Source organism: Oncorhynchus gorbuscha, linkage group LG02 (assembly GCF_021184085.1).
Source record: "Oncorhynchus gorbuscha isolate QuinsamMale2020 ecotype Even-year linkage group LG02, OgorEven_v1.0, whole genome shotgun sequence".
NCBI classification, from domain to species: domain Eukaryota; kingdom Metazoa; phylum Chordata; class Actinopteri; order Salmoniformes; family Salmonidae; genus Oncorhynchus; species Oncorhynchus gorbuscha.
The window spans coordinates 43,675,272-43,736,219 of NC_060174.1; the positions used below are offsets into that span (position 1 = coordinate 43,675,272).

Here is a 60,948-nt window from a genome sequence, read left to right on the forward strand (position 1 = left end):
GATTGCAGAGGTCTTGAAAAAGAAGGGTCAACACTGCAAACATTGACTCTTTGCATCAACTTCATTTAATTGTCAATAAAAGCCTTTGACACTTATGAAATGCTTGTAATTATAATTTTGTATTCCATAGTAACATCTGACAAAAATATCTAAAGACACTGAAGCAGCAAACTTTGTGGAAATTAATATTAGTGTCATTCTCAAAACTTTTTGGACACAACTGTACATTGGTGGTTAGTCTCTAAGTACTAACTTGTCAATAATCATAACCATTCATGCATAACAATGACTTCAACATTTAGAAAGTTTGCTGTAGTACGTCTCTTTTTGTTTGTCCATCTTGCTCCACTCCACTATTTGTCCAAATGTCACCACTTAACCTCTTATGCAATGGGGCAGTATTTTCACGTCCGGATGAAAAGCGTGCCTTAAGTAAACTGCCTGTTACTCAGGTCCAGAAGCTAGAATATGCATAGTAGATTTGGATAGAAAACACTCTAAAATTTCCAAAACAGTTAAAATAATGTCTGTCAGTATAACAGAACTCATATGGCAGGCAAAAACTTGAGAAAAATCCAACCAGGAAGGGGGAAATCTGAGGTTTGGAGTTTTTCAAGTGATTGCCTATTCAATATCCAGTGTAAATGGGGTCAGATTGCACTTCCTAGGGCTTCCACTAGATGTCAACAGACTTTAGAACGTTCTTTCAGGCTTCTATTGTGAAAGGGGAGTGATATAAGAGCTGTTTCAACCACTGGTCTGGCTGAAAGCCTTTAGTTTAGTCACGCGCGCGGCCGTGAGCACGAGCTCCAGTCCCTTTCCTTTCTTATGACAAAGGAATTGTCCGGTTGGAATATTATTGAAGATTTGTGATAAAAACATCCTAAAGATTGATTATATACATCGTTTGACATGTTTCTACGAACTGTAATGGAACTTTTTTGATCGCATTGTGTGCTTTTGACGTAAAGCTTTTTTGAAATCTGACACCGCGGTTGCATTAAGGAGAAGTGTATCTTTAATTCTATGTGAAACACTTGTATCTTTCATCAACGTTTATAATGAGTATTTCTGTAAATTGATGTGCCTCTCTGCAAAATCACTGGATGTTTTGGAGGCAAAACATTACTGAACATAACGCGCCAACTGAGATTTTAGGATATAAATATGAACTTTATCGAACAAAACATACATGTATTGTGTAACATGAAGTCCTATGAGTACCATCTGATGAAGATCATCAAAGGTTAGTGGTTCATTTTATATCTATTTCTGCTTTTTGTGACTCCTCTCCTCTGGAAAATTGATGTTTTTTTGTGACTAGGCGCTGACCTAACATAATCGCATGGTATGCTTTCGTTGTAAATCCTTTTTGAAATCGGACACTGTGGTTGGATTAACAACAAGTTTATATTTAAAATTGTGTATAATACTTGTATGTTTGAGGAATTTGAATTATGGGATTTCTGTTGTTGGCTGTTGTCAAATCGATCCCGTTAACGGGATTTGAGCCCTAGTTAACAGAGATGGGAAAAGGGGCGGTGCCCAGGTAAAGATAGAATGGACTGGACCAAAAGTAATTGGCACTGGAGAGAGAGGCTGACAGATGGGCCAGTCAGTCGCATGGGCCAGTCAGACACACAGCACTTGGTTATTTTAATTTAAGCAGGGGCTGGGGTAATTTATATTTTGTGTTGCATGGGCCCCAATTGTCAAGCGGCCCACTGGGAAAAGATGGCCAGTCCGTCATTGGCTGTCCCCATAGGAGAACCCTTTGAATAACCATTTTTGGTTGCAGGTAGAACCCTTTTGGATTCTTTGGGTACCAAAATGGGTTCTCTTATGGGGACAGCTGAAGAACCCTTTTGGAACCCTTTTAAATGTTTCTATCAACAATGATAAGCCACCAGGGTCTGACAACTTGAATGGAAAATTACTGCGAATAATAGCAGATGATATTGCCACTCCCGTTTGCCATATCTTCAATCTAAGCCTACTAGAAAGTGTGTGCCCTCAGACCTGTAGGGAAGCAAAAGCCATTCCGCTACCTAAGAATAGTAAAGCCCCATTTACTGGCTCAAATAGCCGACCAATCAACCTGTTACCAACCCCGAGTAAACTTTGGAAAAAATTGTGTTTGACCAGATACAATGCTATTTTACAGTAAACAAATTGCCAACAAACTTTTAGCACGCTTATAGGGAAGGACATTCAACAAGCACAGCACTTACTCAAATGACTGATTGAGAGAAATTGATGATGAAAAGATTGTGGGGGCTGTTTTGTTGGACTTCAGTGTGACTTTTGACATTATTGATCATAGTCTGCTGCTGGAAAAACATATGTGTTATGGCTTTACACCACCACCCCCTATATTGTGGATAACGAGTTACCTGTCTAACAGAACACAGAGGGTGTTCTTTAATGGAAGCATCTCCAACATAATCCAGGTAGAATCATGAATTCCCCAGGGCAGCTGTCTAGGCCACTTACAAATTTTTGCACTTTACTAATGACATGCCACTGGCTTTGAGTAAAGCCAATGTGTCTACATCTACTTAAATGACTGCAACACTTAATTTCTTGATGCTACCCATCCCTTAAGCGGGATAATTGTCATCAGCAACCACTGAATAGCATAGCGCCTCAGTCAAATAATATTACTAAAAATATTTATATTCTTGAAATCATAAATGCAATATTGCAAAACACAGCTTAGCCTTTTGTTAATCCACCTGTCGTCTCAGATTTTGAAATTATGCTTTACAGCGAAAGCAAATCAAGCGTTTGTGTAAGTTTATCGATCACATGACAAAACATTAAGTACACTTAGCATCAGGTAGCTTGGTCACGGAAATCAGAAAAGCAATCAAATTAATAATTTACCTTTGATGATCTTCGGATGTTTTCACTTACGAGACTCCCAGTTATACAACAAATTTTCCTTTTGTTCCATAAAGATGATTTTTATATTCAAAATACCTCCGTTTGTTTGACGCGTTATGTTCAGAAATCCACAGGAAAGAGCGGTCACGACAATGAGGCAAATTCCAAATAATATCCGTAATGTTCACAGAAACATGACAAACGTTTTTTATAATCAATTCTCAGGTTGTTTTTAAAATATATAATCGATAATATATTAACCGCAAATGTCTTTCACAGTTGGAGAGGGAAAAGCAATACCTATCCAAAGTCTGTTGCGCTAGCAAAACTCATATGTGACCACGACGTGACGTTATCGTTCTGGCTCATTTTTCAAAATAAAAGCCTGAAACTATGTCTGAAGACTGTTGACACCTTGAGGAAGCGATAGGAAAATGAATCTGGTTGATATCCCTTTAAATGGAGCAATGGGAGGCTATGGAACATGGAGTTTTCAAAATAGAAGCCACTTCCTGGTTTGATTTTTCTCAGGGTTTCGCCTGCAATATCAGTTCTGTTATATTCACAGACAATATTTTGACAGTTTTGGAAACTTGTGTTTTCTATCCTAATCTGTCAATTATATGCATATTCTAGCATCTTGTCCTGAGAAATAGGCTGTTTACTTTGGGAACGTTATTTTTCCAAACATAAAAATAGTGCCCCCTAGCTTCAAGAGGTTATTAAAAAAGAGCTGCAGTTAGTACCAGAATGGGTGGCAAGGAATAAGTTAGTCTTAAATATATATTTTTTAAACCTCAAGCATTGTATTTGGGACAAATCATTCACTCATCCCTAAACCTCAACTAAATATTGTAATGAATAACGTGGAAATTGAGTAAATTGAGATGACTAAACTGCTTGGAGTAACAATGGATTATAAACTGTCATGGTCAAAACATGTTGATACAACGGTAGCTAAGATGGGGAGAAGTCTGTCCATAATAAAGCTCTGCTCTGCCTTCTTATCAACACTATCAACAAGGCAGGTCCTACAGGCCCTAGTTTTGTCACACTTGGACTACTGTTCAGTCGTGTGGTCAGGTGCAAAGAGGGACTTAGAAATTACAATTGGCTCAGAACAGGGTAGCACGGCTGTCCCTTAAATGTACAGGAGTAGCTAACATTATTGATATGCATGTCAATCTCTCATGGCTCAAAGTGGAGGAGAGATAGACTTCATCATTACTTGTTTTTGTAAGAAGTGTTGACAAGCTGAATGTACCGAGCTGTCTGTTTAAACTACTAGCACACAGCTCAACACCCATGCATACCTCACAAGACATGCCAACAGAGGTCTTTTCACAATCCCCAAATCCAGAATAGACTATGGGAGGCGCACAGTACTACATAGAGACATGACTACATGGAACTCTATTCCTCATCGGGTAACTGATGCAAGCAGTAGAATCAGATTTAAAAAATAGATAAAAATACCCCTCATGGAACAGCGGGGACTGGGAAGAGACACATACACAGGTACAGCCACGTGCATATGCAGACAAACGCTAGTACTCTACACACACCTACATTGAAATAACGCTGTATGGTGGTATGTTGTATTGTAGATGTGTAGTGGTGTAATAATGTTATATGATGTATTGTTTTATCTTTTGTTTTATATGTAATGTAAGTGCCTTAATGTGTTTGGACCCCAGGAAGATTTAACCCACTGCAGTAACAGGTTCATGTCCGCTCTGCCAGACACACACAGGTTCCTCAGACCCAGTGTGACCGTCCCATTGGACTATCTGGGTGCGCTGTCACTCATCTCTCACTATGATGCAGCGGGACGATCTGTCTGCCATGGAGGAGTTCAGCTACACCCAGATGCCCACGCTGGAGAGGGGGGGTGGCGGGGGTACGGTGGGCCGGCGGGGTTGTGCGGAGAGGGAGCGGCCAGAGAGCTACACGGTGGACGTGAGGGCCAGTGACCTGCAGCTTGCCCACTCTGAGAAGCCCATGCACCCCTGCCTCAGCTACAGGACGTGGCTCTACAGCGTCCTCATTGGGGTGAGAGGTCGGGAGGTCAAGAGTTAAAGGGATGGACAAATGTGGTATTCCAAAAACCCTGTGCTGCTGTTATTGATTACTCAATGCCCTTGATTGGTTAGAGAGAGCACATACATCGGGTTATTCCATTCACATTCGGGTTTGAAGACAGAAAAACACGAGCATAAAATCATCCCTCAAAGGGGGAATGTACAACCTCCTCACAGGGGTGAGAAAAGAAAACAGGGGTGGGGGAGACAACTTTTTGGTAAGTGAACTCTCCTCTTGGCGGTTTACATGCTAACCATTGTGCGGTGTGTGTGTGTGTGTGTGTGCACGTGTGTGTGGTTCACAGAGCAGTCTGTTGGTCACAGCAGGCTTCTCTCTCTACCTGGGCAATGTGTTTCCTGCTGCTATGGACTATCTACGCTGTGCTGCAGGCTCGGTGAGTGGCTCTCAGCTGACCAGAGTCTGAAAACAGGCTGATCCTCATGATCGTTGTTATTATTATGATAATTATTGTTACTTGATAGTACAGTACCTTCAAAATAGAACCCTTACAAGAGCAGAGACACGTGCTTCTAATCATGTTCATTAAAATAAAGACAAATCTGCCCATTTACAAAAACGTTTAACACCTGGTGCCTATGAAACAGCATAGCACTGCAGGCAAGCAAATATTGGGAGTATGTACTATATTTGTGTAATCATGCGTGCCAGGCTTGAGAGCTACAGAGTGAGATTAGTATTTGTGTGTGTGTTTGTTTCAGAGTGTCCCGGCAGCAGTTGTCAGCTTTGCCATTGCCAAGAACCATCATGTTGCAGTGAGTACACAACAAATAGGTTTACACTACTCAATGAGCAAATGTGCGTTTGTTGCATGAATGTTGTCCAGGGGCCACTGAGCTAATGCTGTCAGAATGTCCTCTTAATACTGTAAACATGTCCCCGTAATAATTTCAATGTGTCCCCATAATAATGTCAACGTGTCCCCTTAACCTTAATACTGTAAACATGTTCCCATAATACTGTCAACGTGTCCCCGTAATACTGTAAACATGTCCCCGTAATAATATCAGAATGTCCCCTTAATACTGTCAGAATGTCCCCTTAATACTGTCAGAATGTCCCCTTAATACTGTCAGAATGTCCCCGTATTACTGCCAACATGTCCCCTTAATACTGTCAGAATGTCCCCTTAATACTGTCAGAATGTCCCCGTATTACTGCCAACATGTCCCCTTAATACTGTCAACATGTCCCCTTAATACTGTCAGAATGTCCCCTTAATACTGTTAACATGTCCCCTTAATACTGTCAGAATGTCCCCTTAATACTGTCAGAATGTCCCCTTAATACTGTGAACATGTCCCCTTAATACTGTCAACATGTCCCCGTAATACTGTCAACATGTCCCCTTAATACTGTCAACATGTCCCCGTAATACTGTCAACATGTCGCCTTAATACTGTCAGAATGTCTCCTTGATACTGTTAACATGTCCCCTTAATACTGGCAACATGTCCCATTAATACTGTCAGAATGTCCCCTTAATACTGCCAACATGTCCCATTAATACTGTAAACGTGTCCCCTTAATACTGTTAACATGTCCCCGTAATACTGTTAACATGTCCCCTTAATACTCTCAACATGTCCCCTTAATACGGTCAACATGTCCCCTTAATACAGTCAGAATGTCCCATTAATACTGTAAACGTGTCCCCTTAATACTGTTAACATGTCCCCGTAATACTGTTAACATGTCCCTGTAATACTGTCAACATGTCCCCTTAATACTGTTAACATGTCCCCGTAATACTGTTAACATGTCCCCTTAATACTGTCAACATGTCCCCGTAATACTGTCAACATGTCCCCTTAATACTGTTAACATGTCCCAGTAACACTGTTAACACCTCCCCATAATACTGTCAACATGTCTCCTTAATATTGTCAATATGTCCCCTTAATACTGTCAAAATGTCCTCATAATACTGTCAACATGTCCCCGTAATACTGTCAACATGTCCCCTTAATACTGTCAACATGTCCCTGAGGTAAGTGCTAATAATATATATTACATCTGTGATTGACAGGTGTCAGATTTCCAGGTGGTATTTGTGTCCACCTTCGCTGTGACGACCACTTGCCTGGTGTGGTTTGGCTGTAAGCTGGTGTTGAGTCCCTCTGCTGTCAATGTGAGTCTACAGCCGATCGGTTTTTCTCTTCTCTGTGCACCCTGGATGTAGTTGCCCTAAGGCAAAGCCTTGAGGGGCTTCAATTGTTTGTTTGCATGATACGCTAAAACCTGACTTGCATTACAATCACACACACATGCATGTTGTAGGATACAGATGTTGAATGAATCTCTTTACCTGTCTCTGACAATCTCTCTTCCCTCCTCTGTTTCTCTCCCATGGCCCGCCGCTGTTCAGATCAACTTTAACCTCATCCTGCTGATTCTGCTGGAGGTGCTGATGGCCAGTACAGTCATCCTGTCTGCACGCTCTGCAGAGGACTGCTGTAGCCACAGGAAGGTGTGTGTGTTATTGTTAAAGCTGGGAAACAGTATACAGTATGTGCATGTGTTGGCTGTACTCTTATTTCTCTTATACTGTGCTGTGTAGGATTGTTTGTCTGCATGTCATTATAACATGCCATCCCTCTCTCTCCCCCTCCCTCCGCACTGTATGTCCTCTCTCTCCCCCTCCACACTGTATGTCCTCTCTCTCCCCCTCCCTCCACACTGTATGTCCTCTCTCTCCCCCTCCACACTGTATGGCCTCTCTCTCCCCCTCCCTCCGCATTGTATGTCCTCTCTCTCTCCACACTGTATGGCCCTCCCCCCTCCCTCCGCACTGTATGTCCTCTCTCTCCCCCCGCACTCCCTCCACACTGTATGTCCTCTCTCTCCCCTCCCTCCAAACTGTATGGCCTCTCTCTCCCCCTCCCTCCACACTGTATGTCCTCTCTCTCCCCCTCCCTCCACACTGTATGTCCTCTCTCTCCTCCCGCACTGTATGTCCTCTCTCTCCCCCCCCGCACTGTATGTCCTCTCTCTCCCCCTCCGCACTGTATGTCCTCTCTCTCCCCCTCCCTCCGCACTGTATGTCCTCTCTCTCCCCCCCCCTCCACACTGTATGTCCTCTCTCTCCCCCCTCCACACTGTATGTCCTCTCTCTCCCCCCCCCCACACTGTATGTCCTCTCTCTCCCCCTCCGCACTGTATGTCCTCTCTCTCCCCTCTCCACATTGTATGTCCTCTCTCTCCCCTCCACACTGTATGTCCTCTCTCCCCCCCTCCCTCCACACTGTATGTCCTCTCTCTCCCCCTCCACACTGTATGTCCTCCTCTCCCCCTCCGCACTGTATGTCCTCTCTCTCCCCCTCCCTCCACACTGTATGTCCTCTCTCTCCCCCTCCCTCCGCACTGTATGTCCTCTCTCTCCCCCCCTCCCATCCGTCCTGTCTGTCCTGTATGTCCTCTCTCTCCCCTCCCTCCACACTGTATGTCCTCTCTCTCCCCTCCACACTGTATGGCCTCTCTCTCCCCCTCCCTCCGCACACTGTATGTCCTCTCTCTCCCCTCCCTCCGCACTGTATGTCCTCTCTCTCCCCCTCCACACTGTATGTCCTCTCTCTCCCCCCCTCCCTCCACACTGTATGTCCTCTCCCCCTCCCTCCCACTGTATGTCCTCCTCTCCACCGCACTGTATGTCCTCTCTCTCCCCCTCCCTCCACACTGTATGTCCTCTCTCTCCCCTCCACACTGTATGTCCTCTCTCTCCCCCTCCCTCCACACTGTATGTCCTCTCTCTCCCCTCCCTCCACACTGTATGTCCTCTCTCTCCCCCTCCACACTGTATGTCCTCTCTCTCCCCTCCCTCCGCACTGTATGTCCTCTCTCTCCCCCTCCCTCCACACTGTATGTCCTCTCTCTCCCCCTCCCTCCACACTGTATGTCCTCTCTCTCCCCCTCCCTCCACACTGTATGTCCTCTCTCTCCCCTCCCTCCACACTGTATGTCCTCTCTCTCCCCTCCGCACTGTATGTCCTCTCTCTCCCCCTCCGCACTGTATGTCCTCTCTCTCCCCCTCCGCACTGTATTTCCTCTCTCTCCCCTCCGCACTGTATGTCCTCTCTCTCCCCCTCCACACTGTATGTCCTCTCTCTCCCCCCCTCCACACTGTATGTCCTCTCTCTCCCCCTCCGCACTGTATGTCCTCTCTCTCCCCCTCCACATTGTATGTCCTCTCTCTCCCCCTCCACACTGTATGTCCTCTCTCTCCCCCTCCCTCCACACTGTATGTCCTCTCTCTCCCCCTCCACACTGTATGTCCTCCCCCTCCGCACTGTATGTCCTCTCTCTCCCCCTCCACATTGTATGTCCTCTCTCTCCCCCCTCCACACTGTATGTCCTCTCTCTCTCCCCCTCCACACTGTATGTCCTCTCTCTCCCCCTCCCTCCACACTGTATGTCCTCTCTCTCCCTCCCTCCGCACTGTATGTCCTCTCTCCCCCCCTCCACACTGTATGTCCTCTCTCTCTTCCCCTCCCTCCGCACTGTATGTCCTCTCTCTCCCCCTCCACACTGTATGTCCTCTCTCTCCCCCTCCCTCCGCACTCTATGTCCTCTCTCTCCCCCTCCACACTGTATGTCCTCTCTCCCCCCTCCACACTGTATGTCCTCTCTCTCCCCCTCCACACTGTATGTCCTCTCTCTCCCCCTCCCTCCGCACTGTATGTCCTCTCTCTCCCCATCCACACTGTATGTCCTCTCTCTCTCCCTCCACACTGTATGTCCTCTCTCTACCCCTCCACACTGTATGTCCTCTCTCTCCGCACTGTATGTCCTCTCTCTCCCCCTCCCTCCGCACTGTATGTCCTCCCTCTCCCCCTCCCTCCGCACTGTATGTCCTCTCTCTTCCCCTCCCTCCGCACTGTATGTCCTCTCTCTTCCCCTCCCTCCGCACTGTATGTCCTCTCTCTCCCCCTCCCTCCACACTGTATGTCCTTTCTCTTCCCCTCCCTCCGCACTGTATGTCCTCTCTCTTCCCCTCCACACTGTATGTCCTCTCTCTGCGCACTGTATGTCCTCTCTCTCCCCCTCCCTCCGCACTGTATGTCCTCTCTCTCCCCCTCCACACTGTATGTCCTCTCTCTCCCCTCCACACTGTATGTCCTCTCTCTTCCCCTCCCTCCACACTGTATGTCCTCTCTCTCCCCCTCCCTCCACACTGTATGTCCTCTCTCTTCCCCTCCCTCCGCACTGTATGTCCTCTCTCTTCCCCTCCCTCCGCACTGTATGTCCTCTCTCTCCCCCTCCACACTGTATGTCCTCTCTCTCCCCCTCCCTCCACACTGTATGTCCTCTCTCTTCCCCTCCCTCCACACTGTATGTCCTCTCTCTTCCCCTCCCTCCACACTGTATGTCCTCTCTCTCCCCCTCCCTCCACACTGTATGTCCTCTCTCTCCCCCTCCCTCCACACTGTATGTCCTCTCTCTCCCCCTCCCTCCACACTGTATGTCCTCTCTCTTCCCCTCCCTCCGCACTGTATGTCCTCTCTCTTCCCATTCTCTCTCTCTCTGATTCTCCCTCTCCCCCACTTTGTACCGCCTCCTTCTCCCTCCCTTTCTCTCCCTCAGCCCGTGACCTATGACGGTCCTGTGGTTCTGACACCGGCCGTCTTTCCCACCCGACTTCTAAAGGCCTACTCTGTGAGCACATAGACACTGAGTTTCTGTGTTCATGAATGAGATTATTACACATTCTACTATGTACTCTTAACAGTGGCTCTAATGTTTGTACATTGAAACACCACACGTACGCCGGCTACATTGTTGTTCAGCACAGTACACCAGCATTGATACAGCATCCCAATGGTCACTGCTATTTTCTGACAGGTGATTGAGGTGATAGTAGGAATCTCGGCTGTGTTTGGCGGTATCATCGCTCTCAACATGGACGTCTTGCTCCCTGGTCCATACCTGTCTGTCACCTTCTTCTGGATCTTAGTGGCTGTGAGTTAAGCTGCCTGTGTTACATTGGGCCTATATAACAGTGGTTCCAAAAAGTGTTGTACCCACCAAAGAGGCTAATTGTTTGCAGACACATCCCAGTCTTCATTCATGACCCAATAATCTGTCTGTGACTCAGCAATGGGTAAGAGACTGAATCACTTGTGCCTCTATTTTGGTCCCTGTCTCTGCAGTGTTTCCCCAGTGCCATTGCCAGCCATGTCGTGGCAGAATACCCCAACAAGTGTCTGGTGAGTTTTTAAAGGTTATGTATTCTGGACAGGTGTCACGCTCAACCACTACCTCACTGAAGACTATTTATCCCCCCGCCGCCTCTCAGGTGGAGATGCTGATTGCCATCAGCAGTGTGACGTCCCCACTGCTCTTCTCAGCCTCAGGCTTCCTCTCCTGCAGTGTGCTCAGTTTCATTGACATCTTCCTGCATGAGGTGCCTACAGCCAAGGTGAGCTGCCTAGTGCTCTGTGACACAGTAGGTAGAGTCTGTGTAAATAGGATGAGCTCAGAAGGATTGCCTCGGGGAAGCATCCAGCTCAAAGTCATTGTCCGTTTTTGACAAACATGCTCAAGATATAACTAATGACCATCGAGAAATTCAATGAAATATAAAATCATACAGAGCTTTTCATGTGGTGGTTATAACTCAGATAGTGAGTGAATCCCAAAGTTTTGACAAAGGGACATGTGACATGCTCAAGAATGATTCTGTGGTTGTAACTTAGATGATGTACCAACACAACATGTATGTGTGTGTCCCTAGCAATCGTATGAGATCCTGCTGCTGATTCTGATGGCGCTGCTGCTGGTGCAGGCAGTTCTGACTCTGGCCACCGTGGTGCACTGTGCCTCCTACAAGAGCCAGCTCCGCATGGGGGGTCCAGAGTGGGATGACAGCCTGCAGCTCCCAGCCTTCCACTCAGAGGTACACACACATACTGTTCACACAGTCATGCAGACTCCCATAGACATGAACTAGGACCAACACTCTCCTATCATACTGCATACAGTCTCTCTCTCTCTCTCTCTCTTTCTCCCTCTTGCTGTCTCTCTCTCAAACACGCACGCATGCACACAGACTCACACACACACATATCTTTAGCAGATGAGATGTTGTGCTCTATGACTCACTGATGAAGATTCACTGATGAAGAGTCACTGACGAAGAGTCACTGATACTTTGACATACTGAGGTGAGAGATGCACCAGCTCTCTGAAAATGTCAGTAATGTGTGAGGAGGAGTGATGCCTATGTCTAAGCTGGTCATTCATGGAAAAACAGTATGTTGTGCCTTGACGGTGTGCAGACCGCAGTGACAAAGTACTGTATAACTGTCTCTGCTCTGTCTCTCTATTTCCTTTTCTAAACGATCTCCTCTCCTTTCCTATCCATCCCCTCTTCCCTCTTCCCTCCCTCCATCTTGCTCACTCAGCAACAAGCATCCAATGGAACACTGCGGGAGTTTGACAAAGACAAGGCCTGGAAGGCGGTTGTGGTCCAAATGGCACAGTGAACAGAGGAGGAGGAGAAGGAGAACAAAACCGAAAAGACAGACAAGGGAGAGGAAGAAAAAATCAATAATGAATACCGTCAGTCAGTTTCCCTGTCAGAGAAAAGAAAACGAAAAGGAGCAAGGGGGAGGACAAAAGAGTGAGGGGATGGAGAGGAAGGATACAGTAGGAGGTGTGTGACGTCATAAGCATTCACATATCTCTGAAGTCTACATTTTAAAACATGCTATAACAATATCCTTACTGTGTACAATCTGTAGACAATTGAGTACTCTCATGCCTACTTGTACTGTATTTGTGGCACAGTATTCTTTCAGTCTTTGTCTGTATGTAGTTATCTTTATATATAGAGCTTTAGGTCTAATTGATATTTACATGGAGATTTACATATACAGCAGACCTTCAGTTTTTTACTATAAAACTATTGTGTCCTTTAGATACAGTTGGTGATTCCTGTCATGTCGACAAATAAAACAATTTATACACCATCATGTCACTTCACCATTTTATGAACGATCATATGTATCAATCCCCCTTTTCTGTCTGGCACGTGCTGAAGCACCAAGAAGACTATGCTATTGACTTGTCTTTCTAGTCACAATATACGAATAACAAATTTGGTTGTTGGTGGGGAATTGCTAAACACTTGAGTTCCTTCCTTCGATAATGTCTGGAAATGCTGTGAATTACTGTACCATTTGTTTTAATTTATAATGAGCAAAAATATAAACGCAACATGCAACATGCAACAATTTCAATTATTTTACTGAGTTACAGTTCATATAAGGAAATCAGTCAATTGAAATTAATTCATTATGCCCTAATCTATGGATTTCACATGACTGGGGCAGGGGCGCAGCCATGAGTGGGCCTGGGAGGACATAGGCCCACCCACTGGAGAGCAGGTCCAGCCAACCAGAATGGGTTTTCCCCCCTAAAAAGGGCTTTATTACAGACATAAACACTCCTCAGCTGTCCGGGTGGCTGGTCTTTGACGATCCCGCAGGTGAAGAAGCCGGACGTGTAGGTCCTAGGCTCACGTGGTTTCACATGGTCTGCGGTTGTGAAGCCGGTTGGACGGACTTCCAAATTCTCTAAAACGACGTTGTAGATAATTTAATGTTAATTTCTATTCCATAAGCTATCTGAAACCAGTTCTGGTGGACATTCAGCATGCCAATTGCATGCTCCCTCAAAACTTAAGACACCTGTGGCATTGTGTTGTGTGTCAAAACTGCACATTTTAGAGTGCCATTTTATTTGTCAAATCAAATTAAATGTTATTTGTCACATGCGGTGAATACAACAGGTGAAATGCTTACTTACAAGCCCTTAACCAACAATGCAGTTTTAAGAAAAATAAGAGCTAAGAAAAATATTTACTAAATTAACTAAAGTAAAAAAATTAAAGAGCAACAAAAAAATAACAATAACAAGGCTACATACAGGGGGTACGGGTTCCAAGTCAATGTGCGGGGGTACAAGTTAGTCAAGGTAATTGAGGTAATATGTACATGTAGGTAGGGGTAAAGTGACTATCCGGGTAGCCATTTGATAAATTGTTCAGCAGTCTAATAGCTGGGGTGTGGAAGCTGTTAAGAAGCCTTTTGGACCTAGACCTGGTGCTCCGGTACTGCTTGTTGTGTGATAGCAGAGCGAACAGTCTATGACTGGGGTGGCAGGAGTCTTTGGCCATTTTTAGGGCCTTCCTCTGACACCGCCTGGTATAGAGGTCCTGGATGGCAGGAAGCTTGGCCCCAAATATGTACTGGGCCGTACGCGCTACCCTCTGTTGTGCCTTGCGGTCGGAGGCAGAGAAGTTGCCATAACAGGCTTGATGCAACCATGGTGCAGCTGTAGAACTTTTTGAGGATCTGAGGACCCATGCCAAATATTTTCACCTGAGGGGGAATAGGCATTGTCATGCCCTGTTCACTACTGTCTTGGTGTGTTGGGCCATGATAGTTTGTTGGTGATGTGGACGCCAAGGAACATGAATCTCTCAACCTGCTCCACTACAGCCCAGTCGGATATGTGCGTGCTCTACCCACCTTTTCCTGACGTCCACAATGATCTCCTTTGTCTTGATCATGTTGAGGGAGAGGTTGTTGTCCTGGTACCACACGGCCAGGTCTCTGATTTCCTCCCTATAGGCTGTCTCATCATTGATCAGGCCTACCACCGTTGTATCGTCAGCAAACTTAATGATGGTGTTGGAGTCATGCTTGGCCACGCAGACATGAGTGAACAGCGATTGCAGGAGGGTACTAAAACACGCACCCCTGAGGGGCCCGCGTGTTGAGGATCAGCGTGGCAGATGTGTTGTTGCCCTAGGGTTTCTGGGATGATGGTATTGATGTGAGCCATGACCAGTCTTTCAAAGCACTTAATGGCTACAGACCATGAGTGCGTTGGGTTGGTGCTAAGGGTCGGGAGTCATTTAAGCAGGTTACCTTGGTGTTCTTGGTTACACGCCAGCACAAGGTTCACCTGTGTAATGATCATGCTGTTTAATCAGCTTCTTGATATGCCACACCTGTCAGGTGGATGTATTATCTTGGCAAATGAGAAATACTCACTAATGGGGATGTAAACAAATTTGTCACAAAATGTTAGAGAAATAAGCTTTTCGTGTGTATGGAACATTTCTGGGATTTTTTATTTCATCTCATGAAACATGGGACCAACACTTTAAATGTTGCATTTATATTTTTGTTCAGTATAAATCATAGCCTATTCCCACTTGATGTCCTCTTTGTTGTTTCAGCACCAAAGACAGGGTGCGGTTGCGTGAAAGATAGCCTAGCCTATTCATCAAAAGTGCATGCAGATCTCACCAGCAGATCGATCAAAACATAGATGAAACTTTTCTATGTAAAGCTAAACCTATAAAAAAAAAAGAACAGTGCCTCAAGCCACTGCCACTTGTGACAACACATTTGTTTCTTCGGTCACCATTGCGACGCTGCAGTGGCGGAGAGGAAACCCTATATTTGGAAGCAGTCGTGAGGAGCGCCACCTAACCGGCGAAAACCGGCTAGTAATCTAACATGTCGCTGAACGGAGTCTGGAGTGGCCCGCCTTGGCTTCGCTGCGCGTTTGCCGAGCCACTTGCTGGCTTGCTATTGATCTGACCTGTCTTGCCAGAAACTGCCTTCATTTAACATCCAGACGTAGTACACCCCCGAGCAAAAACACAGCTGCTGGTGGGGGGGGCATGATTGGGGTTGAGGCGAGTTATGGCAGAGTGTCCCCTGTCTAGCTGCTGGCTGTTCTCCCACCGGCGCGCTTATGCGATCTGTCCACACAGACCTGCTGAAATTATGAGTCTGGGGGGTTATAATGGCTACATAACAAGGAAAGATTGGTTGACTGACTGACCGATCTGCTCATCCTGAAACGCCAGACAGAGACTGCTCCATACAGTAGCGTAGCCTACCGGTGAATGAGGAAATCCTTAAGGTTGGTGCTATCCGGAATCCTTGGGACGTCCCTACCCTAAACCCTAACCCCCTACCATAACCTTGACCATAACCCTTATCTAACCTTAAACCCGATCTTAAACGTTTGGCTAAATTAAATAGCTAAACTAAATGGATAATAAGACGATAGTTGGAGCTGTATTAGATTTCAGACTCTAATCTTGTCCCATCTTGATACTGTGTCCAGCAATATGGTCAGGTACAGCAAAGAAAGACCGAGCAATGATGCAGCAGGCTCAAAACAGAGCATCACGCCTTGCCCTTAACACATACAGAACTAACATCAACAACATGCATGACAGTCTTTCATGGTTGGGGGTTGAGGAGAAATGGACTACTTATCTTCTATTATTTTAAAGAAAGATGTATGTGTTGAAAATTCCTAACCACTTGTATAATCTATTTGCATGCACTTCAAACAGACATACTGTACATACTCTACCACACATGCCACTATGGGGTTCTTCACTGTACCCAAAACAAAACAAAAAAAGATAATGCATCGCTAAATTCTGTATAGCGCCATGTTATCATGGAAAGTTCTGCCACCATGTTACTTGGGCAGAGAGCAAGTGTATCTTAAACATATTGTATCACAGCGCCTCTCCTCTTTCTAAATATCGAATTTAACTGTACTGTATAGAGGAATATAAATATAGGAATTGTGTGTAAATAGTATTTTTGTTGTTTCTTGGTGTCTTTCCAATATATAACTCTTTATTTGTTTTAAATATTTTGAATGTAATATCGTATGTTGTCGCGTCTATAATATACTTTGTCATATATTTATAGCCTACGTTTTATGTGGAACCCATGAAGAGTAGCTGCTGCATGTGCAGTAGCTAATGGGGACCCTAATAAGTGAGACTAAACTTAACTATTTTAAATTTAAACTTCACTGGGGTGACGTCAGAGTTTGGACGTCCCAAGGATCCCGTTTAGAAAACAAGGTTTCGCGCTTGTTTCCCTATCTGAAGATCACAACCCGTTGTCCGGGTTTTCACAACACAGTCAAATATACATCTAAATCAGTATTTTGTCGTTTCAATTTGGGCGAGGGACGTGGAAGCAATAATTAGTTGAATCCTAATGCATTATTGCGTCTTTGGTTCTGAAGAGAGGAGAGACAAAACCGGGAGGGGAGGGTGAGGAGGGGTAAAGGCGGAACAAACCGGTGTGCCCTGATAGACGCTGTAGCGGCTCGCCCGCACTGCAGATTAACTCTTAGCAGGCCGAGGATGCACAGGACCGGTGAGTACATTATTTCCTCTCTTTGTGTAAATGGGCGAATTTGAATCCACAGTAAATTCTCGGGCTGATATATTTTCCTTATAGATGGACGCTGAATTTCCTGTGCCTGTCACCAATATGGACAGGTGGATTGCAGCTAATACAGGTAGCCTATTGAATCTCACAGAGCTGAAAGTCTAGTACGAGTCCTTACTACACCCTTCTCAGACTCACACTCAGCTCTTCAGCATCCCATCTACATTTCAGGAGCTGTCCACCGCTCCACGCTGAAACGGCGTGATTTATAGCAAGCAGTGTTTCGTGTACTACTCCTTTGATGTAAAGTAGCCAATAGCCTGTGGAGGACTAGTCAAACCAACAGTGCGGCATGTTTGAGAATGACTCTTGGCAAATGTCACTAGACTAGTAGAGGAAACCCTGTAATACCATATTATAGCCAGTAAGTAGCATATAATTATAACCACAATGGCTTCATTGTTATGTTATTGGAGCCTTTCGTTTAGCAAGGGAGTTGCATTTGGTGTAGTAGGGGTAGCCTAATCGCTATTGTTTGCAGGGATAACTATCTTTTTAAGTTGGCTCAACCTGTTATTTGTGCACTTGAAGAATGCTAGCCTATAACATATTGAATTGGTGTTATACTGCCGACATTGTTGACCTAAGATTACACCATTCCCCATGCTCACTTTATGACAACTTTTTGTCAAGAGTAGCTTGTTCTTTTTGGAAGGAGGCCAATCTATAAATTGAGGATCACACTCGGAATGGATGTTCACTAATGCTCAAAATGAGAAGGACCGGTGAGAGTACTTGAAAGATCACACAGTTCCACTTTCCTTTAAAACATACAGTGAATTGTGTTAACTGCTTCAGCAAAAGTGAGTCTACACCAGCAGCGACTGTCTATAAAACAGGGACAGCCATAACCAAACATGTGGTTTACAGTAGCTAGTGAATGTTGGCATCCCTTTAAAAAATGTTCAACTGTGGGGCATAAACTGTTGTAGGACTTTTGCCAAGGGCTCACCACTGCCAGAAGCTGAGTGTTTGAAATGTGATATTGTCCCCGACAAGACTACATTGATTTACAATTGGCAACTGTTGGTTGTAAACCAGATATTTGTGGGACAAACATTTACAAGAATCATCAGGTCATAAATGTGGCCTACACCAGTAGCCTAAAGAAAATACTGTTTTATTTTTTTTGTGCCCAAGTTGAAGCAGCCCTTTCACCTCTGTCTCAGGGCTTTCTCTTCCGTGATCCAAGGGTCCCACACAGAGGGTCCCACTGCATCTTCGCTCCGGGGTGAAGTTTCCTCTAGTAGGTACAGGTCTAAGATCAACTTCCCGTCCCCCAATCCTAACCTATTTTTTTATTTTTTATTTTACCTTTATTTAACCAGGCAAGTCAGTTAAGAACACATTCTTATTGTCAATGATGGCCTGGGAATCGCAACCTAACTATTAGTTGGGAAAATGCTAAACTGACCCCAGATCCGCGTCGAGAGGCAACTTCACCTTACACCTGTATCTTCAAAATGAGTAAAAGCGTGTTATCTATTCATCCTTACAAGTCAGCACTGTCGCTACCCATGACTAATGTTTCATTACTGGCGGCTTGACAAGTTGACAGTTTATCTCACAGTGATTTATTTCAGATACTTTTACAGTAAATTAACTTCATTCTATTCTACATATTGCAGTATGTTACGCTCCGATACATTCCATTCGTCATCATAAATTGTATCATGCATACGCTGAAAAATGTAACGCTTCATAGCATTCAACAGTAAAAAAGTAGAAACGCTATTATTGGAGGGCATAATAGAGCAGAATTCTATGAAAACCAAATTGTTCTACTATTAATGATTGGTCTCAGCTAGGGGCAGGGAGGGGAGGGTCCGGGAAGCCATTTTATGGAGTAAGTCATGATTAACAACATGTCTACTAACAATCCAGTTAGTAGACATGTTTCCCGTCCCTCTGTCCTTGCACAATATAATCATTACAGTCTCTCTTCGCCTCTATCTGCAGAATGAATGGGCAAGCTTCTGTGTGAATGATGGAAAGAGAGGTAGAGAAAGTAAGATGGAGAGAAAGAGAGGGGAGGGTGAGCCGGGACAATGTGATCGCAATCCTCTCGAAGGACATTCACGTAACCTTCCTGTAGTGTGCATGCAGCAGCAGCAGCCCCCTCTTCACTTGCAGAGTGCAGCAGTGGCAATGGGGCGCACACAAACACATGCATGCACACCTGCACACACACACCTGCACACACACACCTGCACACACACACCTGCACACACACACACACACACACACACACACACACACACACACACACACACACACACACACACACACACACACACACACACACACACACACACACACACACACACACACACACACACACACACACACACACACACACACACACACACACACACACACACACACACACAGCATTAAGAGGCATCCCTGACAGGTGTCCTGGAGTCTGACATTTGACATCCACAGGTTGGACATAGTGTTCAATAAAGATAATGCCTCACAGCTCCAGGGGGAATAATTTCAAATCAAAGTTTATTCGTCACGTACACAGAATTGCAGATGTTATTGCAGGTGCAGCGAAATGCTTGTGTTTCTGGCTCCAACAGTGCAGTAATACCTAGCAATTAAAAAATATATACCAATAAATCATTAAATAACAAAACACACATAAAAATAAGTTATGTAGTATGAGCGACTAGAATATCACATATACATATAAAGTGGAAGAAAGTATGTAAACATTATTAAAGTGACCAGTGTTCTCTATGTACATAGGGCAGCAGTCTCTAAGGGGCAGGGTAGAATACCTGCTGGTAGCCAGCTAGAATAGTGACTAAGGTTCAGGGGGGGTACTGGATGTAGATAGAAGCTGTTTCTCAGTTGCTCTGTCCCAGCTTTGATGCACCTGCACTGTCTCCTCCTTCTGGGTGGCAGCAGGGTGTACAGGCCGTGGCTCGGATTGCTGATGTCCTTGATGACCGCCGTACCAGGCGGTGATCCAGCCCGACAAGATGTTCTCAGTGGTGCATCTGTAAAAGTTTGAGTGTCTAAGAGGCCAAGCCAAATTTTTTCAGCCTCCTGAGGTTGAAGAGGTGCTGTTGCACCTTCGTCACCACGCTGTCTGTGTGAAAAGGAACCATTTCAGGTTGTCATTGATGTGCACACCGAGGAGCTTGAAGCTTTTGACTCTATCCGCTGCGGCCCCCTCTATGTGCATGGGGGTTTGCTCTCTCTGAATGACCAGAACATGAGCATATGTCATATGACAAACACATCATTGAGAGCATCTTGACTGGGTTCATCACTGCACACACACACACATCACATGGGGCACAGAGGGTGGTACACACACAGCACACATCACACACACCTGCCATCAGGACCACACACAGGCGGTTTGAAAGGAAGGCACAGAATATTGTTAAAGACTCTAGCCACCCAAACCATAGACACTCACCACTGCACACACTGACACACAGGCTCCCAAGCCATAAGAGTGCTAACTAGCTAACAAAATGTCTTCTCGGACTATCTGAGTTGACCCTTGTACACACACACACACACACACACACTTAATTTGCTCACACACACATAACATGCACACACATTTATACTGAGTCTGCACACATTCACACACACACTCACATACAATCATCATATACGCTACTGCTACTCTGTTTATCACATATACCTGATGCCTATTCACCTTACCCCCTATACATACAGTATCTACCTATATCACTCCAGTATCCCTGCACATTGTAAATATGATCTTGGAACAGACCCTGTATATAGCTTACTTATTTCTTCAGTTTTTTTGTTCTACCTTATGTTATGTTTAGTACTACATTGATATTGATTACTGCATTGTTGGGTTTAGAGCTTGCTAGAAAGGCATTTCACTGTACTTGAGCCCCCACTACTACCGAGTGGGTATTTAAGGCACATAGCCACACAAGGTGACACATAGTAATACTAGTATTTATATCATATAGATAATATGGCTCCTAAGTGGCGCAGCAGGCTTAGGTACTACATTTCAGTACAAGAGGTGTCACTGTTTCACATCCGGCTGTGATTGGAAGTCCCATTGGGCGGAGCACAATTGGTCCAGGGTAGGCTGTTTTTGTCGATAAGAATTGTTCTTTAACTGACTTAGCTGGTTAAATTTAAAAAATATATATGGATGAACACTGGATGAGACAGCCTTTCAGTTAATAGCCAAATGGTGTACCTGTGTGCTTCTCTGATTATAGGGATTATCCTAACCAGATAACTTACTTCAACTCTTTTTAATGTTCACTAAGCTTGTGTTTTATCTTTTCAGTCTCTTTTTGGGAAAAAAAGGCCAACATTTTGTATGTTTAAATCAAACTAATTGCCAGTCTGTCTTTCACAGGAAGAAGGACAGGAGGTATCCCTGTTGCTCTGGGCACGGTACAAACTTACAAACTCATCTGCGAGGAACCACACTCTGAAAACCAAGAGAAAGATCATATGTCCTCTCTTCAACCTGACACACTGTGTGTGGACAAAAGTACAGAATGTACACAGCACAACTGGAACACACTGAAAACCACTGACTGAACCTAACGTCCTTCCTCAATGTTGGAAGAGACAGTCAGAGAGCGTTGTTTGTCCCACTCATTCTCAGTGAACATACCCCAGACTGTCCTGTGTGAGTAAAGGTAGCTAGGAGGACGGGGCAAAAGGTGGGAGGTCCCACTCACAGTCAGTGAAGATCCCAAGACACCCAAGAGACTATCCATCAAGACCCAGCCATTACTGACTTTACATAGCCTCATAACCAGGTCTGGCCCGGAGACAGCCAGTCCTGTGTGTGTGGAATTAGCCCAGTGTGTGTGGGTGGAGGTAGCTAGGAGGAGGGGGCGCCAGTTGTCTTCTCAGGCCGGATGCAGAACATCCTCGAGCAGAACTTAGACATGGCCACGGCTCTGCTGGCGGGGGAGAAGCTGAAGGAGCTGATTCTGCCTGGCTCTTCCCAGGATGAGAAGGGAGGCATGCTGGCCGGCCTCATGGTCCAGCTCAAACTAGAGCTACCATTTGACCGCGTCGTCACCATCGGCACCGTCATTATCCCCATCCTGCTTGTCACACTCGTCTTCACAAGGAATTTCGCAGGTCAGTGGGTCGGCCAGATGGCAGATCTGGGTTCAAATACTATTTGAAGTCATTTGAAATACTGTGCTTGATTGAGCTTGTCTGTGGTAATTGAACCAGTAGAATAGTTGCAACAGTACAAACCCCACCCATTTGGCACAGCAGGCAGACCAGAGCAAAAGCTAATAGCATTTAAGATTTAGAGTAGTATTTGAACCCAGGACTGGCAGAGTGCCCATAGAGGGGGCTGTGACAGTGCTGTGCTGAAAACCCCAAACACACACAGCAGGCTGGGAACGTTCTGTCCTAATGTGTTGTTGTTGACTCATCACATCAGCCTCTCACTTAACACTGAACAAGAGCACAGATACTGTAGTAGTCAGTTGTAGTAGCTTCATGTTATTCATGCTATGACATTGGTATATAGAAAAAACAACAACAAAGGTTGCTCTCACAGACAAAGCCCCAACAATATTGACATTCAGAATGTCTAACATGCAAGGGTGCTCTATGTTATTTTTATCAGAATTATTGAACACCATAGAGAGACCTGGGGAGTTGAGGGTTAGTATGCAATGTATTTGGTGTTTGATGTGAGAAAGATCAGTGCAGACATTAGGCTGAGCCACTCTGGTGAACAGAGAGGGAGAGGAGAGGAAGGTGGGGGCATAGCTTAATGCTGAGTCAGGCTGTCTGCATAGCAGCACCAACCAGCTGTGACTGAGCATTTCACATAGTGTTGGGCGGAGCCCATTTCTGCATTTTCTGCACTGCTCCTCCCCAAAACTCGAAAACATGGGTCACCCATAGGACTCATTCGATAGGCCGCACACATATCTGAAGTGCCATGGCAGCAACCGATGACAGCAGTGCAATGTGCACAATATTACATTTAAGTACAATGCAATACTTATTGTTTTGATGTCCTTGGTTAGTGCCCTCAAATTGTACACACTTATTTAATTGATGTACTTGGTTAGTGCCCTCAAATTGTGCACATTCTGGTGGATTTAACTCTCCTAATATAGATGGAAGAACAATAAAGAACAATAGAATAAAAGTTGTCAAGCCCGAAAAACAGCCTTTTCACAGACACAGTACTCGTCCCCCAGCCACCTGACTCAGCGCTCTGCACTCAGTGTGCAATGTTGTCATGCTCGGTCCAACACTCATTAAATGAAAGTCACAAGTGCGCCTCAGGGACAGATCTGCCCCTGAACCACCCAGACCTTGGCAGTCGGCAGCCAGCAGCCGAATGGCCTTGCTGCTACCGTGCTCAGCATAACAGGGAAAGAGTGGATGGAATACAAGTGTGGCTTGAAGTGATGCCTCCTCCCCAGTCTCCTCTGCATTCGGTTTAATACCATGAATCAGCACTATCAAATCAAATTGTATTGGTCACATACACATATTTAGCAGATGTTATTGTGGGTGTAGCTAAATGCTTGTGTTCCTTGCTCCAACAGTGCAGTAGTAGCTAACAATTGACAACATTACACACAAATCTAAAAGTAAAATCATGGAATTAACTTGTTGCGACGAGCAATCCCGTATCCGGGAGCGTAATTATAGCCTCAAGCTCATTACCATAACGCAACGTTAACTATTCATGAAAATCGCAAATGAAATGAAATAAATATATTGGCTCACAAGCTTAGCCTTTTGTTAACAACACTGTCATCTCAGATGTTCAAAAAATGATTTTCAACCATAGCTACACAAGTATTTGTGTAAGAGTATTGATAGCTAGCATAGCATTAAGACTAGCATTCAGCAGGCAACATTTTCACAAAAACAAGAAAAGCATTCAAATAAAATAATTTACCTTTGAAGAACTTCAGATGTTTTCAATGAGGAGACTCAGTTAGAGAGTGATTCTACACCTGCATTGCTTGCTGTTTGGGGTTTTAGGCTGGGTTTCTGTACAGCACTTTGAGATATCAGCTGATGTACGAAGGGCTATATAAATACATTTGATTTGAGATAGCAAATGTTCAGTTTTTCCAAAAAGATTATTTGTGTAGGAGAAATCGCTCCGTTTTGTTCATCACGTTTGGCTGAGAAAACCCACCGAAAAATCAGTCATTACAACGCAAACTTTTTTCCAAATTAACTCCATAATATCGACAGAAACATTACATTTACATTTAAGTCATTTAGCAGACGCTCTTATCCAGAGCGACTTACAAATTGGTGCATTCACCTTATGACATCCAGTGGAACAGTCACTTTACAATAGTGCATCTAAATCTTAAAGGGGGGGGGGTGAGAAGGATTACTTTATCCTATCCTAGGTATTCCTTAAAGAGGTGGGGTTTCAGGTGTCTCCGGAAGGTGGTGATTGACTCCGCTGTCCTGGCGTCGTGAGGGAGTTTGTTCCACCATTGGGGGGCCAGAGCATCGAACAGTTTTGACTGGGCTGAGCGGGAACTGTACTTCCTCAGTGGTAGGGAGGCGAGCAGGCCAGAGGTGGATGAACGCAGTGCCCTTGTTTGGGTGTAGGGCCTGATCAGAGCCTGGAGGTACTGAGGTGCCGTTCCCCTCACAGCTCCGTAGGCATGCACCATGGTCTTGTAGCGGATGCGAGCTTCAACTGGAAGCCAGTGGAGAGAGCGGAGGAGCGGGGTGACGTGAGAGAACTTGGGAAGGTTGAACACCAGACGGGCTGCGGCGTTCTGGATGAGTTGTAGGGGTTTAATGGCACAGGCAGGGAGCCCAGCCAACAGCGAGTTGCAGTAATCCAGACGGGAGATGACAAGTGCCTGGATTAGGACCTGCGCCGCTTCCTGTGTGAGGCAGGGTCGTACTCTGCGGATGTTGTAGAGCATGAACCTACAGGAACGGGCCACCGCCTTGATGTTAGTTGAGAACGACAGGGTGTTGTCCAGGATCACGCCATGGTTCTTAGCGCTCTGGGAGGAGGACACAATGGAGTTGTCAACCGTGATGGCGAGATCATGGAACGGGCAGTCCTTCCCCGGCAGGAAGAGCAGCTCCGTCTTGCCGAGGTTCAGCTTGAGGTGGTGATCCGTCATCCACACTGATATGTCTGCCAGACATGCAGAGATGCGATTCGCCACCTGGTCATCAGAAGGGGTAAGGAGAAGATTAATTGTGTGTCGTCTGCATAGCAATGATAGGAGAGACCATGTGAGGTTATGACAGAGCCAAGTGACTTGGTGTATAGCGAGAATAGGAGAGGGCCTAGAACAGAGCCCTGGGGGACACCAGTGGTGAGAGCGCGTGGTGAGGAGACAGATTCTCGCCACGCCACCTGGTAGGAGCGACCTGTCAGGTAGGACGCAATCCAAGCGTGGGCCGCGCCGGAGATGCCCAACTCGGAGAGGGTGGAGAGGAGGATCTGATGGTTCACAGTATCGAAGGCAGCCGATAGGTCTAGAAGGATGAGAGCAGAGGAGAGAGAGTTAGCTTTAGCGGTGCGGAGTGCCTCCGTGATACAGAGAAGAGCAGTCTCAGTTGAATGACTAGTCTTGAAACCTGACTGATTTGGATCAAGAAGGTCATTCTGAGAGAGATAGCGGGAGAGCTGGCCAAGGACGGCACGTTCAAGAGTTTTGGAGAGAAAAGAAAGAAGGGATACTGATCTGTAGTTGTTGACATCGGAGGGATCGAGTGTAGGTTTTTTCAGAAGGGGTGCAACTCTCGCTCTCTTGAAGACGGAAGGGACGTAGCCAGCGGTCAGGGATGAGTTGATGAGCGAGGTGAGGTAAGGGAGAAGGTCTCCGGAAATGGTCTGGAGAAGAGAGGAGGGGATAGGGTCAAGCGGGCAGGTTGTTGGGCGGCCGGCCGTCACAAGACGCGAGATTTCATCTGGAGAGAGAGGGGAGAAAGAGGTCAGAGCACAGGGTAGGGCAGTGTGAGCAGAACCAGCGGTGTCGTTTGACTTAGCAAACGAGGATCGGATGTCGTCGACCTTCTTTTCAAAATGGTTGACAAAGTCATCTGCAGAGGGGGGAGGGGGGGGGGAGGATTCAGGAGGGAGGAGAAGGTGGCAAAGAGCTTCCTAGGGTTAGAGGCAGAAGCTTGGAATTTAGAGTGGTAGAAAGTGGCTTTAGCAGCAGAGACAGAAGAGGAAAATGTAGAGAGGAGGGAGCGAAAGGATGCCAGGTCCGCAGGGAGGCGAGTTTTCCTCCATTTCCGCTCGGCTGCCCGGAGCCCTGTTCTGTGAGCTCGCAATGAGTCGTCGAGCCACGGAGCGGGAGGGAGGACCGAGCCGGCCTGGAGGATAGGGGGCATAGAGAGTCAAAGGATGCAGAAAGGGAGGAGAGGAGGGTTGAGGAGGCAGAATCAGGAGATAGGTTGGAGAAGGTTTGAGCAGAGGGAAGAGATGATAGGATGGAAGAGGAGAGAGTAGCGGGGGAGAGAGAGCGAAGGTTGGGACGGCGCGATACCATCCGAGTAGGGGCAGTGTGGGAAATGTTGGATGAGAGCGAGAGGGAAAAGGATACAAGGTAGTGGTCGGAGATTTGGAGGGGAGTTGCAATGAGGTTAGTGGAAGAACAGCATCTAGTAAAGATGAGGTCGAGCGTATTGCCTGCCTTGTGAGTAGGGGGGACGGTGAGAGGGAGAGGTCAAAAGAGGAGAGGAGTGGAAAGAAGGAGGCAGAGAGGAATGAGTCAAAGGTAGACGTGGGGAGGTTAAAGTCGCCCAGAACTGTGAGAGGTGAGCCGTCCTCAGGAAAGGAGCTTATCAAGGCATCAAGCTCATTGATGAACTCTCCGAGGGAACCTGGAGGGCGATAAATGATAAGGATGTTAAGCTTGAAAGGGCTGGTAACTGTGACAGCATGGAATTCAAAGGAGGCGATAGACAGATGGGTAAGGGTAGAAAGAGAGAATGACCACTTGGGAGAGATGAGGATCCCGGTGCCACCACCCCGCTGACCAGAAGCTCTCGGGGTGTGCGAGAACACGTGGGCGGACGAAGAGAGAGCAGTAGGAGTGGCAGTGTTATCTGTGGTGATCCATGTTTCCGTCAGTGCCAAGAAGTCGAGGGACTGGAGGGAAGCATAGGCTGAGATGAACTCTGCCTTGTTGGCCGCAGATCGGCAGTTCCAGAGGCTACCGGAGACCTGGAACTCCACGTGGGTCGTGCGCGCTGGGACCACCAGATTAGGGTGTCCGCGGCCACGCGGTGTGGAGCGTTTATATGGTCTGTGCAGAGAGGAGAGAACAGGGATAGACAGACACATAGTTGACAGGCTACAGAAGAGGCTACGCTAATGCAAAGGAGATTGGAATGACAAGTGGACTACACGTCTCGAATGTTCAGAAAGTTAAGCTTACGTAGCAAGAATCTTATTGACTAAAATGATTAAAATGATACAGTACTGCTGAAGTAGGCTAGCTGGCAGTGGCTGCGTTGTTGACTTTGTAGGCTAGCTGGCAGTGGCTGCGTTGTTGACACTACACTAATCAAGTCGTTCCGTTGAGTGTAATAGTTTCTACAGTGCTGCTATTCGGGGGCTAGCTGGCTAGCTAGCAGTGTTGATTACGTTACGTTGCGATAAAAGAACGACAATAGCTGGCTAGCTAACCTAGAAAATCGCTCTAGACTACACAATTATCTTTGATACAAAGACGGCTATGTAGCTAGCTATGTAGCTAGCTACGATCAAACAAATCAAACCGTTGTACTGTAATGAAATGAAATGAAAATGTGATACTACCTGTGGAGTGAAGCGGAATGCGACCGGGTTGTTGAGTTCTATTCGGAAGACGTTGGCTAGCTGTTGGCTAGCTAGCAGTGTCTCCTACGTTAAGGACGACAAATAGCTGGCTAGCTAACCTCGGTAAATTAAGATAATCACTCTAAGACTACACGCTCTAAACTACACAATTATCTTGAATACGAAGACAGCAAAGACAACTATGTAGCTAGCTAACACTACACTAATCAAGTCGTTCAGGTGAGTGTAATAGTTTCTACAGTGCTGCTATACGGTAGACGGTGGACGTTTGCTAGTTGGCTAGCTGCTTGGGCAGATAGCAGTGTAGCCTACGTTAGGACGACGAAATACGATAATTACGCAATTATCTTTGATACAAAGACGGCTATGTGGCTAGCTAAGAAGAAATTGCTAAGATTAGACAAATCAAACCGTTGTACTATAATGAAATGTAATGAAAAAAACATGGCAAACGTTGTTTAGAATTAATCCTCAAGGTGTTTTTCACATATCTATTTGATGATAAGTCACTCGTGGCAGTTTGGTTTCTCCTCTGTTCAAAATGGAAAAATGCCTGCACCTGGAGATTACGCAAATGTTTCGACGGAGGACACAGAGCAGACACCTGGTAAATGTAGTCTCTTATGGTCAATTTTCCAATGATATGCCTACAAATACGTCACAATGCTGCAAACACCTTGAGGAAACGACAGAAAGTGTAGGCTCATTCCTTGCTCATTCACAGCCATATAAGTAGACATTGGAACACAGCGCCTCAAAAATCTGGCTCACTTCCTGTATGAAATTTCATCTTGGTTTCGCCTGTAGCATTAGTTCTGTGGCACTCACAGACAACATCTTTGCAGTTTTGGAAACGTCAGAGTGTTTTCTTTCCAAAGCTTTCAATTATATGCATAGTCGAGCATCTTTTCGTGACAAAATATCTTGTTTAAAAGGGGAACGTTTTTCATCCAAAAATGAAATACTGCCCCCAGAGGTTCAAGAGGTTAAGAAATATATAAATATTAGGACGAGCAATGTCGGAGTGGCATTGACTAAAATACAGTAGAATACAGTATATACATATGAAATTAGTAAAGCTGTATGTGAAAATTATTTTAAGTGAGTAGTTTTATATTATTAAAGTGAACAGTTATTCCATGTCTATGTATATAGGGCAGCAGCCTCTATGGTGCAGGGTTGAGTAACCGGGTAGTAGCCGGCTAATGATGGCTATTTAACAGTCTGATGGCCTTGAGATACTAGCTGATTTTCAGTCTCTCGGTCCCAGCTTTGATGCACCTGTACTGACCTCTCCTTCTGGATGATAGCGGGGTGAACAGGCCGTGACTTGGGTGGTTGATGTCCTTGATGATCTTTTTGGCCTTCCTGTGACATCTGGAGAGCCCTGCTGTTGCAGACGGTGCAGTTGCCATGCCAGGTGGTGATACAGCCCAACAGGATGCTCTCAATTGTACATCAGTATAAGTTTGTGAGAGTCTTAGGGGCCAAGCCAAATTTATTCAGCCTCCTGAGGTTGAAGAGGCACTGTTGCATCTTCTTCACCACACTGTCTGTGTGGGTGGACCATTTCAGATCGTCAGTGATATGTATGGCGAGGAAATTGGAGCTTTCCACCTTCTCCACTGCAGTCCAGTCAATGTGGAAAAGGGTGTGATTCCTCTGCTTTTTCCTGAAGTACACGATTGTTGACATTGAGGGAGAGGTTATTTTCCTGGCACCACTCTGCCAGGTCCCTCACCACCTCTCTGTAGGCAGTCTCATCATTGTTGCTTATCAGGCCTACTATGGTTGAGTCGTCTGCAAACGTGATGATTGAGTTGGAGACGTGTGTGGCCACGCAGTCATGGGTGAACAGGGAGTACAGGAGGTGGCTGAGTACACACCCTTGTGGGGCCCCTGTGTTGAGGATCAGTGAAGTGGAGGTGTTGTTTCCTACCTTCACCACCTGGGGGCGGCCCTTCAGGAAGTTCAGGACCCAGTTAGACAGGACCGGATTCAGACCCAGGGCCCTGAGCTGAATGAGGAGCTTGGAGGGTACTGTGGTCTGTATCAGATGGACGAGGCAATCCTTGTCTTCCAGAGATGAATGAAACCCGAAACCTTCAGACATATAGTTCCAGTTTTCTCTATTTTTACTGTTTTCTCAATTGTACAATAATAGTTAAGAAATCAAAACTATGAAATAACACATATGGGATCATGTAGTAACCAAACAAGTGATAAACAAATCAAAATATATTTTATATTGGAGATTCTCCTTTGCCTTGATGACAGCTTTGCACACTCTTGGCATTCTCTCAACCAACTTCATGAGGTAGTCACCTGGAATGCATTTCAATTAACAGGTGTGCCTTGCTAAAAATACATTTGTGGAATTTCTTTCCTTAATGCATTTGAGCCAATCAGTTTTGTTGTGACAAGGTAGGGGTGATATATAGAAGATAGCCTTATTTGGTAAAAGACCAAGTCCATATTATTGCAAGAACAAGTCAAATAAGCAAAGAGAAATGACAGTCCAGTATTACTTTAAGACATGAAGGTCAGTCAATCCGGGAAAATGGCAAGAACTTTGAAAGGTTATTCAAGTGCAGTCACAAACACCAAGCACTATGATGAAACAGGCTGTCATGAGGACCGCCACTGGAAAGGAAGACCCAGAGTTACTTCTGCTGTAGAGGAGAAGGAGCAGAGTAGGTGAATGGAGGATCTCCGCATGTGTGGTTCCCACCGTAGAGAATGGAAGAGGAGGTGTGATGGTGTGGGGATGCTTTGCTGGTGACTCTGTCTGTGATTTATTTAGAATTCAAGGCACACTTAACCAGCATGGTCACCATAGCATTCTGCAGCGATACGTCATCCCATCTGGTATGCGCTTAGTGGGACTATTATTTGTTTTTCAACAGGAGAATGACTCAACACACCTCCACGCTGTGTGAGGGCTATTTGACCAAGAAGGAGATTGATGGAGTGCTGCATCAGATGACCTGGCCTCCACAATCACCTGAGCTCTACCCAATTGAGATGGTTTGGGATGAGTTGGAACGCAGATGAAAGGAAAAGCAGGCAACAAGTGCTCAGCATATGTGGGAACTCCTTCAAGACTGTTGGAAAAGCATTCCAGGTGAAGCTGGTTGAGAGAATGCCAAGATTGTGCAAATCTGTCATCAAGTCAAAGGGTGGCTACTTTGAAGAATCTGAAATATAACAAATATTTTGATTTGTTTAACAAGTTTTTGGTTAGTGCATGATTACATGTGTTATTTCATAATTTTCATGTCTTCTCTATTTTTCTACAATGTAGAAAATAGCAAAAATAAAGAAAACCCTTGAATGAGTAGGTGTGTCCAAACTTTTGACTGGTACTGTATGATGAAATGGATCAATGGTATTTCCCCCTACATAAGAAACATCAATTGAATGAACATTATTCTTATAAGGACTGACTGTAAAACGTTTGGCAATTCAATTGAACTAATTGTATATTCATTTCATTCACTTACTGTAGAGATGACAAACGTCCATAAACATCAGTCATGTTGTAATGTCTCATTATGACAACTAATTCTCTCCATCTATTCCCTCTCAGAGGAGTCAATCTACTGCTACACGCCTCACAACTTCACCCGTGACCAGGCCCTGTACGCGCGAGGCTACTGTTGGACAGAGCTGCATGACGCCGTGCCCGGGGTGGAGCCTGAACTTCGACCTTCGCTGTTCGAGCACAAGTTCCTGCCCTATGCTCTGCTGGCCTTTGCTGGCATCATGTACATCCCTGCTCTCGGCTGGGAGTTCATGGCCTCCACAAGACTTACCTCCGAGCTCAACTTTCTGCTTCACGAGATAGACAACTGCTACCACCGGGCGGCCGAGGGCCGGGCCCCTAAAATCGAGAAGCAGATCCAGTCTAAAGGACCGGGTATCACTGAGAAAGAGAGACGTGAGATCATTGAGAATGCGGAGAAGGAGAAGAGCCCCGAGCAGAACCTGTTTGAGAAGTACCTGGAGAGACGAGGTCAGAGCAACTTCCTGGCCAAGCTGTACCTGGGTCGCCACCTGGCCATCATCTGCCTCAGCTCCATCCCCATCTCCTACCTGAGCGCCTACTGGCACCGCCAGCGCCAGAACGAGTTCAGCTGTGCCCTGGGGGAGCCTCCAGACACCAGCAGCATCCCAGAGCTGAGGCTCAGCGTCAACTGCAAACTGCCGGCCGTGCAGCTGCAGAGGATCATGGCCGCCGTGGACATCGCCCTGCTGAGCACCATGAACCTCGTCATCCTGGTCAACCTGCTGCACCTGTTTGTGGTGCGCAAGTCCAACTTTGTGTTCGACAAACTGCACAAGGTGGGCATCAAGACGCGGAGGCGCTGGCAGAAGTCCCAGTTCTGCGACATAAACATTCTGGCCATGTTCTGTAACGAGAACCGTGACCACATTAAGTCACTCAACCGCCTGGACTTCATCACCAATGAGAGCGACCTCATGTATGACAACGTGGTGAGGCAGCTGCTGGCCGCGCTGGCCCAGTCTAACCAAGATGTCACGCCCACAGTGAGGGACTCAGGCATCCAGACCCTAGATCCCAATATGGACCCCTCTCTCCTGGGGGTAGGGGAGCTGGGAGGTGAGCCACTGGTCATCAAACGACCACGCAAGAAGATGAAGTGGATCCCCAGCTCCAACCCTCTCCCGCAGCCCTTTAAGGTAGGACCCCATACACTAGGCCTAAATGTTGCCTGTCAAAGGTCTGCATATTCTATCATATAATAGGCTGGAAACACTATATGTTTGTCTAAAGGTAAATTACACCTAGTAAGTGTATTTATGTTATGACTAATTACCACCACAAGAAAAGAGAGATTCCAGATTTTAGACCCAAATTAACTTGTTAATCTTGTAATTTGCCCGGCCTCAAGATACCTGTGGATTTCCTTCAGGTTAATACCTGAGGATAATAATGTAAATTAATATAAGCAGTAAAATAGTCTTCACCCACTGTGCTGAAAAACCAAAGTACCACTTACTGTACAGTGGGTTGTACTCAGTGGAGCAGAGCAAAATCAGCGATATTCTTATCAGCGTTTATTGTGAAGACTTGACATGGGCCTTTTCCGATTGAAAGGCTCATAGAGAAATTAGGCTCTCAGCAAGAGATGTGTACTCAATTAGAACTCTCTAAAGGCAGAGAACCTAATCGGTTTCAATCAGAACTAACAATGTTATATCTGTTAAAGGGATTGTTCACTTTTTAAGTTTGAGCATTTTTGCAAATTTATTAGGGTGATGTCATTTCATCCAAATGCTTTTTAAGTTTGTTAAAACCTGAGGTAACCCTTACTAAGTCGGGGAAAACCTTAGGTAAGGAAAACCTACAAAAAGTGAACTATCCCTTTAATAATCTATTCTTACTTGGGATAATTGTACTAATTGTCCATGTCCATTGTGAAGGAACCTCTGACAATGACGCGTTTGGAGAACAGCGTTAAGCCTGAGAAGCCCAAACTGGTGAGGAGGAAAACAGTGGCAGAGAGCTACGTCGCTCCTTTAAGCAAGAGCACACAGTACTCTGCTAAAGGTACTGTACTGATAGCAGTGACATTACTGTAAAAATTAGGGTAAATGAAGGTAACGTTTATGGTTACTCAGAATTTTGCCATAGGACTCTATTTTGTATATTTGACGAAAACATTTGTTTCTGGAATGTCACATGCTGTTCATAAAGTTGTGCAATCTGTGCACGATTCAGTCCCACTGTTGTGTTCCATCTCCGCTGACCATATCTGTTGAATCTGTTGAATGCCGACTGCAGATATGAGCACGCTGGAGAAAAAGCATAGTCGCAACTTTTCCCTGGATGTCCACCCGTACATGCTGACCATCCGCAAGCCCACCAAAGTAGAGACAGTCAGCGCAGAGCCTCTACCCCCAGATCACACCCTGGACTCGGTGTTCATCGAGGGCACACACACCATTGTCCATGTCTCTGCTTCTATCACAGGTAAAATTGCCATGCCTAATCTCAGGAGGGATCTGTCACCAAGGCAACCAAACCATATTCTATATATACTCCTGTGTCCTCTGATTCTGGTTGACGTTTTAGATCAAGGAGAAAAGGGTGAAAAATAGCCAACTAACAGAACACTTCACTTAATGGAATGGTGAGGTTTATTTGCAATATATAGAACCCAGAGTTTTTCCATTACCAATTCATCCTTATAAGCTACACCAAGATTGCCCAACTGGCGACCCACGGGTGATTTTACTTGGCCCCTCAAGTTTTCTGAGCATAAACTTCAATAAATAATAATAATAATGGTGTGCATAATTTTCATTGTTGGACATAAGACTAAAAACACCAGGAAATCAGTGATTTTAATCTTAGAAACCTGTGAAATCAGTGATTGTATACAAATGTAAGCAAGGTTTGAGTTGGTTATGTGTTAGTCAAACATATCTGTTTGGGCTTCTTGCGGTCAATTGGCCCACGGTTGAATGTAGTTGATGATCCCTGGGCTACACTCTTAGAAAAAAGGGTTCAAAAGGGTTCTTTGGCTGTCCCCCATAGGATAACCCTTTTAGGTTCCAGATTGAAACCTTTTTTAAAACCTGGAACCAAAGGGGGTTCCTCAAAGTGTTCTCCTATGGGGACAGCTGAAGAACCCTTTTAAGTTCTAGATCACACCTTTTTTTTCTAAGAGTGTACAAATAGGCTATAACTAGGGTCTAATGTTTTTCCCGGGTTAGGTCATGTGGTCTGGAAAAATTCTGGGCCTGTGTACCGTTCTGTTTTCTCTCTCTCTCTCTTTAGAAAAGAAAGATCGCACTCCAGAATCCACCAACACAGTCTTCTCTACAATGACCGTCCCCACCAGCACCTATATGAACGGTGCCACTCCCAGCCCTAACCCACCATTTCTCGCTGACCGCCACCTTATAGAACCCCTGATCGAGCAAGAGGAGCCTGAAGATGCCCAGCCTGCAGTCTTCACTCGGATCCCTTCCCACCAGCTGCTCAGTATGCATCAGCTACTCAGTATGGAGGAAGAGGAGGCTAGAGGCCAGGGGGCCAGACTGTCTGAGAGACCCGGGGGGGAACTGATCTCTGCTGGGGAGTGTTGAGGAGGAGACACACACATCCCATCCCACCTATAGCCAAAAGCCACATTGTACCCCTAACCCCTAGTTATGCGGTGCTCATACCTCACTACTCCTCTGGTGAAGGGACTGAGTGCGAGTGCTGATGGTGCTGAACCAGAATTTTTAGCTGGAGTGTTGAAGATTTAACGAGATGGAGCATAAGAGAGGATAGTGGTTCAATGTGTTCTGATCTACCCATAGTCATCTGACTGCTGTTACTCTTTCCACACATGAAGACTTCGGTGAAATGCACACAGGAGCATTACCTTTGTAGATCCTGCACAGTTGAATGGAGCATTTGTTGGTCATGTTCTTCACTTGGTGAGGAAGCAGCTCTTAATGAAAAAGATAAGAAAGAGAATAGGGAAGACATACGGTTTGAAGCTTTTTAAACACATTTTAGAAAAGCACACAATCTATAGTCCATTCGGAAAGTAATCATGGCCATTCACATTTTGTTACGTTACAGCCTTATTCTAAAATGGATTAAATAGTTTTTTCCCCATCAATCAACACACAATACCACAAAATGACTAAGCAGAAACAAGATTTTTTGAAAAATTTGCAAATGTATATAAAAAAAGAAGGAAATATCACATTTACGTACACTACCGCTCAAAAGTTTGTGGTCACTTAGAAATGTCCTTTTTCTGTCCATTAAAAATAAGATCACATTGATCAGAAATACAGTGTAGACATTGTTAATGTTGTATCACACCTGACTATTGTAGCTATTGTAGCAAATGACTATTGTAGCTGGAAACGGCTGATTTTTAATGGAATATCTACAGTTGAAGTCGGAAGTTTACATACACCTTAGCCAAATACATTTAAACTCAGTTTTTCACAATTCCTGACATTTAATCCTAGTAAAATTCCCTGTTTTAGGTCAGTGAGGATCACCACTTTATTTTAAGAATGTGAAATGTCAGAATAATAGTTGAGAATGATTTCTTTCATCACATTCCCAATAGGTCAGAAGTTTAAATACACTCAATTAGTATTTGGTAGCATTGCCTTTAAATTGTTTAACTTGGGTCAAAGTTGGATGAATTGTGTCCCATTCCTCCTGACAGAGCTGGTGTAACTGAGTCAGGTTTGTAGGCCTCCTTGCTCACACATGCTTTTTCAGTTCTGCCCACAAATTTTCTTTAGGATTGAGGTCAAGGCTTTGTGATGGCCACTCCAATACCTTGACTTTGTTGTCCTTAAGCCATTTTGCCACAACTTTGGAAGTATGCTTGGGGTCATTGTCCATTTGGAAGACCCATTTTTTACATTTGTAACCAAGCTTTAACTTCCTGACTGATGTTGCTTCAATATATTCATATGCTTCTCCTTTCTCATGAAGCCATCTATTTTGTGAAGTGCACCAGCTCCTCCTGCAGCAAAGCACCCCCACCACATGATTCTGCCACCCCCATGTTTCACTGATGGTGTTCTTCGGCTTGCAAGTCTCCCCCTTTTCCCTCCAAACATAACGATGGTCGTTATGGCCAAACAGTTCTATTTTTGCTTCATCAGACCAGAGGACATTTCTCCAAAAAGTACGCTCTTTGTCCCCATGTGCAGTTGCAAACCATAGTCTGGCTTTTTTATGGTAGTTTTGGAGCAGTGGCTTCTTCCTTGCTGAGTGGCCTTTCAGGTTATGTCGATATAGAACTCGTTTTACTGTGGATATATATATACTTTTGTACCCGTTTCCTCCAGCATCTTCACAAGGTCCTTTGCTGTTGTTCTGGGATTGATTTGCACTTTTTGCTCCAAAGTACATTCATCTCTAGGAGACAGAACGCGTCTCCTTCCTGAGTGGTATGATGGCTTTGTGGTCCCATGGTGTTTATACTTGCGTACTATTGTTTGTACAGATGAACGTGGTACCTTCAGGCATTTGGAAATTTCTCCCAAGAATGAACCAGACTTGTGGAGGTCTACAATTTTGTTTTCTGAGGTCTTGGCTGATTTCTTTTGATTTTCCCATGATCTCAAGAAAAGAGGCAGTGAATTTGAAGATAGGCCTTGAAATACATCCACAGGTACACCTCCAATTGATTCAATGGTGTCAATTCAGAAGCTTTTAAAGTCATGACATCATTTTCTGGAATTTTCCAAGCTGTTTAAAGCCACAGTCAACTTAGTGAATGTAAACTTCTGACCCACTGGAATTGTGATACAGTGAAATAATCTGACTGTAAATAATTGTTAGAAATTATTTACAGACAGGGATGTGCTAACCGACTTGCCAAAACTATAGTTTGTTAACATGAAATTTGTGTGTCATTTAAAAATGAGTTTTAATGATACCAACCTAAGTGTATGTAAACTCCTGACTTCAACTGTACATAGGTGTATAGAAAACCATTTTGCAATTATGTTAGCACAGCTGAAAACTGTTATCCTGATTAACGAAGCAATACATCTGGCTTTTAGACTAGTTGAGTATCTGGAGCATCAGCATTTGTGGGTTCGATTACAGGCTCAAAATGGCCTTTCTTCTGAAACTTGTCTGTTCTTGTTCTGAGAAATGAAGACTATTCCATGCGAGAAATTGCCAAGAAACTGAAAATCTTGTGCGACGCTGTGTACTACTCCCTTCACCGATCAACGCAGACTGTCTCTAATCAGAATAGAAAGAGGAGTGGGAGGCCCCACTGCACAACTGAGCAAGAGGACAAGTACAGTAGAGTGTCTAGTTTGAGACACAGACGCCTCAAGTCCTCACCTGGCAACTTTATTAAATAGTACCTTTAAAACACCAGTCTAAACGTCAACGGTGAAGAGGCGACTCTGGGATGCTGACCTTCTAGGCAGAAAAGGGTATTTCTCAGACCGGCCCATAAAATAGAAGATTAAGATGGGTGAAAGAACACAGATACTGGACAGAGGAAGATTGGACAAAAGTGTTATGGACAGACAAATCTGTGTTTGGGGTGTTCAGATCACAAAGAACATTCGTGAGACGCAAAAAAAAAATGAAAAGATGCTGGAGGAGTGCTTGATGCCAACTGTCAAGCATGGTGGAGGCAATTTGATGGTCTGGGGGTGCTTTGGTGATGGTAAAGTGGGAGATTTGTACAGGGTAAAAGGGATCTTGAAGAAGGAAGGCTATCACTCCATTTTGAAACGCCATGCCATACCCTGTGGACGGCGCTTAATTGGAGCCAATTTCCTCCTACAACAGGACAATGACCCAAAACACAGCTCCAAACTTTGCAAGAACTATTTAGGGTATTCTGTCTCTAATGGAGTGGCCAGCACAGTCACCGGATCGCAACCCTATTGAGCTTATGGTACGTAAAGAAGTGCCCATCAATCCAATCCAATTTGTGGCAGGTGCTTCTGGAAGCATGGGGTGAAATATCTTCAGATTACCTCAACAAATTGACAACTAGAATGCCAAAGGTCTGCAGGGCTGTAATTGCTGAAAATGAAGGATTCAAAAGTTTGAAGGACACAATTATTATTTTAATTAAAAATCATTATTTATAACCTTGTCAACGTCTTGACTATATTTCCTATTCATTTTGAAACTAATTTAATGTATGTTCTCATGGAAAACAAGGACATTTCTAAGTGACCCCAAACTCTTGAACGCTAGTGTAATTATTCAGACCCTTTACTCAGTACTTTCTTGAAGCAGAGGTTACAGCCTCGAGTCTTCTCGGGATGACACTGCAAGCTTGGCACACCTGTATTTGGGTAGTTTCTCCCATTCTTCTCTGCAGATCCTCTCAAGCTCTTTCAGATCGTATGGGGAGTGTCGCTGCACAGCTATTTTCAGGTCTCTCCAGAGATGTTTGATCTGGTTCAAGTCTGGGCTCTGGCTGGGCCACTCAAGGACATTCAGAGAGTTATCCCAAAGCCACTCCTGCGTTGTCTTGGCTGTGTGCTTAGGGTCGTTGTCCTGTTGGAAGGTGATCCTTCGCCCCAGTCTGAGGTCCTGAGCACTCTGGAGCAGGTTTTCATCAAGGATCACGCTGTACTTTGTTTGCTCTGTTCATCTTTCCCTCGATCCTGACTAGTCTCCCAGTCCCTACCGCTGAAAAACATCCCCACAGCATGATCAAGGATGCCAAACAGTCACATTTCGGTTAAATTCGCAGTTTTGAATACAAAATAGTTTGCCTTCGTGATTTGTGTAGATCCAATGAGAAACGTTTTGGCGGGGGGTGATGCACGTTTGGAGCAACACTGGCTGTATCCAAGGCTCAGGCAATCGTTCACATAACAACATACTGCAGCACGCGACTGAAGAGAGAACCAATTTGCTAGTTACAGCATCAGCGTGCGCTCTGGAAAGACAACAGAGAGCGGAACGGCAGCTCATTTACAGCATCGCGTCCCCTGACCGATAACGAAGAGGTAGGTGAGAAGGTGATGAAGCGTACTTCACGAGCTGTAACCGAAAAACAACTGGCATTTCGAAAGTTTGAGGTGAGGGAGAAAGTGTGGTAGAACAAGTATTATTAGCATTGTTAAGTATCTTATTAGCTGGATCGAATTCTCTGTTTGCTAGCCAGAGAAATGGTGAGCAACATTAGCCAACTTAACTGATCAATTCATTGAGTTTATGGTGTGAAAATTAATGTTAACTAACGGTATCTAATGTTACAACATCAGATGAGCTGACTTTAGTGACCTAACCAATTCGCTCTAGTATTACCTGGTAACGTTATACAACTTCTTGCCATTCCTCAAGTTATAACATGTTAGTTTCCCACTGGACCCTGGTAATCTGTGTGAGTAGTTAACTAGCTAACGAACTAACTACTATCTGTGAACTAATGTTTTATCTATACAGTATGTGGTTAATTTTCAGAATGAGAGAATTAGGTGAAAATGAGTCATTGCTTGTTTTATACAAGTGCATTCAGGGATCAAGTGAAGCTGGAGCTAGGCCTGGCTTAAGTTGGATGCCACTATAGAGGTGAAAGGAACACCACACACTTTCCTTCTTTCTCATTTTTTCAATACATTGGATAAAAAGGGGTATGCCAGGTGTACTCTGCCTGAAAGAGCTCACTTCTGCCAACAAAGAGTGTCATGCTCTGCGGACACATTGTAGAACAGATGTCCACAGGCAGAAAGTGTAAAATGTAGTAATGTACAGTGTTGCCCAAGATATTGCTTTTGTTGTGTTGAACTTGACAGTAACACTTGTGTGTAGGTGAGGGGGGATTATTCGGTCACGGCCAGCTGCGACAGAGTCTGGACCCGAACCAGGATCTCTAGACCACTTCACCACTCGGGAGGCTGCTTTCTGTTCCTTTTTTTGAAAATCTGTGAGTTAGGTTCACATTAACCACTTTTTATTTTACACACAGAGACTGATCATGTAGATCATATTATTTGTTGTTTAATTAGTTAAAACCTGCATTTCCCCTACCAGGGATAAAATAAAATAATAAGGTTTCAGTGCCAACAAGAAAGTGTCACTTTTCTGGGCCCTTAACCGGTTTGCTTCCATGCATGATGCTGCCACCACCACCTTGCTTCACCGTAGGGATGGTGCCAGGTTTCCTCCAGATGTGACGCTTGGCATTCAGGCATAAGAGTTCAATCTTGGTTTCATCAAACCAGAGAATCCTGTTTCTCCTGGTCTGAGTCCTTTAGGTGCCTTTTGGCAAATTCCAAGCAGGCTGTCATGTGCCTTTCACTGAGGAGTGGCTTCCGTCTGGCTGCAGAGATTGTTGTCCTTCTGGAAGGTTTTCCCATCTCCACAGAGAAACTCTGGTGCTCTGTCAGAGTGACCACCGGGTTCTTGGTCACCTGCCTGACCAATTCCCTTCTCCCCCGATTGCTCAGTTTGGCCGGGCGACTAGGTCTAGGAAGAGTCTTGGTGGTTCCAAAATTCTTCCATTTAAGAATGATGGAGATCACTGTGTTCTTGGGGACTTTCAATGCTGCATACATGTTTTGGTACCCTTCCCCAGATTTGTGCCTCGACCCGATCCTGTTTCTGAGCTCTGAGGACAATTTCTATGCCCTAATGGCTTGGTTTTTGCTATGACATGCGCTGTCAACTGTGGGACCTTAAATAAACAGGTGTGTGCCTTTCCAAATCATGTCCAATCAATTGAATTTACCACAGGTGGACTCCAATCGAGTTGTAGAAACATCTCAAGGATGATCAATGGAAACAGGATGCACCTGAGCTCAATTTTGAGTCTCATAGCAAAGGGTCTGAATACTTATGTAAATAATGTATTTCTGTTTTTATGTTTCATAAATTTGCTAAAATATCTATAAAAAATAACTGTTTTTGCTTTTTCATTATGGGGTATTGTGTGTAGATTGACTATAAAAAAATGTTTCATCCAGTTTAGAATAAGACTAATGTAACAAAATGTGGAAAAAGTCAAGGGGTCTGAATAGTTTCAGGATGTACTGTATATACTGAACAAAAATATGAATGCAACATGTAACATTTTTTTTTTTTACTGAGTTACAGTTCATAAGGAAATCAGTATATTTAAATAAATTAGGCCCTAATCTATGGATTTCACATGATTGGGAAGGGGCGCAGCCATGCGTGGGCCTGGGAAGCCATAAGCCCACCTACTTGGGAGCCAGGCCCACCCACTGGGGAGCCAGGCCCAAGCCCAGCCAATCAGAAAGAGTTTTTCCCCACAAAAGCTTTTTTTTAAAGACAGAAACACTCCTCAGTTTCATCAGCTGTCTGGATATGCCAGATGTGGAGGTCCCTGGTTGGCGTGGTTACACGTAGTCAGCAGTTGTGAGGCCGGTTTGATGTACTGCCAAAAAAAAAAAACAGCGTTGGAGGCGGCTTATGGTAGAGAAATTAACATTAAATTCTCTGGCAACAGCTCTGGTGGACATTCCTGCAGTCAGCATGCCAATTGCACCCTCCCTCAAAACTTGAAACATCTGTGGCATTGTGTTGTGTGACAAAACTGCATATTTTAGAGTGGCCTATTATTGTCCCCAGCACAAAGTGCACCTGTGTAATGATCATTCTGTTTAATCAGCTTCTTGATATGCCACACCTGTCAGATGGATGGATTATCTTGGCAAAGAAGGCATGTTCACTAACAGGGATGTAAACATATTTGTGCACAAAATTCGAGTGAAAAAAGCTTTTTGTGCGTATGGAAAAATTCTGTAATCTTTTATTTCAGTTCATGAAACATGAGACCAACACTTAACATGTTGCGCTTATTTTGTTCAGTATAGAATTCCATAAAGACTGCTTCACCAACAGCCACATTATGAAAACATGTTTATAAAACATTCATACTATTGCTTATGGTCCCTCTATCGAAGTGTACTGAAAGCCAATGCAATATACTTTTACAAAATCTGCACTGCAATATATGCAAAATATCACATCATGTTGTTTGTGGCAATAATGTTTACGCTCACAAGTATAAAAATGTTTACATACTATAAATAATCTATAGACTGTATGTAGCCCTATCTCAGTTGTTGTGTGCTCACACATAAATATTCCATGAGTTAATCAGTGTCATTTGACCATACAGAAGACAGAGAATCAGGAGGCAAAGTGAGAACGCACCTACCTTATAGAAGACTGGGCTCCTTAAAGGTGCAATATGCAACTTACGTTTTACCATTTGCACATTTAGCCCTGAAGCAAAAAAAAATGGTTGCATTCGTTTAAGTTCCCATATAAACAAGTGCATGGGCAGTACTTTTGACTGGGAATGAAAGTTACAGATTGCACCTTTTAAAGTACTTTTGACTGGGAATGAAAGTTACAGATTGCACCTTTTAATGGGTTCCTCTCACACCACTAGTGCACTTATTAGGTAAGGTTCGCTGATCCATCCACAAGGGAAGTCATAGGATGGATTTTCGTGTGTTAACAAAAATGTCAAATTCAGAAACACCTTCACTTTAATTTATTATAGGCAAGCATATGCATTATTGCCAACATTCAAGTTAAAATCTCCATGCTATGGATCTACGAAAGGTATTCCAAACCTGCCACCTCTCAACGTCAGTAGAAGTAACTGTTTTCATGACCTTTCAATGTGCAGTGGTCTTTACGCCAGCACTGCATTTAAACTGAAACCTGGACTCATTCAAGGAGAGTGCTGGACATTACAGTCATATCCAGCTCTTCTTGTGGAAGTTATGAAGAATAAGGGAAGTTATATGTAGATATAGAAAGCATTGTACACAATAAAATGCACAGCATCTGAATGCTTTGCTTTTGACTGTCCTACCTTTTCACCATAGGCCTACGTTGCCACGCGCCATCACATTGAGAGCAACAACAGCACCCCATGTCCAATGCCGCGTCAGTAAGACTTGGTTATTGTGGTTGCTCATTACTCACCAAAAACAATGCCCCCTGAAGTTAACGGATGAGAAGTAGAGTACTGTAGTTAGTAGAATTGTTATTAGCATATAATAGCACCTTTCCTTAGGTATGATGCAGTTAACAGGGGGGGGGGGTGTAGCAACCACCATCAATCGTATATCTGAGCAATTGGTAACCTAAACTGAACAGTGATGTCAGAACAATCTACATCAAGCATGTATTCTGAATGAACACACTGAGGATTCCTTAATGCTGTGAATCTGTCATCTTGGGCAATAAAACATGTCTCTGTATAAAAGGGCCATATGATGTGCATGTAAAATATATTAGAAACCTTAGAATATCTCACTGGTATCTGACAAGAGGAAGGCTTAGAACACTTATAATACAAATGTTTTACTTACACGGTTTGTGACAATGCGAAGTTCACTTTCAAATGAGATACATGTGTTGTTATGTTCACAGTCTAACATGCACTAAATACATGGTTTGGGAAACTACCTGCCTGGGTATGCTACCTAATAAGATATTATTTATGACCAGTGGTTAGCACACTATCCCCTTGATGTACTTAGCACACTAATGCATTCAAAAGCACTTTAAATATGTAGCACAAGTTTATGAGTGTGAGCATGTCGATAGAGCAGTGCTTCTCACCGTTTTTATGGGTTGGGGACTTCAGATTGGGTAAAGAAATAGTTTTGTTCCTGGAGGCTCTGTCTGGGTAGATCTCCTTGGGCACAGATCTATGAACAGTTTATCCACCCAAAATCCTAGTCCAAGTAAAACAGGTGAAAGATACAAAACTACTTCTTGAGGTAATGTTGGGTGGTGTTTCTGGTGACGGAGTCAAAAATTGTCTGTGACTGTATGATGTCGACTGTGTAATAAATTAATTTTGTTAAGATAAAAGTTGAACAAGAGTTCCTTGTATATGTCACGCCTTGGTCATTGTATTTTGTGTTTTTGTTATATGTTTGGGTAGGCCAGGGTGTGACATGGGTTTATATGTTGTTTTTCGTATTGGGGTTTGTAGTATTTGGGATCGCGGCTGATTAGGGGTGTTGTATAGGCTTGGCTGCCTGAGGCAATTCTCAATCAGTCAGGTGATTCTCGTTGTCTCTGATTGGGAACCGTATTTAGGCAGCCTGAGTTTCGCTTTGTATTTCGTGGGTGATTGTTCCTGTCTCTGTGTTGTAGTCACCAGATAGGCTGTAATTAGTTTCTCGTTCCGTTTTGTTGTTTTTGTATTTAGTATCAGTTATTTCATGTACCTCGTTTTCTTTCATTAAAGTCATGAGTAACCAACACGCTGCATTTCGGTCTGACTCTCTTTCTTCAACAGACGAACGCCGTTACAGAATCACCCACCACAATCGGACCGAGCAGTGTGTAAACTGGCAGCGACAGCTTCAGCAGCGAAAGGAGGACGTTATGGATAGCAGAGGCATGGAGTATACAACGTGGGAAGAAATCGACAGGTGGGCGGCCGACCCAGAGAGAGTGCAGGAGCCCGCCTGGGATTCGCTGCAGCAATGCGAAGAGGACTATAGGTGAATGGAGTCAAAGAAAAAGACACGCCATCTAAAACGGAGAGGCGCTGGTATAAACAGGCAGCGACAGCTGGAGCAGCAAAAGGAGGATGAATTATTCTGAGAATGGACATGGGAAGACGTGTTGGATGGTAAAGGTTGTTACACTTGGGAGGAGATATTGGCCGGAAGAGATCGCCTCCCATGGGAACAGGTGGAGGCACTAAGGAAAGCAGAGGCAGCCGGAGTTAGGAGCCGACGATACGAGGGAACACGGTTGGCAAGGAAACCCGAAAAGCAGCCCAAAAAAATTATTGGGGGGGGCTAGAAGGGAGTATGGTTATGCCAGGTAGGAGACCTGCGCAAACTCCCTGTGCTCACCGTTGGGCTAGAGAGACCGGGCAGGCACCGTGTTATGCTATGGAGCACACACTGTTTTCAGTGCAGGAGCATAGCCCGGTGCGGCACATACCAGCCCTTCCTATTGGCCGGGCTAGAGTGGGCATCGGGCCAGGTAAGCTTGGGCAGGCTCGGTGCTCAAGAGCTCCAGTGCGCCTGCACGGTCCGGTCTATCCAGAGCCACCTCCACACACCAGTCCTCCGGTAGCAGCTCCCCGCACCAGGCTTCCTGTGCGTGTCCTCAATCCAGTACCACCAGTTCCAGCACCACGCAACAGGCCTTCAGTGCGCCTCGGCTGTTCAGCGCAGCCAGCGCTTTTCTCCTCTCCTGCGCTGTCGGAGTCTCCCGCCTGTTTAGCGCAGCCAGAGCCTTTCTCCTCTCCTGCGCTGCCGGAGTCTCCCGTCTGCCCAGCTCCGCCAGTGCTCCCAGTCTGCCCAGCGCCGCCAGTGCTCCCAGTCTGCCCAGCGCCGCCAGTCTGCCCAGCGCCGCCAGTCTGCCCAGCGCCACCAGTCTGTCAGGATCAGTTAGATCCACCAGTCAGCCAGGATCCACCAGTCTGCCAGGATCTGCCAGAAGCGCCAGTCAGCCATGATCTTCTAGATCTGCCAGACAACCAGTCTCTTCCAGATCTGCCAGACAACCAGTCTCTTCCAGATCTGCCAGACAACCAGTCTCTTCCAGATCTGCCAGACAACCAGAATCTTCCAGATCTGCTTGTCAACCTGAATCTTCCAGTTCCGCCAGCCAGCCAGGAATCACCGGAGCCTACTACCTGCCTGAGCTTCATCTCAGTACTGGGCTTCCTCTCAGTACTGGGCTTCCTCTCAGTACTGGGCTTCCTCTCAGTACTGGGCTTCCTCTCAGTACTGGGCTTCCCCTCAGTCCCGGGGCTGCCCCTCAGTCCCGGGCTGCTTCTGTCCCGGGCTGCCCCTCTGTCCCGAGATGCCCCTCTGTCCCGAGATGCCCCTCTGTCCCGAGATGCCCCTCTGTCCCGAGCTGCCCCTCTGTCCCGAGCTGCTCCTCAGTTATGTGGGGATCTGGGTGAGGACTATTAGGCCATGGTCGGCGGAGAGGGTGGATTATCCCAGGACGCGAAGGGGAGGAACAAGGACATTAATGGAGTGGGGTCCACGTCCCGAGCCGGAACCGCCACCATGGACAGACGCCCACCCGGACCCTCCCTATGCTTTTGAGGTGCGTCCGGGAGTCCGCACCTTAGAGGGGGGGTTCTGTCACGCCTTGGTCATTGTATTTTGTGTTTTTGTTATATGTTTGGGTAGGCCAGGGTGTGACATGGGTTTATATGTTGTTTTTCGTATTGGGGTTTGTAGTATTTGGGATCGCGGCTGATTAGGGGTGTTGTATAGGCTTGGCTGCCTGAGGCGATTCTCAATCAGTCAGGTGATTCTCGTTGTCTCTTATTGGGAACCGTATTTAGGCAGCCTGAGTTTCGATTTGTATTTCGTGGGTGATTGTTCCTGTCTCTGTGTTGTAGTCACCAGATAGGCTGTAATTAGTTTCTCATTCCGTTCTGTTGTTTTTGTATTTAGTATCAGTTATTTCATGTACCGCATTTTCTTTCATTAAAGTCATGAGTAACCAACACGCTGCATTTCGGTCCGACTCTCTTTCTTCAACAGATGAACGCCGTTACAGTATAAATGTTTTTGCAATTAATAGCATATGCATATAAATATAATTATATGGCCATTGGTTTGCACAACAAAATAATAAGAACTTCAAATATATATTACCACCAGTAGTGTAAAGTACTTAAGTAAAAATACTTTAAAGTGCTACTTAAGCAGTTTTTTAAGGTATCTGTACTTTACTTTACTATTTATATTTTTGACAACTTTTACTTTTACTCCACTACATTCCTAAAGAAAATAATGTACTTTTTACTCCATACATTTTCCCTGACACCCAAAAGTACTTGTTGCATGTTCAATGCTTAGCAGGACAGGAAAATGGTCCAATTCACTTACTTATCAAGAGAACATCCCTGGTCAAATCAAATTGTATTTGTCACATGCACCGAATACAACAGGTGTAGACTTTACAAGCCCTTAACCAACAATGCAGTTTTAAGAAAAATAAGTGTTAAGTAAAAAATAGATAAGTAAACACAAAAAAAAGAAAGTAACAAGTCATTAAAGAGCAGCAGTAAAATAACTGTCATGCCCTGGCCATAGAGAGGCTTTTATTCTCTATTTTGGTTAGGCCAGGGTTTGACTAGGGTGGGGATTCTAGTTTCTTTATTTCTATATTGTCTATGTTTTGGCCGGGTATGGTTCTCAATCAGGGACAGCTGTCTATCGTTGTCTCTGATTGGGAATCATACTTAGTCAGCCTCTTCTACATTTACATTTAAGTCATTTAGCAGACTCTCTTATCCAGAGCGACTTACAAATTGGTGCATTCACCTTATGACATCCAGTGTAACAGTCACTTTACAATAGTGCATCTAAATCTTAAAGGGGGGTGAGAAGGATTACTTATCCTATCCTAGGTATTCCTTAAAGAGGTGGGGTTTCAGGTGTCTCCGGAAGGTGGTGATTGACTCCGCTGTCCTGGCGTCGTGAGGGAGTTTGTTCCACCATTGGGGGGCCAGAGCAGCGAACAGTTTTGACTGGGCTGAGCGGGATCTGTACTTCCTCAGTGGTAGGGAGGCGAGCAGGCCAGAGGTGGATGAATGCAGTGCCCTTGTTTGGGTGTAGGGCCTGATCAGAGCCTGGAGGTACTGAGGTGCCGTTCCCCTCACAGCTCCGTAGGCAAGCACCATGGTCTTGTAGCGGATGCGATCTTCAACTGGAAGCCAGTAGAGAGAGCGGAGGAGCGGGGTGACGTGAGAGAACTTGGGAAGGTTGAACACCAGAAGGGCTGCGGGCTGCGGCGTCTTCTGCCACCTTTGTTGTGGGTAGTTGACTTTGTTAGTGGCCTGTATAGCCGAAGTAAGCGTCACGGTTGTGGCAGTATTCGTTGGTTTGTTGGTGACATTTATAAATAAAAAGAAATGTACGTTCACCATGCTGCACCTTGGTCCGGTCGTTCCACCCTGACGACGTTCGTGAAAATAACAAGGCTATATACAGAGGGTACTGGTACAGAGTCAATGTGTGGGGGCAGCAGTTTGTCGAGGTAATATGTACATGTAGGTAGAGGTATTAAAGTGACTATGCATAAATAATAAACAGAACAAAGAGTAGCAGCAGCGTAAAAGATGCCGGGGGGGCAATGCAATTGGTCCACTCACACTGACAGCGTCGTGAAGAAGGCGCAGCAGCGCCTATTCAACCTCAGGAGGCTGAAGAAATTCGGCTTGTCACCAAAAGCACTCACAAACTTCTACAGATGCACAATCGAGAGCATCCTGGCGGGCTGTATCACCGCCTGGTACGGCAACTGCACCGCCCTCAACCGTAAGGCTCTCCAGAGGGTAGTGAGGACTGCACAACGCATCACCGGGGGCAAACTACCTGCCCTCCAGGACACCTACACCACCCGTTGTTACAGGAAGGCCATAAAGATCATCAAGGACATCAACCACCCGAACCACTGCCTGTTCACCCCGCTATCATCCAGAAGGCGAGGTCAGTACAGGTGCATCAAAGCTGGGACCGAGAGACTGAAAAACAGCTTCTATCTCAAGGCCATCAGACTGTTAAACAGCCACCACTAACATTGAGTGGCTGCTGCCAACACACTGTCATTGACACTGACCCAACTCCAGCCATTTTAATAATGGGAATTGATGGGAAATGATGTAAATATATCACTAGCCACTTTAAACAATGCTACCTTATATAATGTTACTTACCCTACATTATTAATCTCATATGCATATGTATATACTGTACTCTACATCATCGACTGCATCCTTATGTAATACATGTATCACTAGCCACTTTAACTATGCCACTTTGTTTACTTTGTCTACACACTCATCTCATATGTATATACTGTACTCGATACCATCTACTGTATGCTGCTCTGTACCATCACTCATTCATATATCCTTATGTACATATTCCTTATCCCCTTACACTGTGTATAAGACAGTAGTTTTGGAATTGTTAGTTAGATTACTTGTTGGTTATCACTGCATTGTCGGAACTAGAAGCACAAGCATTTCGCTACACTCGCATTAACATCTGCTAACCATGTGTATGTGACAAATAAAATTTGATTTGATTTGACTAGGGTGGCTGGAGTCTTTGACAATTCTTTGGGCCTTCCTCTGAAACTGCCTGGTATAGAGGTCTTGGATGGCAGGAAGCTTGGCCCCAGTGATGTACTGGGCCGTACGCACTACACTCTGTAATGCCTTGTGGTCGGAGGCTGAGCAGTTGCCATACCAGGCAGTGATGCTCTCGATGGTGCAGCTGTATAACTTTTTGAGGATCTGAGGACCCATGCCAAATATTTTCGGTCTCCTGAGGGGGACTAGGCTTTGTCGTACCCTCTTCATGACTGTCTTGTGTGTTGGACCACGATAGTTTGTTGGTTATGTGGACTCCCAAGGAACTTGAAGATCTCAAACTACTCAACTACAGTCCCGTCAATGAGAATGGGGGCGCGATCGGTCCTCCTTTTCCTGAGGTCCACAGCCGTCTCCTTTGTCTTGATCACGTTGAGGGAGAGGTTGTTGTCTTGGCACCTCACGGGCCAGGTCTCTGACCTCCCTATAGGCTGTTTTGTCGTCGGTGATCAGGCCTACCACTGTTGTGTCATCGGCAAACTTATTGATGGTGTTGGAGTCGTGCCTGGCCATGCAGTCATGAGTGAACAGGAAGTACAGTCGTGGCCAAAAGTGTTGAGAATGACACAAATATGAATTTTCACAAATTTTGATGTCTTTAGATATTTTTGTCAGATGTTACTATGGAACACTGAAGTATAATTACATGCATTTCATAAGTGTCAAAGGCTTTTATTGACAATTACATGAAGTTGATGCAAAGAGTCCATATTTGCAGTGTTGACCCTTCTTATTCAAGACCTCTGCAATCCGCCCTGGCATGCTGTCAATTAACTTCTGGGCCACATCCTGGCTGATGGCATCCCATTCTTGCATAATCACAATGCTTGGAGTTTGTCAGAATTTGTGCGTTTTTGTTTGTCCACCCGCCTCTTGAGGATTGACCACAAGTTCTCAATGGGATTAAGGTCTGGGGAGTTTCCTGGCCATGGACCCAAAATATTAATATTTTGTTCCCCGAGCCACTTAGTTATCACTTTTGCCTTATGGCAAGGTGTATACTGGAAAAGGCATTATTCGTCACCAAACTGTTCCTGGATGGTTGGGAGAAGTTGCTCTCAGAGGATGTGTTGGTACCATTCTTTATTCATGGCTGTGTTCTTAGGCAAAATTGTCAGTGAGCAATTAATTGCAATTCATCTGATCACTCTTCATAACATTCTGGAGTATATGCAAATTGCCATCATTCAAACTGAGGCAGCAGACTTTGTGAAAATGAATATTTGTGTCCTTCTCAAAACTTTTGGCCATGACTGTACAGTCTGCGTGTTATCCCTACTGCCTCAGATCTGGAGGACTCACTAACACAAATGCTTTGTTTGTAAATGAGGTCTGAGTTGTGGTGTGCACCAGGCTATATGTAAAAAATACGTCTTGTGCTAATTATAAGCCATTTTAAATAATTTATACTTTTTCTTTTGATACTTAAGTATATTTAAAACCAAATACTTTTAGTCTTTTACTCAAGCAATATTTTTACTTTTATTTTCTATTACGTTATCTTTACTTTTACTCAAGTATGACAATAGGGTGCTTTTCACCACTGATTACCACAACGCACTCAAATCTCAATTGAACTACAAGTACCAGAAGACAACGTTAACAAACGAGTCGAACACATCATTGGTCGAAGTGCAGGTGAGAGCACAGGTTGGCTAACTTGTAAGTTTTATTTTTATTAATGTATAACATTGTAAGCTGTAGTTATTATATGTTAATTACAAATTGATATGACATTGTTTGCCAAGTGTAGTTAGCAGCAGTTAGCCAGTTAACAGATATGTCAGCTGTTAGCTAGTAGTAAGCTAGCTGCTATTCGGCGAGTAGTTAGCTTTGGCCAACTTGCTAACCTAATGAATAATGTTAGCTAGTTTGTCTAGCTAGCTATATAATATGTGGAAACGAGGGGAATATCAGCTAATGGTTTTAATGTTTTGTCTCTAACCCGCAGGTTTGACGGCTTTAGCTAGCTAACTTGACTTTGTAGCATGTGGTTAGCTAGCAAAATAGCTAGCTATGTCAACACTTTTGTGTGAAGGTGATGTAATCGTGTTGAAGTACGCAGCTACATGCAGCAGCAGGAGAGCTTTTAGCCATGACCGGGCTCTAAAAAGGGGCTACTAAGCTAACGTTAGGCAGTTTGCTCATGATATTTGTCTATACACTATAACGTACCTGTCACAGTAAAACCTGGCTCACAAATTGTCTTACCTACTAGAATTAGCTACCTGTGACAGGTAACGTTAACTAGACGGTTTTATTTTCAAACTAACTTTATCGCCATATGCTGATGGTAGCTAACTAGTGAGAATGGGTAGTTTATTTATGGTTTGGTACACTGCACATATATCTAGTTAGCAAAAGTCAGCAATTGAGGAACTTGAATTGGGGCCTTAGCTTAGTCACAAAGTAAGCATCACAGCTGATAGCATTGCAGAGAAAAGCAATTTTGGTCAACAAACCTACTTGATGAATTTGGCTAAATGAATTCATACATTTGATCATACTCTTTCCTCCTGTTTTGCTTTCCTTTTCAGTAAGGAAGGTGGGACATTACTTTAGTTTTTGCCCAGCTCTTAAAGGTTGAATCATGGACCAAGACAACAACTCCGAGGTAAGTTTGGGGACTGCTGGACATGGGTCACTGCATAATGCTTTGACAGCTGTTATTTTGATCATTTTAAAAAGGCACACAGAGTACAGCTTCACACACATCTGTTATGTCCCATACAGCTGTGTTATTTGAAGAACACAGCTCTATGCTGATCATAATACATTAAGCAAAACAAACATTCTTAGAATTTTGTCCACTCCTGTACAAGCCTTGATGTTATTTGTCTAAGAATCAGTGTCACAATAAATCTGGCTACTAAAAGCCCTTGAGCACATTGACAAAATGTTTTCATTGACATGTACACTTTTAGAATGACTTAATGACTACATATGCTTTTTTACTTCTTTTTTTTTAGGATGACTTGGTAGGTCCCTCTGAAGATGCTTCTGAAGATGAGTCACTGCCTAGTCGTCCCCCTGGACTCTGTGAGTACCCTTATTTATGTAAAATGTATTTACTTTTCTCTCCGTCTGCTTGGCACCAAAAGCTCATATTGTTCACAATGCCCATGTGTGAGAAAAAGGGGAACCGTCCTTTACTTTCCAAGCTTTGACAGTACTATCCATGTTCTCTTAATGTCTGTGAAGTCCTCCCACAGCGATGTTACGTTTGAAAGTCTGTTCTAACTTGTTTGTAACCTTTATTTCAGTAGGCTACAACATGCACTGTTCACTCTACCCATATCTGACAATCACATTCCTTTGGCATATCGAAGTATGTTGTCTTTCCTGCCATCCAATTCAGTGATGTAGGAACTAAAGGTTCTTTCCGTTCTTTCCTTTGTCTTTCGCTCTTACTTGCTCTATTTCTCTCCCCTTCCACCTCTCCCTGGCTGGTTCCTTTATAGCGGACTCTGAGGAGGTGGAGCTGCTATGGCAAGTGCGTGCCCAGCGGCGCCAGTCTTCCCCAGAACTCCCTGAAACAGTCACCCGGCTGACTGCCCCAGATGGCAGCCTGCTCTACTTGGTAGGCACCGCCCACTTCAGTGACAGCAGCAAGAAGGACGTGGCCACGGTGAGCACAACAAATCTGACTTGCAAGCATTAAGGGCTGTTTTCCTTGACACAGCTTATCCTAGCCAGTTTGGCCGGACAACGTTGAATTACTGTTTAACGGATGCCCCGCCTCACTTTTCTCAACACTGGAAGAAAAAAAAAGATATATCTTATGTTATTTTTTTGGCCAATCTATGCGTCTCTTTGTTTATAATGCACTGTCCGCTCTCCCTTGAGGCTTTCCCAAGTTGATGCCCAAGAGACCAAACAGCCTCAGATCATGCACTCAGATCATGTTCGAGCCTCTGATTGGACAGTGAAATACACACACACACTCGCACCTGCAGGCGACGTGCAGATGTTTAATTTCTCTCTCACGCAGCCAAGGCTAAAGCCAGCATAAATTCCTACTATTTATGTGTCCAGGTTAAATGTGAGACGTCCCTCCATTTATAAACAAACAGTCGGTTAAACTCATGGTTATTGCATCATTTTCAGATGAGTAAGAAGTGATTTAATAGAAGAAACAACAATGTAACTTAACTAATTGAATGGCCAGAGATCAGGGCATTCATCAGCAAAGACTAAGTGCAAGTTGATAGTGTTTTGGACAACCAAATTGAAGTCAAAATGATTGATGAAATCGAAGTATCAGCTGTATGGTGATTTGCGATTTATAACTCTTTTTACCGGTACTACCAGTAGTAGTAGTAGGCCAACCGATAACACCACAACAGAATGTGTTTGAAGTGCTGATGCGCTGCTGACAACAGCTAGCATGTCCAGCAAAGTACATTGCCAGTGGCACGCACACACTTTGTGCAGGACAGCAGGTGGGGCTTTTCGTGGCAGCCAGATGAGACAATCAAAGGAATATACGGTGAGCAAAGTTACTGGGCTCGAATTTAGTCACGCTAGATCTATATAAATGTATGCTTCTAATTGTGCATGTTATAAACAAACAAAAAATATTTTGACGATGATAGGTTATACTCTATGGCTGGATTTATACATTTTTTCCAATGCTACATTCATTTGATAGACCTAACTTGATTGACCCTCTTTCTACAAGGCCTACTAGTCTATGAGAGGCCCAATCATATTTGTATGAATATTTTGTTAACGCCTAGGCTATAGAGATGTATTCAGGTAATTAACTCATTATTATGTATCAACATTTTAATTTGATTACAATTATTTATTGTCAATCTTTCTTGAATTTGTTAGGCTATACAGTTAGTAGATGATTAATGAACTGATACATTCATACAACTTTTTTTTTTAAATCATTTTTGAATATGATAGAATATTGCATTCTATTATACATCCTATGTGAATAATGTTCATTACTAATCTGAAAATCAGTCAAATTGCATATTTATCCTATTGTTCATGTCCATATAGCCTAGGACAATGTGGTAAAATACTGTTATTCCTTATCCACCTAATTATATATTTTTAAAATTTGCTCGCCTCGCTTTTTGGGGGGGAAATCTGTTAAATAGTATATCATTTTGTCTGGCCTTACTAAAAAGTATGCCGAATGAGGAATCTCCATTCAAGTACATTATTGATCTAGACAGAATCTGTGTCTGGGAAACCGGCCTTAAATGATTGTCATAGGTATCTCCTGGAATGGCCTCTGTTGAGTTTGTTCAAGTTCATGGGATTCATACATTTTCTAAATGATTGTCCTTCAGAGATGATTGAATAAAAAGTATTTTGAAATCTGCCAATCAGAACTATCTATTTAACCTTTTTTCAACCAGTCAAGTCAGTTAAGAACAAATTACTATGACATCCCCCTTACATGTCCTGGTTTCCCAGACTCCTGTTTGTTTTGTTCCCTCAGGCAAAATCCATACTATTGTCAGTATTGTACTTCTACCTTTGGCTTTCTCTCTCTTACCACCCTTGCTCTCCTTTCTCCCCTTCCTGTCCTCTTCTCCTACCCCCTTTCCCTGCTTTCCTCCTCTCCTTATCCTCCCACTCTCTCCTCCCGCGTCCCCTTTGTTTGCCTTCTCCCCCATCTCTTCCCCTTCCTCAGACGATCCGTGCAGTGCAGCCAGACGTGGTGGTGGTGGAGCTGTGCCAGTACAGGGTGTCCATGCTGAGGATGGATGAAAAGACACTGCTGAAGGAGGCAAAAGACATTAATCTGGACAAGGTCCAGCAGGCCATCAAACAGGTACGACTAGCTGCGATAATCGAGAATTTCAAGAAGCATTTTTCTAACGCTTGCTAGTGGACCCAAACTGTTACAGACGTATATCTATCCTACCCTGCCTTTCTAAAGTCTTCAAAAGCCAAGTTAACAAACAGATCACCGACCATTTCGAATCCCACCGCACCTTCTCCGCTATGCAATCTGGTTTCCGAGCGGGTCATGGGTGCACCTCAGCCACGCTCAAGGTCCTAAACGATATAAACGCCATCAATAAAATACTATTCTGTGCAGCCGTCTTCATCGACCTGGCCAGCACTTTCGACTCTGTCAATCACCACATTCTTATCGGCAGACACAACAGCCTTGGTTTCTATAAATATAGTTTAAATATAGTATCGGCTTCCTATTTCGCAACAAAGCCTCCTTCACTCATGCTGCCAAACATACCCTCGTAAAACTGACTATCCTACCGAACCTTGACTTCGGCGATGTCACTTACAAAATAGCCTCCAACACTCTACTTAGACTGCATCCAATTTGCTATCACAGTGCCGTCCGTTTTGTCACCAAAGCCTCATATACTACCCAACACTGCGGCCTGTATGCTCTCGTTGGCTGGCCCTCGCTACATATTAGTTGCCAAACCCACTGGCTCCAGGTCATCTATAAGTCTTTGCTAGGTAAATCCCTGCCTTATCTCAGGTCACTGGTCACCATAGCAGCACCCACCCGTAGCACGTGCTCCAGCAGTTATATTTCACTGGTCCTCCCGAAAGCCAACTCCTCCTTTGGCCGCATTTCCTTCCAGTTCTCTGCTGCCAATGACTGGAACAAATTGCAAACATCACTGAAGCTGGAGACTTCTATCTCCCCCATCAGCTGTCAGAGCAGCTTACCGATCATTGCACCTGTACGCAGCCCATCCATAAATAGCCCACCCAACTACCTCATCCCCATATTGTTATTTATTTGTTTGATTCTTTGCACCCCATTATCTATACTTGCACATTCATCTTCTGCTCTCTCACTCCAGTGTTTAATTGCTAAATTGTCATTATTTTGCCACTATGGCCTATTTATAGCCTTACCTCCCTAATCTTACTACATTTGCACACAGATGTTTCTATTGTGTTATTGTGACTGTGCGTATGTTTGTTTTATACCATGTGTAACTCTGTGCGCAGTGCTTTGCTTTAATTTGGCGAGGTCGCAGTTGTAAATGAGAACTTGTTCTCAACTGACCTACCTGGTTAAATAAAATAAATATTAAACATGTTAACAGTATGTGCCCTATAGAATCAGTTTTGTTTAAATAACAAAACGGCAGTGATGTTGTATTTAACCAGGCAAGTCAATAACAAATTCTTATTTACAATTATGGCCTGACAAGAAGTGAAATGCCTCCTATAGGGAGGGCTAGGATTTTTTTTTAAACACACCTCAATGTGAGACAAAATGGACAACGCAGACAGAAGACACTGGCAACAGCACAAATACAACAGAAAACAAACAGTGGGTGTGTGTGCGTAGGTGCAGGCATGCGCGTGTGAAGTAACACTGCATGCTTCCTTACATGAGGCAACGCAAACTAGTGACATCGGGTGACAAATGGAAACAACTACGTGTCTCAACAACCTGTTCATCTACTTGTCCTTTGAACTCATCCATGAACACTTTTAGACTTTTAGGATGGCTTGGGGGGAATTCCATTATTATATAGGACCCCTTTCCATGCTCAGTTCTAATTATCTGGATTGTTAGCATAGAACAAGATATTGAGATCTGAGCTTGTTTGTGTTTTAATTGCTCTGCTAGAAGAGAGGATAGATTGGATGTTAAATTATAGTTCACAGTTTTGTCTCTTTGGTATTTTATTAGGATCCCCTATTAGCTGTTGTAAAAGGAGCAGCTACTCTTCCTGGGGTCGACACAACATGAAACATAATACAGAATGACATAATATAGAACATCATTAGACAAGAACAGCTCCCCCTCTTTATTATGTCCTCACAGAATGGAGTGATGTCTGGCCTGATGCAGATCCTGCTGCTCAAAGTGTCAGCTCACATCACAGAGCAGCTGGGCATGGCTCCTGGAGGGGAGTTTAGGGAGGCCTTCAAACAGGTGAGACATTCACGCACTCACTAAAAATAGTTCATCTTGATAAGGGTCACAGGTTTGTTCTCGCACAAGGTGTCAGGTCAAGGTCACAAATACTTTCAAATACACACTGTTCTTTTCTCACACAGCATAACATACTGAACTTAACACCCTCTTACCTGTTACCCACTAGGTACAGTATTAGTAAAGTTGTATGTAAAGACCCTCCGTCTCTCTTCCCTCCACCCAGGCGGGCCGAGTGCCCTTCTGCAAGTTCCACCTGGGGGACCGGCCTATCCCGGTGACATTCAAACGGGCCATCGCTGCTCTCAGTCTGTGGCAGAAAGCCAGACTGGCCTGGGGCCTGTGCTTCCTGTCAGACCCCATCAGGTACAATAACCTGACAGTTACTCCTCTCTAGTGTCTAGGTTATGTCCACAGCTTACTCCGCTATACACTTCCTCTCAGTATTTCCTTTGGTTAGTATGTAGTAAGATTAGAGCAGAAATATTATTAGGGTGGTACTGTATTTAGTAATATCCCATTTAATAATATATTTAATTTATATAGGGCTTAATTTATTTACCTGAATACAAATGATGGCAAGCTATTGGGAATTAATTTGGGACTTGGTTAAACCCAGTTGGTGCAATGCTTTTGTTATTGCAATATGTTTGTTGTTGTTGTGTGTCAGTAAGGAGGACGTGGAGAAGTGCAAACAGAAGGACCTGCTGGAGCAGACGATGCTAGAGATGATCGGCGAGTTCCCCGCTCTCCACCAGACCATTGTAGCCGAGCGAGACATCTACCTCACACACACGCTCCGCCAGGCCGCACGCTGTGTGGAGGCGCCCCCCAATGCCCAGAGTGAGTATCGCAGCATCTGCCTGTTTCACTTTTCACCTGAGGAAGTCCACAGACAAGTTTCTCCATTAGTCTGTTCACACTGCTCGTGGGAAAAACACTACCATATCATTGGTTGTAGTCTCCGCAAGATTGCAATTAAATCAATGAAAAGGCTTTCTGGCATAGTTTTCCATCAGCAGTTTGATTGGACCCTTACTCTGAAAGATGGACAAGCTGGGTTATTGTGCCTGTGTTTTGCACACTGCCTAAGATGCCAATTAAGTTTATCCTCAACTCCTAATGTATCTATGCATAATAGATGGACTGTTACAGACCAATGTTTTTTGGGAACATGGATGCCATTAGAGCTGGATAAATTTGCTTTGTTTCTTGTAACAGAAGTGCCTGCTGTGGTGGTGGGAGTGGTGGGGATGGGCCATGTCCCTGGCATCGAAAGGAACTGGGAGAAGGATCTCAACATTCAGGAGATCATGAGGTGTGTGTATCTTTCATAGCAGTCTAGACCAAGTTATTACTACTTATATTATAGAGCAATAGGATCATTGTATTTCTGCATCTTCTAACTTTTATGAGTTAATATTGACCCTCTTTCTTTTGCTTTTCTGTGTGACTGTCAGTGTTGCGCCCCCATCTCGTTTTGGCTGGATGTTGCGCACGGTGCTGAAGGCTGGGGTGATAGGAGTACTGGGATACGCCTGCTACCGTGCAGGAGGGGGCATGGGGAGGGCTCTTCTTTCCCTACCTGCTGTCCAATCACTACTGGACAACCTGCGACCACTGCCCCCAGCAGCGGCGTGACCCCTCCTATACCTGTGACATTAACGAGCCCCTCTAATACGAAAACAATGCATCTACCACCAATGGCCTTATTGATAGGAGGGGTTAGAGGTCAAGATTCACCTCCTACCCTATGAACTGACATGGACGTAAGGGGTCCGAGGGCTTGAGCCGCCCTCCCTCTCGTTTCCTTCCTTCCTCTCCTCCATGTCCCTGTGGAACACAACAGTACTGCCTAAGAAACCATGACAGTACCCTTATTTTATTTTTGTATATTTTAAAAAAAAAATGGCAAAAGAAGGATTTTTGTAAGATTTACAAATGTTTTTCCATTTATATTACATCTGCTATCCCCCACATTCCAATTAATGTCACATTGAAATTTGAGATAAAAAAAAAAAAAGATTTTGGTGCATATGGTCTTTGAAGTTGATATTATTGGCCCAAGTCATTATATATCAAAATAAACTGGGTGGTTCGAGCCCTGAATGCTGATTGGCTAACAGCTGTGGTATATCAGATCGTATACCACGGGTATTACAAAACATCTGTTTTTACTTCTCTAATTACATTGATAACCAGTTTTATAATAGCAGTAACGCTCCTCGGGTTTGTGGTATATGGCCGCCTCGTTGCATTTAAGCCCTTAGCCGTGGTGTATTGGCCATGTACCACACATCCTCAGGCCTTATTGCTTAAGTGTGTGTGTGTATGTATATATATGTATATATATATACAGTTGAAGTCGGATGTTGACATACACGTTAGCCAAATACATTTAAACTCAGTTTTTCACAATTCCTGACATTTAATCCTAGTAAAAATGCCCTATCTTAGGTCAGTTAGCATCACCACTTTATTTTAAGAATGTGAAATGTCAGAATAATAGTTGAGTGATTTATTTCTGCTTTTATTTCTTTCATCGCATTTCCAGTGGGTCAGAAGTTTACATACACTCCATTAGTATTTGGTAGCATTGCCTTTAAATTGTTTAACTTGGGTCAAATGTGTCAGGTAGACTTCCACAAGCTTCCCAAAATAAATTGGGTTGATTTTGGCCCATTCCTCCTGCCAGCAGGTGCAACTGAGTCAGGTTTGTAGGCCTCCTTGCTCACACATGCATTTTCAGTTTTGACCACACATTTTCTGTAGAATTAAGGTCAAGGCTTTGTGATGGCCACTCCAATACCTTGACTTTGTTGTCCTTAAATCATTTTGCCACAACTTTGGAAGTATGCTTGGGGTCATTGTCCATTTGGAAGACCCATTTACGACCAAGCTTTAACTTCCGGACTGATGTCTTGAGATGTTGCTTCAATATACCCACATAATTTTCCATCCTCATGATGCCATCTATTTTGTGAAGTGCACCAGTCCCTCCTGCAGCAAAGCACCCCCACAACATGATACTGTCACCCCCGTGCTTCACGGTTGGGATGGTGTTCTTTGGCTTGCAAGCCTCCCCCTTTTTCCTCCAAACATAACAATGGTCATTATGGCCAAACAGTTCTATTTTTGTTTCATCAGACCAGAGACATTTCTCCAAAAAGTACAATCTTTGTCCCCACGTGCAGTTGCAAACCGTAGTCTGGCTTTTTTATGGAGGTTTTGGAGCAGTGGTTTCTCCTTGCTGAGCGGCCTTTCAGGATATGTTGATATAGGACTCGTTTTACTGTGGATATAGATACTTTTGTACCTGTTTCCTCC

General features: G+C 44.5%; 3 protein-coding genes across 11 annotated transcripts in view; all 3 read left to right on the top strand.

Moving 5' to 3' along the window:
• Window positions 1-12,953, top strand: part of mlc1 (modulator of VRAC current 1) — an 18,326-nt gene extending 5,373 nt beyond the window's left edge. For 2 of the 3 annotated variants that reach the window (XM_046294515.1, XM_046294509.1), the window contains 11 exons: window positions 4,630-4,938; window positions 5,273-5,362; window positions 5,688-5,741; window positions 7,016-7,117; window positions 7,355-7,456; window positions 10,567-10,638; window positions 10,825-10,941; window positions 11,133-11,189; window positions 11,279-11,401; window positions 11,717-11,878; window positions 12,387-12,953. In XM_046294515.1, the coding sequence (XP_046150471.1) occupies window positions 4,705-4,938; window positions 5,273-5,362; window positions 5,688-5,741; window positions 7,016-7,117; window positions 7,355-7,456; window positions 10,567-10,638; window positions 10,825-10,941; window positions 11,133-11,189; window positions 11,279-11,401; window positions 11,717-11,878; window positions 12,387-12,467 (1,194 nt within the window). In that variant the 5' untranslated portion in view covers window positions 4,630-4,704 and the 3' untranslated portion in view covers window positions 12,468-12,953. The remainder of the gene's footprint in view (window positions 1-4,629; window positions 4,939-5,272; window positions 5,363-5,687; window positions 5,742-7,015; window positions 7,118-7,354; window positions 7,457-10,566; window positions 10,639-10,824; window positions 10,942-11,132; window positions 11,190-11,278; window positions 11,402-11,716; window positions 11,879-12,386) is intronic. The other variant, XM_046294524.1, reaches the window with a different exon arrangement.
• Window positions 12,954-17,075: 4,122 nt separating this feature from the next.
• On the top strand, window positions 17,076-36,051 carry LOC123992908 (pannexin-2-like). Of its 4 annotated transcripts, XM_046294536.1 has the most exons (8): window positions 17,108-17,198; window positions 17,283-17,343; window positions 18,443-18,519; window positions 21,652-22,394; window positions 31,673-32,787; window positions 33,532-33,658; window positions 33,893-34,081; window positions 34,892-36,051. In XM_046294536.1, exons 4-8 carry the CDS (start codon window positions 22,166-22,168, stop codon window positions 35,200-35,202), a joined length of 1,971 nt encoding a protein of 656 aa, XP_046150492.1. In that variant the 5' UTR covers window positions 17,108-17,198; window positions 17,283-17,343; window positions 18,443-18,519; window positions 21,652-22,165; the 3' UTR covers window positions 35,203-36,051. The 4 variants fall into 4 exon arrangements, with proteins under 4 accessions (XP_046150520.1, XP_046150492.1, XP_046150502.1 ...); XM_046294546.1 differs by lacking the exon at window positions 17,283-17,343 and having other exon boundaries at window positions 17,112-17,198; XM_046294564.1 differs by lacking the exons at window positions 17,283-17,343; window positions 18,443-18,519 and having other exon boundaries at window positions 17,076-17,198.
• Window positions 36,052-51,300: 15,249 nt separating this feature from the next.
• trabd (TraB domain containing) lies at window positions 51,301-59,974 on the top strand. 4 transcript variants are annotated; one of them, XM_046310291.1, is made up of 10 exons: window positions 51,301-51,383; window positions 52,259-52,335; window positions 52,691-52,760; window positions 53,183-53,349; window positions 55,378-55,518; window positions 57,511-57,621; window positions 57,848-57,987; window positions 58,292-58,464; window positions 58,843-58,939; window positions 59,082-59,974. In XM_046310291.1, the coding sequence occupies exons 2-10, from the start codon at window positions 52,312-52,314 to the stop codon at window positions 59,260-59,262; spliced, it is 1,104 nt and encodes a 367-aa protein (XP_046166247.1). In that variant the 5' UTR covers window positions 51,301-51,383; window positions 52,259-52,311; the 3' UTR covers window positions 59,263-59,974. The 4 variants fall into 4 exon arrangements, with proteins under 4 accessions (XP_046166247.1, XP_046166254.1, XP_046166264.1 ...); XM_046310298.1 differs by having other exon boundaries at window positions 51,319-51,359; XM_046310308.1 differs by having other exon boundaries at window positions 51,334-51,371.
• The last annotated feature ends 974 nt before the right edge of the window (window positions 59,975-60,948 follow it).

Excerpts from the sequence above, each read along its gene's own strand:
- trabd (XM_046310291.1), top strand. The coding sequence starts at position 52,312 with ATGGACCAAGACAACAACTCCGAG. Across the intron at positions 52,336-52,690 it reads ACCAAGACAACAACTCCGAG|GATGACTTGGTAGGTCCCTC; the intron begins GTAAGTTTGGGG and ends CTTTTTTTTTAG. Across the intron at positions 58,940-59,081 it reads AACATTCAGGAGATCATGAG|TGTTGCGCCCCCATCTCGTT; the intron begins GTGTGTGTATCT and ends TGTGACTGTCAG.
- LOC123992908 (XM_046294564.1), top strand. The coding sequence starts at position 22,166 with ATGCAGAACATCCTCGAGCAGAACTTAGACATGGCCACGGCTCTGCTG. Across the intron at positions 32,788-33,531 it reads CTCTCCCGCAGCCCTTTAAG|GAACCTCTGACAATGACGCG; the intron begins GTAGGACCCCAT and ends TCCATTGTGAAG. Across the intron at positions 34,082-34,891 it reads TGTCTCTGCTTCTATCACAG|AAAAGAAAGATCGCACTCCA; the intron begins GTAAAATTGCCA and ends CTCTCTCTTTAG.